Raw genomic sequence first — 72,089 nt, forward strand, 5'->3', positions numbered from 1 at the left:
TCACAGATATGAAGAGAAAAAAACCCCAGTTGTGTTATATGTGTAATTAGAACTAATAGAAGAATTTATTTGATGTCAAAAAATAAGAATAATGTTTGTTTGAAATAGTTAAGATTCAATTTAAAATCTCTAAACATAATCAATAGGCCTAAAACCCTTTTGGGGTAAATAAAAAAGAAAAAATAAAAAAAGAGAAAGGGGTCGTAACAACTATCATTTGCCTAGAGTTCAATAAATGCTTACATAAATCATATTCATTGTAAGAGAAATTGGGCAAGTAACATATTTACTGAAAAAATGTTCAACTGAAATTGAAAACAAAAATTCATATAGCATAATGAGAGACTTTGTAAATTATATAACAAATATTTGCGATCTCCATAGGCCATATAAAAATATCACTACCACCGGTCTCTAAGATATCTAACAGTTAAAATTAAAATACAATAGATAATCGAATTTAACCAACGTCTAATAATTCAACCTTTCAGTTGAGTATTCAAGACCGCATGGCCGACAACAAGTTTATAATTTAACTTGTACAATAAGAACCTAAGAATGGCACCATGAAAACTCAATTAAACCCTTATTTCCTTATTAGTCCCTGCCATCTGGCATCCGGCAAGGACTATAGTAATCGTTTTGTGCTGACTTAGCATTAGTTCAGTGCTTTCGTTGTCTGTTATACGGCGCTTATACTAAAGTCTGGAATTCCGCTGTGAGGTGTTCTCTGCACATAACCAAAGTCGGATTCGCCGCTTAACCTTTCTCATCTTATTTGGCCTCTTCCCGAGGCAGAAGAGGCCCGACCATAGCTTAAATTGGTTTTACGCCTGCTGCATTTTGGCTAACTGTCAACGGGTTTGTTTTAATGTTAACATTAGTTTGAAATGTTAAATGTTTGAGATTGGCAGGTAGTTACAAGTAACATATCATAAGTTCATTAGCAATCGCAGGTAATTACAAGTGTGTTTGCATGTGTTACAGGTGGATGATGCAGCGCAGCTGTGCTTTGCTTTGTTACGGTAACAATTGCCCTTTTCCTTGCTTCACTCCGGTCATTCGTGCCTCTGCCGCAAGGAGGTCTCGGCTCATCCACTAGTTGCAGCCCTCTACGGTGACTCTTTCTCCATCTTTGGCCAGAGGAAGATTTGTCCTATATTAAATTTATGCCAGATTGTTTTCAGGAGGCTCCTTCAGGCACTATGCAAGGTAATGCAGGTCGACATTTTATTTAGTTTTTGGTGAGACCTTACGTTTCCCAAATTCATTAACTAGCAACTTTGAATGTCTTGGTTGCAAACAGGGTTGTTGCGGCTCTCATGTCGTTCTTGGTGATGCCCAATATGACGCTAAGTGCCTCCTCTGAGGTATTGGTTTCGTCTTCCACCTGCTCTTTGTTTTCTTCAATTGCTGTTCCTGGACTTGCTCTTGCTGCTTTTCCTAGTTATTTTGGGCCGACGCAGCAAAGGGGTCAAGCTCGTGGGTTGGACTATCAGAGCCTAATTCTGACGGACCTGAGCATAGAATTGTTCAATTATTTATTCATGTAGAGAATACAAAAATATTCATATACATTTAGTTGATTCAATGACTTTTATATTTTAATTATTAATGCCTATTCTGCATTATTAGTTCGTGCCTTTCCTACAGGCAACCAACACTCCTGTAATTGATCTTCGCTTTTAATAAATTCTAGTAGGATCTATTTCAATTTCAAAATATTTCTAAAATCTAATTAATTTGAATTCGCCATGAAACCACATAAAAAAATTAGCTGATTACCGCAAATTTGTCGAATCTTGTCCGCACTGTTACGATCCTCTTTTTCGCGGCTGCCCTCTGTTCGCCGAAGCCCTTGCTTTGGACCTGAAGCCTCTTATTTCTTTCTCCAAAGCGGCAGCAGTAACCCATGGTTAGTTTTGTCCTCTCTGCAGTTTGTACTCAAAGTGAGCTCTGCAACTTGAGCAGATAAATTCCATGCTGCCTGATGCCCTGCAGATCCATCAAAATAGATAGATAATGCAATCAGATTATGAGCTACTAAATGACCCTTGCTCCAGAACAAAATATTGAAAAATAAGTGCAGCCACTGTTTGCAGGGATTCGCTTTCTCAAAAAACTTGTAATAAAAACTACCAGATCCGCTACTCATATGCCTTCTCTGTCGTAGGTAGCTATGGATCAGCGGCTGAAGCAGCTTAAGATCCCTCGCTCTGTTCCGTTTCCCTCCCCAAAAAAACAAGATCTGCTCTATTTGTTTGATTCATCTACTCCATCCACCTTTGCATCACACAATCTTCGCACAAACTGCTGGATTTGCAATTGCATTCAGGGGAGTTGTGGTTCTCGTGTCTGAATATATACCTGCTTTGGTGTATGGAACGCATCACCCTGCAGTAAATCAAATAATTCCCAGGCTTCTCAGGACAGGGCAATGGCGGGCTCCGCACTTGCAGGCATGACTGCTTCTTTATCCATAGCTGGATTCGAACCCAGTCGAGGAACTTGCAGTCGTTCGATTTCTAGATTTGATGGTCTCAGAGCTGCTGAAGCTGAGCTCGCTGAAGAACCGGCAGGTGGTTTGCATGCAAGCCTCGAGTAACATTTGTCGCTACCAAAAATTATTTTCCAAAAACAATTTAAAATATAGCTAAAATATGTTTATATATATATGCTGGATGAATTGACACGGGGTTATTCTCGTATTCCCATAACACGAAGTTGATTTGAACTCCTTCCATTATAATTAGTAGGTGAACCACACCACGTTTAACACTTTATTTATGTATAAATTAAAAAGACTTAACCTAAAACCACTTAAAAAAACATCATTTTCAAACCCATCTTTAATTAAAATACCAAAAAAACTAGCTTTGTTATTATATTATTATAAATCAATATAACAGCATTTCATAATTTTAACATATTTTTAAACGTTTTGATAATACTCAAGTTCAATAAGAGCATTGGTTTTGCTCGAGTTATTATAACTTTAATTTCATATTTCATTATAGTGTGAATTTGTATTTAAACAAAGCATCTTTAAGCATGGTTATATTATTATATTGTTTGGAAAGTAAAATAGTCTATATTATCATTACTAATTACTAATTACCGGGGCCCGAAGCGATGCATGTAGACGACCATATATATTCAAATGCATATCGCATCTCCATCCTTCCCGGCGAATCACGTGTCGAAACTGGATACTACAAAAAATTGATATAGACATATTGAGAATCAACCTACCTACAGTGTCAGAGATACCAAAATCATGATCTCTGCATACAACTCATTTAAGGACGGCAATTTCACGAGCAGTTTATATGTATATGATAAGAAATCTATCCGCTGGTTTGTCTATAACGAGGCAGACAAAAGCAATGTTGTGCTACTGCCGCAGAAAATTATCCTAGAAATTATCATGTCTTAGTATTCTTTGAGGCGTGCAGAGTCCAGAATATATCATACACAAGCAGGTACTAACTAGTAAATAATGGGATACAATATAGTAATCTCTTAGGCCTGCTTACTATATTTTATATAAACAGGTACAAAGTAGTAAACACTGGGATACAATAAACGTTTACCTAGTAAGTACAGTCTTCAATACTCTTGAAAGAAACACCAGTAAAGATTGTCTATGTCCAACATCGTTCTCTTCTCTTAATTTTGTTGATATAAGCCTTTCTCCTACTGCACTCTCTATCATCTTTTGGAAACTTGGTTACATAAATTTGTTTATTTAAAACAGTAAAGTAAGAGTTACATATATTTGATTATTTAAAACAGTAAACTAAATATTTTCAGTTACATTTATATCATTGCATTGGGTTTGAGATTACAGCTCAAGCTCTATGTTTGAAAACAATAATATAAAGAATGAATATGACCTTTTTGGAGAATGAAAATGCAATAGAAAAAAATTTAAAAAGGGAATATGTCTTCTGCACTCACATGAGACACTGCACTTGCAACTTTCTTGTAAAGTTGTTCTGTGATTGCTGCACCTACAACTCCTGTGTAGAATGCTGCAATCTTTAATGCAACAAGTGGTATATGCCTCGTCTGCTGCGACAGAGTTACGCAATGGATTTGCAACAGATCATGCGACGTGATAAACAAAGAGACCGTTCTGGTATGCATGTGCGACCATAGCTACGATCATTGCGTTTACAACCATATCTGCGGGAATCTGTTAAACATCAAACGAACAATATCAAATCTAAATACTGAGCAGTCTATGTATTTACGAACAACAACATAGCTAGGGGACCTTGGGCGTCGGCTCTGCTCCATATGACCCTACCCCTAGGCAGGGACTAGTTGCCTTGCAACTCACCTTGTTTTGAGTTTGGCTCCTCGAGCATCATAAAACATACATAGGGATTTTATTACAAAGTGGAGTCACTGTATGAAGAACAAAGGTGTTCTTATGAAGCCGAAACTTTGGTTGCAAAGATGGAGACCTGTGTTTTTCCAAAACAAAAGTTACATTACAAAGTTGAGCTTATGCAATACAATAACTCATGGAAAATGAAGTTAGGGTTAGGGTTTTACAAGTTATATTACAAAGTTGAGCTTATGCAATAAAATAACTCATGGAAAACGAAGTTAGGGTTAGGGTTTTACCTGTAAGTATAATCTTGAAGGACGATTGTAACTCTTGCAACCCTGCACGATAAACAGATGTATTAGAATCGGTTGAAGAAATTGTGCATTGAACCTAAGAGGAATCTAAGAAAAATAGAACCATGAAAACAAATCACTTGTCAAACTCGGAACCATAAGCGACTGTATCTATTACGGAAGTCAGGGTAGGGTTTCTCCTCTGCGCGTTATCTCTTTCAGAGAATACACCGAACGTCCATGCCATATCACCATTAGAGACAACTGACCTACAAAATAGACCAAAGGAGGGAGTTTACTATGTTCATACATCGGAAAGGAGGTTATAGACCAAAGGAGGGAGTTTATTATGTTCATACATCGGAAAGGAGGTTATAGATGAATAATACTGTGAGAAGGAATTCTCTGAATTCAAATTTACCTGGTGATATAGAGACCATCATGGATTAGGAAATATGTGAGCAATAAGACTTTCAATTACAAAGCTCGCTCTCACGAATTGGAAGGGTCCAAGTGAGACAAAGCGATGTCGTGAGAGGGGAGGTAGTTACTCCCATAACCGCAAAGCCTCATCTATCACCGTACATTTATACCCTAGATATATAAACCGTTGATCTAAAGCATATTACTAATTCCAAATTAGAAATAATCTCAAAAGACCTTAGTTCTATAGAGTTTGAAGTAACATATTGATAAATTTGAATAACATTACCATTACCATCGAGTTAATAAACCATGGGGGATGCCATTCATAATTAAATATTAAAACGGCACACAAGAACATTTAACTTCCACAATAATAACGCTAAAAATAGATAAACCAAAGTTTATAATTAAATATTACAATGACTATCCGAAAGTACACGTACTGGGGAGAAGCCCTACCGGTATGTGAGTTAAGTTATATATATATATATATATGATCCACCTATAATTATATGTGAATTTATATAAAGAATTAAGTTATTTATATATATATATATGAATGATCCACAACGATAAAAATATTCAAATAGTGAGTTGCAAATATCGAAACAGTGAGAAAATTTACATGATGTAAACTGGTAATAAATGATAGTTCACTTATTTAATTAATGAATTGCAAGTTATTGAAGATGAAAAAAAAAGGGAAAAATATGTTGTACATATTATAATAATTTTTTTTGTTTTATTATTATTTTTTATTAATTTGAAATTCTAATCAAATTAATAGTTTTTTTTAATAATATTGTTAATAATTTGAATTTAATTATATGTTCAATTATTTATTTAATTATTGATTTATTTTTAAATAAACATAAATTTGTAATATTTAAGATTATTGAGATATCTTTTATCAATGTCTAAGATCTTAATATAGGACTATATCATCATATGTATGTTGACAAAACCAAGTAGTATATGCGACTACATCATCATGTGTATGTTCACAAAATTTGAGCACCTATATCTCATATGTATGTTGACAAAACCTAGTAGTATATGTGACTACATCATCATGTGTATGTTGACAAAATTTGAGCACCTAAAATACTTAGTAGTTTTTTAAGGGTTGAACTTTGACGGATGCCAAATGCTTTTGGGTTATTCACATGTTTTCTCACATATGAAGAAGAAAAAGAATAACCATTCAAAAGTAGTTCTAGATCATAATTCACTTATGGTAGATGAATTCATATTTGAACAAATGAAATAGACAACAAAATTGTTCATACCTACTAGCAATGCATAATTATAATTAACAAAATACCTCAATTTACAAATGAGTAAAATCTAAATTTACCAATTTCTAAATCTTAACACTCATTTAAATTCAGTAATTTTACTTTAATTTAACTATATTTAAGCTAAGTAAAAAATTAAATATTATATAACGAGTGTTTATATATAACAATAAGTAAAAAAATAATAATTAACTTTTATTTTAAAAGTGAAATGAAATTCGGCTGCATATAATTCCAAGAAATAAAAACGCCAAATATGTTCTTAAATGGAAATTCGGCTACATATAATTCCAAGAAATACAAACGCCAAATATGTTCTTAAATGGCACTAATAATCGAAGGTTAAAACTAAATCCCCGACATAGACTGCTCGAGCATTTTTTTATTAACGTGAAGCCAATACTTATAATAATAATAAAGACGCTGCTCTACAACGTACGACACGCATTGCTTCTGCCAATGTCAGCGAGGAAGAGGAAGGTTTCTTCATTCAGCCCACCCTTGTAGAATCTTCACTCCTATATATCTGCATTCACGCATCACACCAATATTATATTCGACATCCACTTCTGTTTACAGAGAGAGCGATGGAAACCACATTGTAATGTTAAAAATATTTTAATTACCTGCCGAGCATCATAGTGGTTGCCTGTGGGTTGGTGCCAGGACTGTCTCTGAACGTTGACGAATCCACAATCCTCAGATTATGAACACCCTTCACCTTATACCTCTCGTTAACCACAGACCCAACTTCACATCCTCCATGGTAATGCCATATTGTGTTCAACGTATCACGGCAGAACTGTGCCATGGCTGCGTCGTCCGATATGTTCTTTGGCAACGTTGGCGCAATGAAAATGAAGTGATGAGAGGGATGAGCATCAAATCTCCGGAGAGATGGGGTGTTGAGGAGTTTAGCGATCACCCTCACGGCATGCACACATCTCTGGAGGTCCAGAGGGTGAGAATAATAGTTGTATCGAACAGACGGATTGTCTCGAGGATCCCTGCTGCGTAACCGCAGCTCGCCCCTCGATAACGGAAATGCCAGCTTCTCAGTAATTATTCCAGTGTAAACGACGTTATTCTTGTTGGGGCCGTTTGGGGATGCACTGCCATTTAAAGAGAAGCTCGCGTACTCGATGTAATTTTGAGAGGCTTTAAGAATACCCACTACCTGTAGGGTGTAGAATTCGTGAGATTGCCAGGTTACGGATGCACGGGGGTTGTCTTGAATCCTTTGGCCTACCAAGGGCGCATTTAGAACTAGAGGAATATTGAATTCTTTTAGATGTTCGGATGGGCCAATTCCGCTCAAGAGGAGCAGCTGGGGGCTGCCTAAGGCTCCTGCACTAAGGATTACCTCGCTGGAACGTGATGATTCCTTCAGAAAAACCTGATAAGTCCGACCATGGCCGTCCATGAATTCAACACCACTTGCCCTCGGCTTCCCGGAGGAAGCATCCTTCATTTCTGCATGATCCAATTCATATTCAAAACACTGAATCTATATTTACAGTTCTGGATACCAATCTATTAGTCTAACCTTTATTATCAACAACTAATGTGTAGGAGAAATATAAAACTTAGAAACATTAATGTCATCATGTGTTTGAATGAATTACCTTCGAACAGAATCCTGCTGACGGTAGCATTCAAAAGGACTACGATATTGTTGGGATTGGCAGACCTGAGAAGATCTGCTGCTGTGTGTCTTATGCCTTTATTGTCGAAGGTGGAGGCACTGATCTTCGTTCCCTCCACATGATCCAACGTATATCCATTGTATGGAAGAACCCCTGCTTCCAGGAGGCCGTCTCTGATAGCCGACGACCAAGGCGACAGTTGATAAGGTTTGAAGGCAACCTGCTTCTCCACCCATTCATACGACTCCTCTACAAGTCCCTCGCCCCATCCCATATTACGGACATATTCGGAGCTAGCCCTGCTGTAGAAGCCCGCATTGATAGCAGTTCCGCCTCCCAGGACCCTCGCTCTCGCATTACTCACTCCATCCTCTGAAATAAACGCCTGTGCTGGTGAAGTGTAATTGTCGGTCTCAATTAATAGCTTTCCAAATGCATCGGCGTTCTCGATGTCGGGATCTCCATAAGGAGATCCTCCCCTCTCTATTACCAAAACTGAATACTTGGTAGACAGCGTTGCTGCCAAGGAGCAGCCAGCCGTTCCTCCTCCAACGACAATGTAATCATATTTTCTTGCAGCTGCTTTCCCCGCATCTATAGTCATAAACGCAAACGGAACACCTGCAAATCACCATAGCCCAACAAAACAAAACAAAACAAAGAAGAAGCCATTAATTCAATCATATCATATCATATCATCAACTATATAAAGAGACATTAATCCAATATGTTCATACCCGAGGGTGTTGTACTTGTCGCTGCCTGAGTCGAAGAGGATAAGCTGCTCAACATTATTAGCATGATGAGCAGAAGCAGAAGCCATGCACGAGTATTCACAACCCTTATCATCGTCATCTCTTTCACCAGGAATTCAACTCCTTCACTCTCTTTTAAGATGTGGTTCTATTTTAGAGTGTGTTTGAGGCTATTTATAAGCGTTTCCAACTTTGCATTTGGAATGTGGGATCCTGAAGATTAATCCGTGGAGTTCACGAAATCCGTAGGTTAGGTATCAGTAATATCTACAATTAATTTCATCAGTTATCGTTGACAATTCACTACAATCTTCTCATGTAAGGAAAATGTCCCCTTCGGTTTTGGCACACGCAATTTAACACACTGAAAAACTCGAGATGTCTCCCCCGTTACGTAACCTCTGATTCAACCACGAAAAACAGATAGAACTACAACAACGCAATAAAAAAAACCGCAAGGAAGGTAACCATTGAGCATTGGATGAACAATTTACCATTAACCTTCAACAAAACTTCAATTAGGTAAGAAGGACGTTATAAAATCAAATTTGAACAGAACTACTTTCGCTTTATGAAGACATTATACAAAATCAAACTCTAACTTTTGTAAGAGGTAAAATATTATTTTTAATTTGGAAGTCATTACAAAATCAAAATCGAAGAAAACTTCCTTTGACTTTGGAAGCCATTTCAAAATCATGCACTATAATAGTTCAGAATTATTATTCATCAACTACCCTGCTCTTTTTTTTTTAATAATACATCAAACACGTGATCTAGTGTTTTCTCTTTGTTTGTAGCAATCCAATAAATGCTTTTGTCACAATTGACGTGTCTTTCTAATCGGCTTTGATGTTTTCTCTTTGTAGCAATCCAAACGATGCTTTTTAAATCAATGAACATGTGATTCATGATTCAAATAAGTTCGAAATAAGTTTTTTGGGTTGTGAATTTGTTAGTAAAATCCATTCCATTCCCTGACTTTTAATACGTATAATGGGAACATGCAGAATGGGAATGGAAATCAAAATTTATGATTTATTTAATATTTTTTTGGTTGGGTTTGATTCATATTAAATTTAAATTTTGAATTTCATATTTTTTAAAGATCTTTATGGCTTGATGTATTAATTATTCAATATGTAATATTAATTATTTTTAATTTAATAAATTAATTTTAGTTATTGAATAAATTGAATTATAAATAAAAGGTTATTGGATTAAGTTTTTGAATCTATTTGCTTTATAAATATTATTAAATTTCTTTAGAGAGACACTCATTACATTATGTTATAGATGTTAAATTCCTTAATATATTTATAATATAAATCATTATTTTTCTTTTTTTTAAACTTATAATATAAATCATTACTTTTTTTTTTTTAAACTTATTAGTAAAGGTAAAGCAAAAATGCTTTCACTATAAAAAAATTTAAACAAGCAAGTTGAATTAAAAGTGTTGTATTAAGTCTTTTGGTATGCTACACATAAACTTTTCTGCCTACATAATAAAGTACACCAACTCTCACAACGTTCTACTGTAGGGGCACTGGGATATTATTCATTCATGTGATCAAAATATTGCTAGGCCAATTTCACAAAGTCTCCATAGCAAACCAAGGTAACATGAATGTTGGGTATGTGTTATGTTTTTTGTACGAATACAACCATGGACTGTAAGTTGTGCTGTGTTTGAAGGAGTTCATAGGACGATGGATGCTCGCTTGTGTGGGGGTTCTAGGGAAACACTCCTAATTCTTTTTTGGGTAAATTTTGTGTTGGTTTATGGTGGTTTTTGTCACACGGTTTTTTATTTTAGTGGTTTTGTGGTGCATGGTGGTTCATCCTATGGTTTTTTTAATCCAATTAAAGAACTACAATTGTATTCTAATCCAAGGAAAATGGATTGGTGGTTTTTGGATGTTGTATTGTATTGTCATGCTTTAAAGAAGAACACATAATGAAAAATATTTCTAGTGTTTTGTTTGGGTTTGTAGGGTAGAATCGATGTGTTAATGTGTGCATGCCATAACATCTATTATGTTTTTATTAACAACCTAATATTTGCAACAATTAACCGTGGTTAAAACCTACAATGAGTTGGGTTCACACCAGAGAGTTGCATTTGTTCAAGAAGTATGTGGGCCTCCCTAACACAACCATGCATTGCATTAACTGCAATTATGGCATTCCATGGAACCACATCTTGTTGATGGATTTTATCAAACATATCCCATGCCTTCTCAAGCCTCCCACAATCGACATACATGTCTAGATAGGTTTTCCATAAAAAATGTTTAGTGTAATTCCCCTCTCATTCATGTAAGAGTGGACTAGTTGAGCCTTTGATATTGTTCTCTTCTTAGTGTATTCATGTAATAGAGAAACATAAGTGAAAGGGTTTATAATATTTCGATAAGATGTGAAATGCTTAGCACCTTTTTACATATGCTAATGGCATTGTGAGGTAAGAATATGACATTCACATTGGCCTTGGATTGCATACTTTTTAGAGCAATAGTCATAGGATTTTTGGGCGAAGTCTAAAATAATAACCTAAAATCCAAATCCATATTTCACATTGGGGGTTAGGGCATAACTGGTCTACTTGTAACAAATGTAGTGCTCACACAATCATGGGTGTAATTGAAAGCTAACCAAATCTTGAAACTAGAAAATCAATAGAATATATGTAATATGGAGAATGCACATGATGTTTATGTCAAAATGCTTGAATGAATTGAAGTTTCTTAAAATAAAATGACCACAAGGTAAATACAATAACCATTTCCCCATTTAATAAAAAACATTACAAAGTCCATCTAATTAGGGATGTTTTAGTATAATCCAATTATTAATTACTGCATTCATTTTCTTAATTCTCCTCAAATGCAACAACAATATCTAGTTATGGATGTTTCCAAACACATGGAAACACCCCCTTGAACTCTAATTAAGAACACAATCAATTATAAGCATAAAAATATGAGAGAAAAATAATTATAACAATTCATAGCAAGATTCACACATAAATCACACACGATTTATCTTGGAAAACTCTTATGAGAAAAACTAACCAATAAATTTATTGTTCCCTTAACCAAACTCAACTGAGTGATCCATGTAAGCCTTCACTGGTCACCTCGTGGTGTATTACAATGGAGTATTCCCAAGCTTTTCAAAGGATTTATTACATGAATCCATGGGTTCTAATACCATGGGTTACCAAAAACATGGGACCAAAAAACACCGCTGTTGACCTAAGTTTTTGACTCTTTCCCCTAGTCAAATTTAACCTAACATCCCTTCCTTTAAACTTGGCTTGATGTAACTTCCCTTGACCAAATCTAGTCAAACTAGTCAAGTAAGCCTTCGTCTCTCACATCCACTCCCTATCCCCTCGAGTCTATAACTAGGGCATCCCAGAATCCCACATGATCCTCGTATCACCTAGGTCTACCTCTAAACTTTATTGATAATTTACTAGGGGTACACATGCCTTACCAAGTCTTAGAGTGGTATCCCCATTCACATGCAATTCAATTTCCAACGCCATTATAGTAATTTATATTATTCATTGTTGTTATCCCAACACTTATGCCACCATCCTCTTACCTTCACACACTACAAGAACCTTTGTTCCAATTCTCTCCTCACATACCGAAAGCCTTGGGTATATAAAAATCTAGCTCTTGCAACATCTCTCATCCATGATAATTTGATATGGTAAATTTTGGAGATCTTCATAATGATCTCCTTAATAGCTTTGCCAAAGATAATAGATGCAATGTCTAACAAATTTTGTGATGAGAGCATAATGAAACCCTAGAAACTGAATTGTGTTGCCTTTGTCTACCAATGGTCATGTCACAGTGGGCATGTTCATCCCATCTAATTGCTAGTTGCTTCTCTTAGTCATTTCATAACCAAATTCCTCTATGTTGAATGCCTCTTAGATTTAGTAGTGTTATGCCTCACCTAAAATTGAATATGTTAGGCGCAACTTTTATTATTTCTCGCGTCTCTCCTCAAACCCGTGTTTTAAGTGTCAAATGGAGCTTTCACCACACCTTGTATGACACTAGGCCTAATTATTCTCGTCCTAACAACCCTTCTCTTATGTAAATTTGGGGAATTGAATCTAGGACAAGGATTTGATACCATGTAAACATAAAAATGCGAGAGAAAAATAATTATAACAAATCATAGAAACATGCAAACATAAATGACATGCAATTTATCCTCGAAAACTGTTATGGGAAAACCAACCAAATCTATTATTCCTTTGACCAAAATTAGTCGCCAAGTGAGCGTTCACCACTCACCTCCTAGTGCACTACAATGGAGTATCCCCAATCATTTTAAAAGATTTATTACAACTAATCCACGATATCTAATACCATGAGATACAAAATCCATAGGCCCAAAAACCACCACTATTAAATTAACTTTTTGACTCTTTCACCAAGTCAAGATTAACATAATATAAACCATTAATTCTCAATTCACATATAAATAGAATAATTACTCAATTCAGCTAAAGTTTCAAATTACCTAGACTTGCAAGTAATACTTAATGTAATTTGTTTTTATCCCTTTGTATGTCAAAGTTTCCTTATTCATGAACTCCAAGAATTTATCTCTAGTAATTTAGACAAGGAATAAGATATCTTACCCATTTCTTAGTTGTCCATAATTTAAACGCAATTCTTTCATACTAATAACCAGGTTAGTAATACCACATATCCACATACAACAATAAATAAAATAAATGTGAAAAAAAATAAATATAAAAGTAAAAATACAATATCAATACCAAATAAAATTATACCTAACCATGGTGTAATTCTCTCAATTCCAACAATGCTTCATTCCTCAACCCTTGCCATTGCTAAGGTACATGTTTCCATATGGGTTCCGGCTCGCCATAAATAGGGAAAAATTCTCCCTTAAACCCTCGAGCTGTGTGGATCATAATTAATTTTCTTACTGCAAAACGAACTCATGGGTTTTACCAACAAATTATTATTACTGCTAATCTCCTTCCATAATTTGGTTATCATTTACATGAGTTGTTTATACTAACTGAACTTCTATAGAATTTATGTACTTCTTTGATTACCCCCAGAACCATGGTTTTCCCCTCATTTACAAGCCTCATGAACCTAATTTTTCCTTTTATTTTTATTTTTAAATCTTTTATATTTATCGGTCTCCCAGACCTAGATGTTAAATTTTGGACCTTTTAAAAATGTTTATAATAGATATAATTATATATTAGTAATAGATTTGTGTGATCCTTGATTTGTGTATTCTATTATGAATATTTTATGGAAGTTAAATCCCTATCATCCATTTAATAATTATTAATAGTTAAATCAATATTTTAGAAGCCCTATTCCAAAATAGACAGACATATCAACATAAATAAATATATATTCTAGATTTAAAATATTTATTATTATGTATTATAATTAATAATTAGTTCATTATAAAAGAAAGGTTTCCAAAACATTGTTTTTCCAAACGCATATATGTTACCACATTTAATAACTTTAGTATATACTTACTTTCTATACAATCTTTTAGCGTTATGTATTATTATTACTTTTTAATTATTAGGTAGTCATTTCTTTGAGGCCTACCCACTTGTTGTTTGCAAAAATGATATATTCAAACGAAGATTGTTGGTTGGAATAATAATCTACTAGATAAGCTTTTCAATACTATGTTGGACATTATCTCATAAGAATTTCAATTATTCCACCTTACATATATTCTTTTCACTATGGATAGGAGGGGTGCTTTGAGCATCCAAATCTCTATCCTCCAACCTTGATGAACTATATTTTCTTCATTTAGTTAATGTTTGATAGAGTTTGTGGACATTTTGTGGTTAGAAGTTACTACATGTGAATCCCTACTAAAATTAATAACCATGTGTATCACTAATTTTTTACTTGTATACAATGGTATTCATAATTATATTTATTACTAAGGTGAATTTGTTATTGTAGACCTGGATGTCACTAAAAAAGGGAAAACTTGTTGCATTGAATTGGCTCCTCATGTCCTCTCTATACACTCCCAAATTCGTATGCCTCTTTGTGATCCATATGAACAACCAACCTCAAAAACAAATGAAGCCAAATATTATGATTTAGTACAAGACTTACATTTAGAAACAAGATTGGACTCCTAGCTTTCACGAATTAAATGTAAATCGTTTTGTAATGCCCTATTTAATCTTATCCTGCAAAATTTACTAAGTGTTTAAAATTCCTTAAAATATGGACTTATAATTATCAAGAAATATTGGTACATACCTACATTGGTGAAACTGTAAATTTAGTACTGATATAAATTTTGTTATTATTCCCAATTTACCTCCCCAAATTTTTAAATTTTGAGAAGACATAGTCCTCTCCAATTAATTACCAAATTATATATATATTCATACCTCATTCCCAAAATGTCCTCTCATATTTTCTTGGGAGAAGGCATAGTCCTCTCCAATTAATTACCAAATTATATATATTCATCTCTCATCCCCAAAATGTCCTCTCATATTTACTTGGGAGAAGGCATAGTCCTCTCCAATTAATTACCAAATTATATATATTCATACCTCATTCCCAAAATGTCCTCTCACATTTACTTGGGATAAGACATGGTCCTCTGCAATTAATTACCCAATTTATATATTCATCTCTCATCCCTAAAATGTCATCTCACATTTACTTGGGAAAAGACATGGTCCTCTCCAATTAATTACCATTTTATATATTCATCTCTCATCCCCAAAATATTTACTTGGGAGAAGACATGGTCCTCTCCAACTGATTACCCAATTTTATATTCATATCACATTCCCAAATGTCCTCTCATGTTTCCTTGGGAGAAGAGAAGTCAAATGTAAGAATGAGGGAGAAGTTATGACATTAATGAGAGGTGGTTGAGGTAGAGAAGAGAAGGGAGGCATAAAAGGGGAAGGATGAGGGGAGGAAGGGGGATCCTTGGTCTTGCTTTAGTTTTGGTTGGGCTGTCGCTTTGGAGGAATTGTTTGAGAGAGAGGAGGGGAGTATTGTTTTATCTTGAACACACTACATCTGGTTAAACTTGGGCTCGGAGGGCTAGGGAACCTGTGTAGGTTTCCTGGGCTAGGAATTACTTCCCAGTAGGTTGGGAGGTAAATCGAGTTCATAGTCAAGAGGAGCGTTCCAGCAGGAGCAATAGCTCAAGGGCATCTCCACTCGGCCATCGGTACATGTATTTCTCTATGCATAGATTACTTATGTAAGTGATTGAAATGAAATGTTCACTATTTGAATTGTAGGAATTAGATTTTAAATAGTAAAATATCATCGTTTAAATGTCTTGTCAGAAAATAAATTATTGCCCTTTTATTGCAATTAAAATTAGAGAATATAGATATGGTAGAGGACCCTAGTAGGGGACCTTATACGCGGTATCAGAGCGGGTTCGAAATCTGGACCCAAGACCCACTAGACATGAATCTCCACTAAATTAAAAAAAAGAAAGAAAAGGTATGTGGAAATGATTTCTCCACCTTACTCTCAATAAGTCATTGTTTCAATATATTCAATGCATTGGCTTCTCATGGTCTACTATCCTTAACTACCAATTCAAAAAAAATCAATTATTTAGAAAAGGCTCGTTCCATTTTAAACGACAATAGTTACAATGTTGACTGCCTATAACATTCAATCTGGATATTCAACTAGCGCATATGGCACTGCAAGCTCAGTTTCATAGTCCACCTAGGTTGTTATGGAGTGAGGATATCTTATTGCAGCTCCCGGTCCAATAACTGACTATGGTGCCCTTGTGAAGATGATGGGATACTTTGGTATATTAGGAGAAGGAGCCGTTTTCCATGTATCAATTTCTTTAACATGGTCAACATAATTTTTACCAATACACGTTATCGCTCCAGAAAGCATAGGCATAGGAGCAAGCAATTCCGCATCTTCTATTGGGATACATGGCCCTTCAATCTTTATACAACTGTGAAGAAAGTCCCATTGATTGATGAAATCTATCATATCGTTAATATGAGATGTATCAATGTTAGTCGATAGGTTTACCACTTGTTCCAATGGCCAAATGGACCCATTACGAACAACTCCAACTTGACCTGTGATTTGTTCTGTAACAAACGTTGCCAATCTCAAAAATTTTGGTCTCCAAATTAACATTTGTTTTTTTTTGCTGAATCACCCTTCTAGTGACCATCAGCACCTCCAAATGTCTTAGTAGCCTAAGCTTTAGCAAGCTTATTTTCCAGTTCTTTAACTTTGGTCTCGAGAATTTGAATCACAGTTGTGTGTTCTTGCAACTGGATCTTATGTTCCTGTTCAACCTTCATAATATGTGTTGCTTGATTCTTAGTTGTGCATTCTGTTCTTCTTCATATTTCTGTTTCTCTTGTAGCATTACACTCTCTGTTTTTAGATCTGCCTGCAATGCAAATGCAACTTTCCAAGTTTTTTTTTACTTCATTGAATAAGAGAAGAGATTGATCATCTGCCTCTTTCAGTGCTTTCTCTAAACACATAACCTCTTGCCTTGCCTCTGAAAATTCCTTTTCTTTCATATATCTCCTTGTGAGCTTCATTTGCCACATCTCTCCACTTCTTCATGGTATCATGATTTCAGAGACTTAGTTCAACATTTCGAGCTCTTGCAGCAAAATTTAGAGACAATATTGTCTCCTGTACTTCTGCATGGCTGGGACTCATGTTAACAATAATCAAAGTCTTGGAATCATCACTTAGAGAATCTGAGAGCATTTGAGTGAGCCTTGAGTTGTCGTAAGGGACGCGGTCCTTCTTTGATGTCAAAACAAATAAAACATCCCCCAACGCAGATAATGATTTATGTGCATGTAGCAACTCTTTGAGGCAGTCCCCATTAGCTTCCTCCTTAGGCAAACACCCAATTCTAGCCAAATCAACCAGTGAAAGCTTGCTATATTGTCACTCCCTAGTGAGGCTGCTAGACAATTGTATATGAATTGTAACAACCAAATGAGAATAGCTACATTCTTCAACATTCATGGCGTCCATTCCTCGGTTTTGTATTCCCAATTTTAGCACACTCAAAAGTCAGTTGGATTTTCAACTTTTCCTGTACAAGTTCAACAGAAAACTTTGTTGGACCCATACACATTTTTGAGGGATTTCCACTGGTGTTGAAAAGCAAATCATGAACCTCCTCATTGGGGAGCTCAAACATTGTAACATGGAAGTTGAATTTAGAAGAATATGCATTAGCATTAGAAAAATCGAATAGCTCCTCAAACGCCCTAAAATAAAGTCTGTAGTCATGGCTTGAACCTTCCATTGTATATGTTTCCCCAGAGCCATTTGGCCATAAGAAAATACAGAGACGTTGTATCCATCAAAAGCAGACCATACTAAAGGCTAAACATCTTGAAAGAAATCCCCTTGGCTAACAAGAGGTCCATAAACTCTGTCAAAATCAAAATCCTTTTTAGAACTTGTAACAGGATCACCACCAAGATTTATTCGTATCGTAAAATCATCAGGAAATCTATTGCTGGTACCCCCCTCATCTTCAAACAGAGGGAGAACACGGCAAAATACCCTTATATTTCCTTTTATAGTTACTAATTCATTAAATAGTTTCTTCCTTTCTGTGACCAATGGAGTTTCTAGAGCAATCTGATCTAGCTTGCGAGCTTTCTCCACAAGTACACTCAAATACCATGTAACTCGAGCAATTCCATAGCAACTATATCGTCCTTAAGTCCCATGGTCATGGCATTCTTTTTCTTGCTGACTCTGCAAGAACAATTCCATCTCCATCCACATAAGAATAATGAGGCTGTGAACTGCAAATTTCTTCCAGCTTGCCAATCGGGGAAGTTTCTGTTCCATAGCATACACTAAAAGGTGTTTCATGTGTTGTGCCAAAAATATTATAAAATTTAATTCCATCTGGTAGCTTTGTTGTATCAAGGATTCGACGAGTTTCCAATGACCATTCAGAGATGGCCATATTGAATGGTACAGGTATTGACTTCCCATCATAGTTCAACATGTTTCCCTTTAGTGCCTTTTGGAATATTGAAATACTCTCGCTAGGACCATATGATTCTAGCTCAGCAGATGATTCCCCTTCCTTTGTATATTCCTTACGCCAAATTTGTATTTGTGGCAGTTTGTTCCAATTGAACTCTATATTTGTCATCATCTCATATATTGATGGGCATTCAATCAACAGTTGATGCATGGTCCAGCGAGATATAAACAGGCAGCTCTCTAACCCATAAACAAATTGCATACCAGTCAAAAGACAATCATTAATGACACCTGGACAACCTTGGAAAGGACTAGCAATGCACACCCATGTGCTTACATAGTTCACATAAAGGGCCACATAAATGAATGCGTGGAGTTCAATAAACCGGTACGATACGTATTAGTGATATATAGAATTAATTGCAATTCTTTTCCTAAAGCTATTATTTATAAGCATGGGCAACTTTGCATTTGGAATTTGGAATGTAGCACTCATAAAGGGCCACATAAATGAATGCGTGGAGTTCACTAAACCGGTACGAAACGTATTAGTTATATAGCATTAATTGCAATTCTTTTCCTAAAGCTATTATTTATAAGCATGGGCAACTTATGTAGCACTCATAAAGGGCCACATAAATGAATGCGTGGAGTTCACTAAACCGGTACGGTACGTATTAGTTATATATAGCATTAATTGCAATTCTTTTCCTAAAGCTATTATTTATAAGCATGGGCAACTTTGCATTTGGAATTTGGAATGTAGCACTCATAAAGGGCCACATAAATGAATGCGTGGAGTTCACTAAACCGGTACGATAGGTATTCGTTATATATAGAATTAATTGCAATTCTTTTCCTAAAGCTATTATTTATAAGCATGGGCAACTTTGCATTTGCAATTTGGAATGTAACACTCGTAAATGGATGCGTGGAGTTCACTAAACCGTTACGATACGTATTAATTGTTTTATCGGTGAGAATTAATTGTAATTATTTTCCTATTCTGTCCACTACTTCTCATGATTCAATGTATTATGTTATGCTCCCCACAAAATCAAACTGTAACCTTATGACTGGTAGAACATTATTTTTCACGCACCAAAAATTTTCTTTCACATAAGAATCGTTGCAAACTCATTTTTTCAGTGGGAGTAGAAATTTCTGTTGAAAAATCACAATACATCATATATCGCCAAACAGATTTCATTATACAATATCGCCAAAACAAACAGAATAAGTGCAAAATACATCAACATCAGAATAAGTGCAAAATACATCAACATCAGAATACATCAAAACATATACGTCATCATAGAATCAAATACTGCAACGCAATATTCTGACTAGGGTGCGAAAGCCTACCGCCCCACCAGCGCCTCATGCACTCGTACTCTTTAACATGTACGATAATAGGCGAAACGTTATGTTTATTTTAAATTGATGATCTATTTGAAGAATATTTCGGAATAGAATAGGATGGATAAGAGTGCCAATTTTTTTATCTCACCTTGTCCCTTCAATTTTTCAAATAGTCAATACAGTTTGTTTTGTTTGTTTTTTTCTTTTTTCTTTTTGTTCAAATGGACAATATAATACCATATAGTATTTTTTATTTTTATATTTTTGTTAATCCATTAATTTTAAATCAATTAAGATGTCATTCCAAACCGTGTCCATGGTTTTTCTCTGTTCGTAACTTCCTTCGACACGCCCTCGTTGTATCATGGTATAGATTTTACTAGCATTTGCATCTTATGTTGCAAAGGAAACGCCGTAAGGCATAGAGTGGGGAAGAATAGGGACATGTGAATGGACATTGTTGAAAGCAATGGTGGATGATAATGGGTTACAATTGCAATAGCTAGTTATGTGTATTCTGAAAATGGATATTTTGTAAATAATAATAGGTTGTGGAAGAATAGCGACATGTGAATGGACGTTGTTGAAAGAAAGGGTGGATGATAATGAGTTACAGTTGAAAGTATTAGTTATGTGTATTTTAAAAAAGCACAGGGATATCCATAGGCATCGTTGGGCTGTTGATTCCTTCCTTGTCTGACTTTGGGATGTCATGGCTAAGCTAGCGCTTCATATAAACAAAGGATAGATTCGAAAAATTTATAAAACGGTTCCCTTTTGGAATCGAAAATCATTCGATTTTGCCATTTCCATATGGCCCAGATTGTTAACAAAGAAATGGGCCTCCACTTGCAGTACATGTTGCTCCGTGCTTTGGAAGCCTCATAGATAGAAGGAGCATTGACGATGACGAAACCAAAGTCAGTAGTTAAGTTCTACCAAATCAACTGGGATTGAGGACATTGTAGGAAAATATGCAAATTATTTTCAGAATTTGATCTACAAAGGGGGCATATGGCAGGCCCACACCATTTGCGCTTCTGGAGATTCTCCCAAGTGAGATTCCTGTCATGAAAAACCAGCCAAGAAAAAATAATGATTTTTAAAGGGCATCCAAATTTCCAAAACGCTGGGGGGAAAATATTATGATATGTATCGGACTCTGATAATAAAATTTGGAGATATATATGCTTTGCATATATAGCCGATGCACCACTGAGACCTTTCCAAACGAGGCAATCCCTATCTGACGAGCGATACAATCCACCCGATTGCAATGAAATAGTGATAGCATTCCATTGGGATTCCAGAGCACCGGGTAATTGCATTTCTGTAGCAGTTTTCCAGATTGGAATAACACCATCCCATTTTTTTATTGCACTGGCCCAAAAGAAATATCCCCTGCTGTGTAAATTTCTCAAAAGTTGAGAGGAGATACGGATCTTTTCTCCCATACCTGCGAATTCATAAAATCCAATGATAATATTGGATCCGGATTGGAATTTCCAAATCAAATTTTTTCTAAAGAACGACTCCAATCTTTTAAAACCTCTCCATATATATGAGCCGTTGGTGGATCTAGTGGAGCGCTGTCTATACCAATATGTCATGTCTTGCTCATCCATGTACTTAGCTCTAATGGTTTTGCTCCAGTTGGATTCATCCATAATCACTTTCCACATTGATTTACATAGAAGGGCTCTTCTAAAGGAGTGTAAATCCAATATGCCCCAACCTCCCATATTTTTTGGCCGTGTCAACTTCGAAAGCTTGCTGAGGTGATATTTTATCTTCTCCTTCTGTCCTCCCCATATGAAATTAGCTATCATTCTGTTTAAACTGTTAATAGTAGATGAAGGGATATAGAAAAGGTGTGCCCAATAAACCATGATTTGTAGCAGCAGGGATTGTGTGAGAATGGCGCGACCTCCAATTAATAAGCACCTGTATTCCCATGTAGATATTTTCTTATAGAACCGATTTGGAATACATGACCAGTCGGCCAATCTGTAACCCACAGGTTTCAAATTGAATCCCAGATGTTTGAAGCCCTTCAGGATAGGAAATGCTTTAATGTTGAAAAGATCTGTTAGAAATGTGATTATACCTCCATTCACATCAGCGACATAGAATGAAGATTTTAAATCGTCGATATACATGTCGGTGGCTTTTTGAAATCTCCCAAAGATTTCATAGATACATATCCATGTTGATTTGCACAGTATGGCTGACGGAACGATATCATCAACAAAAAGATTATGTGACATGAATATATCCCTGCAAATGGGGAGAGGCTTGTATATCTCTTGTTGGATCGCTTTCTTTATGTGTAGGCTCAGAGATTCCATAACTAGAATGAAAAGGAGTGGAGATAGGGAGCAACCCTGACGTAAGCCCCTGGCCGCTTTGAAGAAAGGAGTTGGGACACCGTTAATTAGGACTGCATAATTTACTACCACCACATAGGCCATGATCCATTTGATGCACCTAACATCTAGGCCAATCCTAGCTAGTAGGCATCGAATAAAGCCCCAGTTCACACAGTCATATGCCTTTTTAAGGTCGATTTTAAAAGAGCAACTTCTATTTTCCTGCTATGCATTGAGTGTAATAATTCTTGAGTGAGAGCCACTGCTTCTAAGATATTTCTGTCTTTAAGAAACCCGTGTTGCTCTGGAGATAGATGTAGAGATAGAGTGTTTCTAATTTGAATAGCTATAATCTTTGATATGACCTTGTATAATACGTTGCACAATGAGATTGGACGATAATCTGAAAATGTGGAGGAGAACTTTTTCTTTGGAATTAGAGCGATATATGTTGAGGAGATTTTTTGGCTTATGAAACCCTGTGTTCTCATTTCCTCGACCATCTTTAGGATATCTGTCTTGAATAATTTAAAGAAGTGGATGAAGAAATCGGTGGTCCACCCATCTGGCCCAAGGCACTTGTCTTTCTGGAATGATTTCATTGTTGCCAATAATTCTTCTTTTGAAACTTCACCAAATAGAGCTTTGCTTAGACTTTCATCAAACATAGTGGGGTATGGGTCTATTCCCCATAGAATATCCTCAATATCACAGACAGAATCCTCACTGTAAGCCCTTTTGTAAAATTTCACAGCTTCTCTAGAAATAGCCTCCTGTGAGGAGTGAGAATTTCCTTCCTCATCCTTGATCTCCCAAATAGCGTTTGTATCCCTTCTCTTATTTGCAAACCTGTGAAAAAACTTGGTGTTTTTATCTTCCTCTCTGAGCCATAATGCTCGACTTTTGAGCCTCCAAGAGGCCTCTTCTTCTAATATCTTTTGTTTTCTTTTTTCTAAATCCCATATATGTTTTCTGATGGTGGATGTCATGGAGGGATTTTTAAAAAGTGTAGATAAGTACTCCAGTTTCCTACATATGTCCTTCAGCTCCTTTTTATTGGAGGCCGATTTCTCTTTTTGCCATTTTTTAACCTCCTTTTGAAGAAATTGCAGGCGATCAAGGAATTGCCGGGAAGAGTCATTTTCCTGCATGGGAGATAGCTTCCATGTATCATTTATAAATTTGCTGAATTGACCAACAGCAAGCCATGCACAATTGAACTTGAAAGGATATCCAAATCTGCGTCCAGCATATTTCCATTGAAAAGAAATGGGGCGGTGATCAGATATGAAAGATGGTATGATGTTCATGGTAGGAGGCCCATATCTTTCTGTCAGTCTTTCATGGTAGATAAATTTGTCTAATCTTTTCGCCAGGAAGGAATTGTTGGATCGCCCATTGTCCCAAGTTGGTCCCTGACCAATAGGCAAGATATCAATAAAATTATTTTGTATAATAGATTCCCGAATGAATCTCCCCATCGGATCATATTTCTTTCCATTGCCCCATATTTCGTCATTACAAAAGGTGCAATTAAAATCTCCACCAATTATCAAAGAGTCAATTTCAAGTAGTTCAGAAGAAAGAAGATAATTCCAGAAAGGGTACTGGTTTTTATATGGAGCATAAATATTCAATATGTGAACGGGGTCTGAAGATCCACAGAAATGGGCCAGCACAAGAATGCCAGTGAAACATTGAAAAGCAGCAGTCGTAATCCATTTAGGGTCCCATAATACAGCTAGTCCTCCAGACATGCCCACAGCATTTGAAGCGACCATATGCCATGTTGGTAACATCCGCCTGAAGTAAGAAATGGTTTGTGAGCTATCGTGCATGGTTCCCTGTATAAGAAGCATTTTAGATTTTGAAGAGACAAAAAGTTTTTTTAGGGCCAGAAATTTGGGGTCAGCTCCAAGGCCCCGAATGTTCATTGATAGAATGTCGATCATTTGGGAAAATCATTAGGCCGACGTGCTCTAAGAGGCCTTTTAAGAGGAATATCTTCAGCTGCAATTTCTGTAATAGGAATTTCAATTAAGGAAAGATCTCGGGTTGACGAGTCCTGTCTTCCCTTCCTACCCCGAAAGTGTCTACTACCACGCTTCTCTTTGCGGCGGACAGTTATGTTTCTAGCTGAATTAGGGCTAATATTGGGCAAGGGGGAACGATTGGGTCGATGGACAGTTAATGGCTGAAATTTTAAAGACGCTTTTTTAAGGAGGTCAATATCCTGATCAAAAGAATTACGGGGAGAGGTTCGAGGGGATAGTGGAGGGGAAATAGGGATATATGGAGCCTTACCTTTATGGTCAGGTACATGTCCAAGGGATGGAGGTTTAGGGGAGTGAGCTATATATGGAGATTTATTATTTATATCAAAAGAGCGACCAAGTGAGGGGGAAGACGGGAATCTTTGGATGGGTGGAATGTGAGAGGAAGGGGATTGGGGTGATGAAGATATGTATTGAATATGGGCAGACGCAGGATCAATACATGGAGGCTTAGAAGATGCAGGAGGGAGGGGAATCTCAGGGTTTGGTTCCAATTCATGAGGTGGAGAAATATTGGAGAAGCCCGTTACTCTGGCCGATAGGTCAAAAAAGGACAGCGAGGGAGTTTTAGAAACAGTGGAAGAACGGGGTCGATCAGAAAAATAGTTAGAATTACGATTTGTATGGTTCACAAATACAGATCGAGATTGCGGAAGACTGGCAGATCAATCTAGGGAACGGCCTTTCGGCGAGGATAGGACGTCATTAGTTCTGACTGGAGCCCGATAGACCTCCATGGTGTTAGGCCATTCATATGCCGAATTTTCTCTTTCATATGTCGAAACAGGAATATTTACAGCATGGAACTTTTTCTTCTGTTTACCATTGGGGCAACGAGGACAATTACGAAAAAGGTGTCTAGTTTTGTGACAATTTGAACACCTAAATGGGACGCCCCAATAATCTAATCGTTGTTGAATTTTGGACAGCTCCCAAGTTAAATCAATAGACTCTGGAAAACCCCCTTTGAATTCCTTTTCTATGAGAATCTAGGCCACCTGCTTGTCTTTTGCCCCAATACACCTAGGATCGACGTATATGAATCGCCCAATAGCATTTCCTATTTTTTCCATAGATTCTTTGGTCCACAGTTCAAGAGGCAGGCCAGGCAATTTTGGCCAAATGTAATTGTTTTGGGGCGTGCAACGAAGCGGATTAAAACCAATAAACCATCTGTGCAGAGCTAAAAAGCTCTTCTCTTTCACCCAGAGTTTCGAATAGATAATTTCCAAGTAACGTACCCAGAGGAAGTGGAAAGTAGATATTTTATTGAAAATGATTAATTAATTCTTTTAACTAACTTTACATTATTTGATAAGAGAGAAGTAGATTAATTAATTCTTTTAACTATTTATTGTATTGAAATATATTTTTTTATAACCTAATATAAAAGAAATATATAATTCCTTCATAATTCTATATAAATAATAAAATAATTAAACATGTATAATTATTTTAATGTTAATATGAAATTTAAATAGAATATCTATAAATATTAATAAAAAAATAGTAATAAAAAAATATTTTAATTTCTATTTTAATTAAAATATTTTTATTTCAACCTCTTATGCATAAAAATATATATTATGAAAATATAAATTTGATTTAAATTTTAATTTAAAATAATATCATAAAAAAATATTTCATTATTAAAAATAATATCATAAAAAAATATTTCATTATTAAAAATAATTAAAAAAAAATTCATTATTAAAAATAATAATAAAAAAAATTCATTATTAAAAATAATCAAAAAATATTTCATTATTAAAAATAATCAAAAAATATTTCATTATTAAAAATAATCAATTCTCTCAAAATTAAGATTAAATTGATCTATTAATTTTTCATTTACATACAGGAGAATCTCAAGTTATCATTGAGATAAATAAATCTCTATAGTACATACTTGTTATATCTATATATATATGAATGAAGATCTTTGCTATGATTTATATTACTGTGGCAATGCCATTTTTCCACAACAAATTCTTTTATTAGTATTTAATACATGACCCTTAAATTTTTCATATACTCAATCTTGACTTAAATACACATGAGTGCATTACAGTTCACTTTAGTTACATTTAGAATTAATAACATCACATCAATCACATGATTATTTTTCATATACTCAATCTTGACTTAAATACACATGAGTGCATTACAATTCACTTTAGTTACATTTAGAATTAATAACATCACATCAATCACATGATTTATCCATGGAAATGGTACATATGATAATTAGATTGCCACCAGGAGGATCTAAATAATTAAGTTCCAATGTACTAAGTTAATGTAGGTTCTCCACAAAACATGTATATTGGGAAATGAAATTACAATGAATGATTCTCTATGCAACACACTAGGAATTGGAAATGATAATAATTCTAATAATTCTTTGAATGTATGGTTTTAATCCCATATTGACTCACTAACGTACTGCTCAATCTCCTTGACCTATGTGATACACTAGACTTTGGTTTTTTTTTCGAAACTCCTTTGCTTTCTTGATCTCCCATAATCCTCTACCTCTCCCTCCTGGCACAATGTTCTTTAATTTCATGTACCATGTTAACATGTGGTCTAATAGTGGTATACAATTGTGCCACCTTTTTCTATTCATCTAGTACCTATTTAACATTCCAAACTTCTTCACATACAAAAATATGTTGTTTGGGATCCTCCGATCCAACACAGTGAAAGAACGTAATTCGCATAGAAGGATCAACGTCCATTACCATTCTCTACGTAGTTCCACACTATGAAACTTTTGATTGATTTGTTTGGCATCCTAGATCTTGATTGACTACTTCCACTATTCTGATTATTATCACTATTCCCTTCACTATTTGGATTTAATTATAATAACTTACTGGGTGATCTTACTTCTTGACGTAGGTGATAAACTCATCTTAAATAAAATCTCTCTGCTTGTCCTCCATTTATAAGGCCGGCATAGTTCGCCCTAATTTGCAGTAGGTGGTGATATCATACCCAAAAGATTCGCTCTCCTAATGGATATACATTCTGCCAGATTGGCTGGATCTGGCTACTTTCTAAATTTAACTTGACTCGACTACCTAAATTTAATGTACTTTAACAAATACAACCTCTGTCTGTGCTAAGTTTGCCCTATTTAGCTGTAGGCGGTGATCATACTGGCTCTCCTAGTGGACATAAATTCCGGCAGCTTGGCAAAATCAGGGATTACTTCTTTCAGTCCATCGGATTTATAGAATCGATCAATCCATGCGCTCAGCAATGGCATTTTCTCTGGATCTATTAAAACGCTATCGGTAGCCTTTGATAATCACTGACAATCACTGACAAACCGCCCAATGCGATGTCAAGCAAGCCGAGACCTCACTTTTTTTTTCGAGGTAATGAATGCTGTGGAAGCCACCTGTAATCAAGAAATATGTTATATTTACTATCTGTTTTTTTTTATTTTTATTAATACAGAAGCGTTTTTTATTTTAAAAAAATGGCGTTTTTTATTTAAAAAAAATTGGTTCCGAGATAACTCATAATATTGAACCAACAACAGAATTTGAAGCCCAGAACCATTCACATTCCGGATTGTTTTCCAAAATGCAGCAAGGTCCCGTATAAAATTACTCTTTACAAGTTTTGTATTTTATGCAACACTTTTTACAAATTTTGTATTTTATGCAACACTTTATACTAGGTATAAGGGATCTTTCCAAAAAATTAATTGCATTTCATTCTGGTTTCTATTACATTCTATACCAAAGCTTCCTTTTCATTATGGTTTCTATTACATTCCTAATCAACGCACATTGAACAGCGGAATGACAGCTACAGTATCGGAGAGATACATTAAAAACTTGTTGGCAAGCAAAAAATTTTCAGATGCATATACATTTTTTTTATCTGTTTCTTTCTTTCTTTTTGTACTAGCAGCCTGTTGCTTCTTGGGTTCAAGCCAAAAAGCAGCCTGTTGCTTCTTGGGTTCAAGCCCTAAACGACTCACTATAGGGGATTTGAATCTGAATCTGTGTTGTTTCAACAAACTTATTAACGAATTGAAATGCCCCTGGGGCTACATTTTTTCTCTCTTATCTTTGAACCTTTTTCAATTTAATTTAATAATACATCTACAAAATTAGCAACCGTAAATTTTGAGTATTCTGGACAACAACCAAAAAGGGGAAAAAAAGAAGCATTCTTTACCACACTTTCACTATGGCACCATGTTTCCAATTCGCCACCGGTCATTTGTAAAGCTCTCAAATTCCGAATTCGAAGACAAGAAGGCAGGGAAGTGTCTGGACACTTACTCCAGCAAAGCCATAGAACCTGATCCGCTTGTTTCAGAAACTCGGATATGCTTCTCAAACAATTACCTTCGGCCCTCAATAGGTGCAACGTGCTCATATCAACATAAGGCTGCAAAGAGTTGTGGAACGACTGGTCAGGTATTCCTTGAACCCTGTTTATCCCGCGCACCTGAATTATTATCTGAAAACTGTTAGAAAACCATATGGACTTACTCGTAAATCCAAACAGTATTAACAATATATAACTTGTAAAATTTTCAGAACTAACATTTTGATTCAAACACGTACATTTGGTTGTATAACCGCATTACGAAAAAGGCCGTCAGTGGGGCGCCAAAGACGACGATGACATCTCGGAAGTTCTCTATCAGCGAAATCTCTGCCCAAGTCTCTGAGGTGATTGTGCATTTTTATACGGTTTTGACAGTCGATCTCCAGAATACACTTGTACTCTAGGTTCTGCAGATTCAGCTTTCCTCCCCAACCAGATCTGTCCCATATGCTTATGGCCAGATCTTTATCTTCTTCTATGAAGAAACAGGCAATATCTAAGAATATCTCTCTTTCCTGGGTGTCGAGACTGTCGTAACTAATCCTAAGACTGTTTTGTATTTCGGGGGGAAGTACTAAACCCGATAATTTCAGCAATTGGGCTTCCCAATACTCTAAATATTGTTTATAAAGATGAGACCCTAGCACTCTGAAAGACAATGGCAATCCATCACACGCATCCAAAAACTTTGCAACCACTTCTTCAAATCCCGCACGGGGTTTAGGCTCCTGAAAGGCATGCATGCAGAAAAGCCTTTGTGACTGTTCTCTGTCGAGGCCTGACAGCTTGTAAATCAACGAGACTCCGTTGGTTTAAAGAAAATCCCTATTGCGAGATGTAAGTAGGATTAAGCTATCGGAACTAAGAATATCTTTAAGAGGTGAAAATAATGCTTTTAACTGCCTGGAATCATTGATATCATCCAAAATTATGAGGGCTTTATAACCCAAGAGACGATGAGAAAGCTCTGATTTACCTTCAACAATGTTACTAACTGCCAGATCCCCTGAAGTCAAGCCTTGGAGGAGTTTATTTTGCACAGAAATTAAAGAAGTTTCGGCTCTCACATCTTCCAAAAAACAAGATCCACGGTAGGCTGACCTGTTGCGGTTAAAGAACTCTAATGCCAAGGTTGTCTTCCCTACACCACCAGAACCCACAATCCCCACAACCTTGGTCTCCACGCTGGGTCGCTGCTGCAGCATCACTGTTTTCTCAAAATCTTGTAGCTTTTCGTCCAAACCAGTTGGATATTCAGCTACAAACAGTTGAGGCTTTCTAATTTTTTCTTCCACCAATTGAACTACGTTCTCCAGGAGTTTGCCTTCGTCGCTGGTTATTCACAGTAAAACCAAACGTGAGTGCGAAAAACTTCGTTTATCAGTACAATCAAACTATTAGGGACACAGAGACTAAAAGTTCTTACCCATAATATGCCTTTAGCTCCAAACCGCAAGTGTGAAACCTCAAGCAATGCTTTTTTCCAATCTGCAATTCTTTGTTGTGGGTATCTCCTTTTCTTTTCATGACCTCGCAAGGCTTTACCATAGACTCCATTGTTGCCCGCCGCGCAACCAATAAATCTCAAGATTTGACCCAATAGTCCATGTTGCCTGTCATCTGTCCTGATCCGTAGATCACAAGGATTAACATTATAAAAGATTGGAATAACAGTAAGAATGAACTAAATTACCTTATCGTCTACAAAGGCAGCCCAGAAACGAGCAATGGCTCGGTCATATGGATCTTTGGGAATTCTTGCGAACAGGGTTCGATTTCAGGAGCAGCTCGCTCTTAGCTTTGAGATTCTCTTCCGCGAACTGGTAATCGATACCTAGCAAATGCCATGCGAACCCGCACAATGAAGATACCTAGCAAATGCCATGCGAACCCGCACAATGAAGGGACTCGAGTCATACCGAACCGCTTTACCTGCCCCTTTTCTCCCCGTTTTTTTATTTCAGTTTTATTTTAGTTTTCGATCAACGATCGAAATTCGTTCAATCGTCTAACACCATCCATCTAAGGGTGAACAATAAGACACGGGGGCCGCTGGGGGAGTCCATTTCAGATGGGAACGCCTTACGGCGTAAACATAATAAATAGTTAATTACTTAGATGAAAAATGTCTTATTAAAAAAATATGTCCATTAGTGGAAGAACACCCGACTTAGATATTTATAACGAGCGCCCTCATTGTAGTATTCATCATTCTATCAATTATTTATCTATCAATACATTTATACAATTACGGATTTATTCTATCTTCAAATACAATCAAAAACTGTTTATTTACACCCACATACATAACAGATCCGAAATATAAGTACATTATAAAAAATTCCCTATACCAAAAGCTTTATTAATTTGGAAGTTGGCTTTGAATCCAAATCTCCAAATCCCTACATGTAATAGCGCCCTTTGTCTTTGCTACAAACATCACCATCTTTGGCTTCTTGTCATTATCCAATTGCATGTTTTACTACTGCAATGGTACTTCCATGTTGGTGAATTTTAGTTTGCCATCCCCAAAATTTGCTCATAGAGCTCTCTAAATATATAGTTACCTGTTTATTTATCCATGTTACATAAATATCTTAAAAGAATGGTTCTCTGGTTCTCCCAACCTATGAGTACGTATCTTCCTGTCAATTTAACCGTGCTTCATAACTCTGATAACACAATGGTAAAGTGAAAATATGTTCTGGACATTGAAATGCTACATATATTAAATAGAAAATATAACACCTATTCCTTGGCTACACATCCATGATAGAGAATATAGATAAGCTTGATTGGTAGGAAAGTCATAATCCGCAGAGGAACACTGCTCATCATCACCAATGCAAGATTGCCAACATATATAAGCTTGGTCATCATGCAACCAAAATTTAACGGCTATTCCATGGCTACCAATCATAATTGATTACGTAAATAAGCTTGATTAGTAGGCAAGTCGTAATCCACAGTGGAACACTGCCCATCTTCACCAGTGCAAGATTTGCCAACATGCATAAGCTTGGTCATTATGCAAACCAATGCTTATGGCTTGTTTTACTGGGTTTTTCTTTTTTCACTAACTCAGGGTTCATTCACTCAATGCTCGAGACATCCACAGCTATCTCTACAAGAACACAGTTTCTTGTTGAAACAATAGAAACAATGAGCATCCCTCACGACAATCTCCTGCATAAGAAGCTTGGGCATGGACTTCATAGCAGAGTGACAATGACTAGAACTTAAAAAGGTTCTTCTGTACATGTACGACTGTCTTAGGAGAACTGAACATGTTATAAAGTCCAGAGTCCAAATGCGATGACCAGATTTTGCTATGGTGGGAAAGATCGTGATCCTTTTACTCAAAACCATTTGGTAGAAATCCCATGTTGGGTATGGTGGAAACGAACGTCATCCTTTTAGTCCTCAAAACCATTTGGTAGAATTCCCACGTTGGCTGTATATGCCACAGCATTCATCTGATCAGACAAAGTTTCAACTTCGCATAAATTGTTTCTCTTTGTGGGAGTAGTCTATCCCCCTACGAGGAAAGCATGGACCTGTTTGTTAATAACAATCCAACTGCAACCGGGTTTCTTTTTCACCTTCCTTTCTTTCATCCTGTTCCGCACACTGCCAATGTCATCCCACCTACCAGCTGCTGCATAGATGTTTGACAACAGTACATACGGTGCTGGATTTTGGGGATTCAGCTCAATAAGGTGTTGTGCTGCCTTTTCTCCGAGGTCTATATTGTTATGCGTTCTGCAGGCACTGAGAAACGAACCCCACATGTCAGCATCCGGTTTAAATGGCATTTTGTTAATAAGGTCGTTTGCCTCATCCAAGCACCCTGCCCGGCCAAGAAGGTCTATCATACAGCCATAGTGCTCCATTGCAGGAGTAATGTGATAAAATCGAGTCATGACATCAAAGTATTGCCTTCCCTCGTCCACTAACCCTGCATGGCAGCAAGCAGACAAAACACCCACAAAAGTAACACGGTCAGGCTTTATGCCAGTGAATTGCATTTGTTCAAAGAGTTCCAGGGACTCCTTGGCACATCCATTTATTGCATACCCTACAATCATTGCAGACCAGGAAGCAGTGTCTTGTTGGCGCATTCTGTTAAACACCTTGCGTGCATCTTCTGTGCTCCCACATTTTGCATACATGCCTACAAGGGTATTTCCCACAAGCACATCAGAATGAAACCCACTTCTAATTACTACTTCATGGGCTTCACTGCCTCGTTCCAGAGCTGCCAAAGCTGAACATGCAGGTAAGACAATGACAAAAGGTTTCTGTATTCGGTTTTATATTTACCATTTGCATCCGTCCAAAAAGTTTCAGGGCGTTTTCAGCTTGCCCATTCTGTGAATATCCTCCAATCATTGCATTCCACGAGACAACATTAGATTCAGGCATTGTCTTAAACAAGTTTAGAGCCTCTTCAACTTGCCCATTCTGTGCAAATCCAGAAATCACTGCATTCCACGAGATCACATTTCTTTCAGGCATGATCTGAAAGAGCTCGAAGGCCTCTTTAACATATCCATTCTGCACATACCCTGCAATCATAGTATTCCATGAAACCAAATTATGTCCAGGCATTTTCTCAAACAGCTCCACCGCGTTTTCCACATCCCCACACTGCGCATACCCTGCAATCATTGTATTCCATGAAATGACATCTCGTTTGGGCATCTCTTGAAACAACTTCAGGGCATCCCCGACCAGTCCATTCTGTACATAGCCTGCAACCATAGCATTCCATGAGACAACATCTCGTTGAGGCATTTTGTCAAACAATTCGCGTGCAAACTCAATAAACCCATGTTTGGCATACATATCCACAAGTCCATTTCCCACAAACACATTCGTTTCGAATCCACCCTTACGAATTTCACCATGAACTTCCCTCAGGACTTCCAAATCAGTACACGCCGGGAGAATGCTGGAAAAGGTAAAATGATTGGGCTGTAAACCCATATCTTGCATTTCATGAAAATATCCCAAGGCCTCCTGAGCATGCTCGTGCCGGGCATAAGCTGCAATCATGGCGGTCCACGAGACCACATTTTTCAGAGGCATTTCATCAAAAACCCTGCGAGCCTCTATGAGGCTCGCTAACTTAACGTATATACTAACCAGTTTATTTCCTAGCGAGATATCCTGGCATTCAAATTGCGTTTGAACCATGTGGGCATGGACTAGTTTGGCATCTGGAAGAGATTTAGCATTCAGGCATCCCTGCAACAGAGAATCGTAAGTAGAGGAGTATGGCCAAATCCCATTCTCAACCATGTCCTGCAAAATGCGCAGTGATTCCCTCAACCGACCCTGTTTACACAAACTTTTTACCAACCCATCATTCCCTTCTTTCGTTTTCAGAGTATCTGTTGTAGCTTTGCATCTGTTGGAAATTTCGAGAACTGGTTTCACTGACAACACCATTTTTCTTCTTATGATCGTTTCTCGCTGCCATTGCCATGGCTATTTTATTAGTCCCCCATTACCTGCCGCAAGGCAGCAGGGACCATTGCAACGAGTACGCGTTTGTTCCAATGTATTTCAGGAGCAGCTCTGAGATTCTCTTCCGCGAACTGGTAATCGATACCTAGCAAATGCCATGCGAACCCCCACAATGAAGGGACTCAGAGTCATACCGAACCGCTTTACCTGCCCATTTTCTTCCCGTTTTTTTATTGCAGTTTTATTTTAGTTTTCGATCAATCGAAATTCGTTCAATCGTCTAACACCATCCATCTAAGGGTGAACAATAAGACACGGGGGCAGCTGGGGGAGTCCATTTCAGATGAGAACGCCTTACGGGTAAATATAATGTAAATAACATATATGTTGGTCAAAATAATATACGTAAATAGTAATTAGTATATAATAAACATTGCGTGTGTATTCTTTTAGGGTTTTCTAGAGTAATGGAACGCTCAAAACGGATTGGCCTTATTATAAATAAATAAATTATTACTTCTTATTTCTAAACCATAATTATAGTTTAGGGTTTTCTACGCTCACAACGGATGGGCTTTATTATAAATAAATAAATTATTATTTTTTATTTCTAAATTATAATTATAGATGTAGAAAATATTGAAAAGATCAAATTTTTTGAGATATATATTTTTTTAGAATTCATAATTTATAAACAAATTTCCAAACTAAGGAATTTGGTTTCCTTGAAATTTAATATATCTAATTTAGAGTTCATACTTACACATTATTGATTGATTGTCCAAGTCGACATAGATTATTTGCAACAGTGTGGGTAGGAAGAAAAGATAATTTCAATGTTGTAAAGTTTAGAAGCACTACTTTCATTAATGTAATGTGTTGAGTTTAGAGTTCGTTTGATATTTGTAGGAGGTTGTCCAAAGATTCTCTTAACTAATATTTCTAAAGTTAGAATTGGTTGGATCTAAGATCAACTATATAATTCTATTATAATTAAACACATGTATGCAATAATAATATTATTCGTGTGAATTATTTTATACTATGAATGCTCTTCTATTTTCTAAATTGGTATTAGAGCCACTTATGGCTTAACTCTTCTATTTTCTAAATTGACATTAGAGCCACTTATGGCTTAACTCCTTCATGCGAGGGCAAGGAAAATGTGAGAGCCATGATTGTTAGTCTTGTGTAAATAAATATGTTAATATAAAAGAATAATTGATTTGTTATGGGTGCTGGTTTTGAACACTTAACCATTAGTGGAAAACACATTCATTTGTATTTTTCATTTTGGCATGAAGAATGCTATTGCAAATGGACAAGAAGAGATATGTTTCACTGTTATTTCAAGAGTCCCAAAGGAATGGATAATTCCCAATTTCTTTGGGAGGGAAGAAAACAATTTTATATTCAACTTACCTTGAGAATAATATTAAGCCCTTTTGCATTGGCCATAAGAAATGCAAGAACCACTATGAATGTGGATTCGCTGCTCTATCTAAGTGAGAAGGTAGCAGTAGTCTAGAGTGACATTACCTCAACCACCGTGTAAACGGAGCATAATATTAAGCCCTTTTACATTGGCAATAAGAAATGCAAGAACCACTATGAATGTGGATTGGCTACTCTATCTAAGTGAGAAGGTAGCAGTAGCCTAGAGTGACATTACCTCTACCACTGTGTAAACCTAGATGGAAAAAAACTTTACTACAATCCCTGTGCATGGAACCAAGTGGCAAATTTATTATTTTTTTGAGTCTCTCGCTAGTGTAGGGTTCTCATACTAATATAATCTTCATATATATGGCATGAAATGGAACATTTGTGAAAGATACACCCAACAGAAGCAGAGGGAAAGCACCGTTAGCAAAGTTTGAAGTGTAGTGGATCTATCAGAGATTTTTTTTTCAATTTTGATTATGTGGTTGTACATGGTACAACAGAGAATGGAAATTGTTTTTGTTTTGGTTTCTCTATTATGTAGTTTTCCATTAATTTTTAAGTTAATGAAGAACTAATCCTAAATAAAGTAGCATAACTTAATTTAATAGTTATTAATATTTTCTGGTGCCAAGAGAATACATCACTAATTTGATTATATTCATCATCTATTGTGCTGGTGGAATTGTTGTTTTTTGAGGCTTCAAGAACAATAACTATAGGTTATTTATGTGTTTATGTAAGTGTGTATGTCCAAAAGATCAGTTGTATGATTGACTGGTGGATAAGCTCAATATCTAAACTACTTACCTATATAACTAGAAAAACACATATTTTAATAAATTGAAAAAATTATATTCCAAGAACCTATTACAAACACATTTCATTAAATTTGTAATTATGCAATGTATCTAAAATTTAGAACTCTAACTAGATTAAGTTTAAAAATCAATAAGAGACAAGAGCACTGGCATTGTCATTAATTCCATTATTTCCATTAAATTTTGAATTATGCAATGGATATAGAATTTATAACTTTAACTAATTAAGTTAGAAAATCAATAAGAGACATCAACAGTCCTATTGCCATTAATTTCATTAAATGGAACAATTATGCAATGGATCTATGATTCTACATATCGCAGATGGATTCAATATTGTAATTAGAGGAAGAGATGTCACTTGTCTCAATATACATATCGTGGATGGATTCAATATTCGAATTAAAGGAAGAGATGCCATCACTCAAAATAAATAATATGTCATTCGTAAGTTTTTGGTAGACCTTTCCTCATGAAGTGACATGTATTTGTGTACCAAAATGAAGGTCATGCATCACTGGATCTATCAAGGGACATATGGAAGTTTCTTCCCTTTGTTATTAAATTTGACCCGAAGTTTAGTGTTAGTATCTTCGCATTAGCTTCCTAGAAAACAACTAAAGAAAGCAAAAATTAATGGGGCAATATTTAGAATTCAAGATGCAAATCATGACTTAGGATTTGCATGTCTGACGGCTATAGACGCATAAACGTGTCATTGATCGTGTAGGAATGATCGCAAGCCAAAAAAAGTAGAGGGCCCTGGTTATAACAAGAGAAGGATTCCCCCCTCATGTTCAGAGAAGTCTAGTGGTGATTCAATTTGATTGCAAGACATAATAGGGAGAGTTGAATCTATCATAATTATTGGAGAGTCACAATAGATCAGAGCAGGAGGATATAAACTATTATATAGCTCATCTATCAGCTTCAATGGATTTTATAATCGGTTTAATAAGTAAGCAGCATGAAATGGCCCTATCAGAGTCTAGAGCTAATACCGAGCTGGTAAATGAGAAATTATATTGATTCGAGGAAGAATTAATGTGCTTTTATGTGGCATGTGACCAAATCAACATTAAGCTCGGTGCCTTAGTTTTTCCTTCTATATCTGAAGAAGCAAGGGACAATGGTGAAGGAAAGTTTCCTCTAGAGAACATTAGAAGATAACTCTAGAATATCCAGAAATAGAACTCTATCTATCATGCTAAGATAATATTGGAAATAAATATCACCCAGATGAAGGGGGGATTTCTACATAATAGTGTTTCATAATGGTTAAGTTTTTTTTTAAGTACATAGATATATTAGGTGTGTTAGGATAGTAATCTTGAAACCATCGTATGTAGTAGAAGAAGTGCTACAAATAGTGTGTTTTTGAATATTTTGAAGGCTAAAGATGGAAATATGTCTCTGATATAAAAGGTTTCATTTTTCCAACCAACTAATATTAATAGAAATTTTATAATTGTTTCTATTTTTTTTTTTTTTTTGATGTATGTATTCACCATTTTTTTAAAGCATGAGTGAAAAATGTTTTTTGAAGGTGCAATACATTTATAAACTTATATCAATGTATATATCTAAATAAGATTTGATAAAAAAGTTAATGTGTTGTTGGTTTTTATCACATTATTTCTATTACAAATTATTTATAGAATGTATAGTTGCAATGACTTTAGAATATGTAGGAACGATATCATTTTTTTTATAAATTTTTGATAAAATGTTGAACATAAAATATCAAAGAGAAAGATGAAGTGAGCATCTGTAAGGGTTATGGACCATATTCCTGCCTTTATTAATACAAAAATCTAGTTTTCTCTTTAAAAAAAAATTACCTTCATTGACATTGAAAGTTATTTCAGAATCCACATTTCACATTTATATATGAGTATTAGCGCATATAAGTAAATAGAAATCAATAAAAATAACTTTTCACCTCAATGTATCATATAAGATGATTTTAATGATAAATTTGAGTTAAGAATGAAATTAAATTACATAGTTACCAAGTTTGGGCCATAATTCGGCAATTCGAATTCAATCTATATTTTTTTTTAATTATAAATTTCATATTATAAAAATAATAAAAAATTATATTACAAAAGTAAAAAATAGTAACTGCTATATTAAAAAAACAATAAAAAATTGAGGTATTTTTTTTTTAAAGGAACAAATATTATTGGCATTATAAAGATCTGGTTTGAAGGCTAGAACCTTATACAACATATGCTTGACATTCTTTTGTTAATGTCCAAAATTTCCACAACATTACTTCATGGGTAACCCCTAAACTATGTACTACTATTCTAAAAATATTACATGCATATATTCTCCAACAAACGCCATCAAATATTGCATATCGACATGACATAGAAAAAACAAAGGACTTTTGAAACTAGATATCCTCCATGTTAAGAGCGACCTAAACTCCAATTGCCTCCTCATTAAATTTCTCGTGGTTGTTTTTAGGGTCACCAACACCATTGCTATTTTCCTCCTCCATCTGTTCCACAATCACAAACTACTCGTGGTTTCCTTCATTCACTAGGTTGTGTGCCACTACGCCATTCTCTACTGTAAACCTTCACAAATTATCAACCCAAGATTCAAGAATTTCATATGCCAGTTGAATGCGGTCCAATTCTAACTCCAGAAGACCCATCCGTTGAGAAAGAAACTCATAATGAGAATTGGATTATTCCTTGAACATATTAGAATAGCATGAAATAACGTTAATCACCAAATACATAGCCCCTGCCATTCTAGTGAGAAAAATGTTGAGTTCTTCCTCTGCATCCCTTAAATTATGCTCCATAACTTTCAAAATGCGTCTTATTCGATGACACAATAGGATCATGAATTGAATGGATTTTTCACTACTTACATACTCACCCAATCGCTCCATATATACTGCTAAGCCATCCTTCCTTACTGCATAATTTCCTATGCTAACATGCAACATTGATGTCTGCAGTGTTCATCAAGGCCACTTGTGTTGAACCCATAAGAGGGATGAATGAATACAACCAATTTCGATATAGTACCCACCGCCAAACTAAAACGTTGATGCAAATAGCAAGAATTCACACATTCATACTACTCTATATATCAAATTCTATTTTTTTCAATTGCCTGGTGCCCTTTTCAATCTCACGCCATCACTCTAGGTGGTCATAATGAAACAACCCTCAAAATTAGACTGACGCCATTGCATTATCTTAATTAATGAAGTTCTTAGGTATAAAATATTTGGCATTAACATAATGATCTAACTCCCTCTTCTATTCTTAATGCACCTCAGATACCAACTCGCTTTCTATTTCTTTCACATCATTAAGGAATACCCTTAACTCTCCCTATTTTAATTACAACCCTTGACTAGCGTGGTATTTTCCTCTACATTGAGGTTCCTTGTTATATGAAACAACTCTATTTTATTAAATTGTTCCACCAACAACTTGATTCAATGCAATACTGAGGGTAGAAATTGATCATCATTTTCTCGGCATTTAATAATTTGCTCGATTACTATTTTGGAGTCTAAGAGACCATCAAAAGTCTAATCCCTCTCGAATATGCCAATTCCAAACCTTGCCATAATTCTAAGTATTATGCCTGATTGTTTGTGATACACCTAGTATATTCGATAGTAAAATATGTTAAAGAAAGGTAATTTTGAAGTTATTAAGAGTGAGAGCTCTTACCTTTCCCTCATTGAGTAATCTTGCTCCTAGCTCCTAGAGGAGTTGACCTGTGCTTTTCCTTCCTCTTTTCCAACTGAGACCATTGGTATTATAATGATCTACCGTGATGTTCGTTAGGATTCCTTTGAGAGAGAAGTCTTCGGGGGGCTTCTTGATCATGCCTTGTTTAAGCTCCTCTTGTAATAGATAATTCCTTCAATTTTTTGTTTGTGCTCCTCAGGTATTGCGGTTAAGCCTCCTTTTCCCAATTCCTCTGTTATTGATTTGAGGTATACACCTTCAAGGGCTTATTCTATGGCATGATCTTTAGCTGATATTTATGGCATCACCAATTCCATTTTAGTGTCTTTTGGAGTCTGATCCTCCTCTTCTTGGTGGTGCTCGCAGTTATCCCCTGGAAATTTGTTTTGGACCATTAATTTTTGGATTTTTCCTATGTTTCCTTCCTTAGTATTCTCACCTGATATTAGTTCCTCTTAATCTTTGTGTAAGGCTTCAAACTTCTTTTTTTTTGGCTATTTGATGCGGTCCTTGTTTGCTTGAGTCTTCTTATTGTGCCTTCTTTTGGGCCCCACTTTAGTGTAGCCATTTTCGCCTGACTTTTTTCTTGCTTGAGTATTGTTTTGTTGCGCTTTGTTCTAGAGGTAGTCTCTAAATAGGTGTCCTTGCTCATGGAATTTCTTGCAACGAAAGGGTATAAGTTCATATTCAATATTCTATAGCCAAGTTTCATCCCTAAAGCCTAACATGATTGCCTCCAGTAGTGCCCTTGAAACATCCATGTAAACATAGATTCTTGCATAGGAGACATAGTAACCATTTCTGGTACCCTCTAACATTTAATGTATTCCCCCAACTCGTCTCCTTGTCCTTTTAACACTGATGGGGACCAATAATTCATGGATAGCGAATAGAGCCTTACCCAAACAGGGACTCTGGTGAAGTCCTCCCTTTCAGGAGTTAATTTTTCCTTCCAGTACCGCATGTAAAGACCATCAAAGTTGAAGAAATGTGGGCATCCTTCCAAGATGTGGTCCCTATCTTCCAGGAGGTTGAATATAATAGTGAAGAATCCTTTAGATCCTAACTATAATAAAATCTCTCCTTTAGGGCACCATTTATTATGTATCCACTAGTTCAGTTCTTTTTCCGTAGGCCATATCCCCTTGAACTTGCAGATGACAACATGCTCCTACATGAAGTCTCTGTAATTTACAACATCTCGGTCCTAAATCTCCAACACATGAAATTTTTTTTCTTTGGGTTTACAGTTATTGTTAGTTTTTTTTGTTGTCCTTTGGGTACCTTCTGCGTCGTCATGGTTGGTTCCAACCTCTTCTCCTTCTTGTGAATTCGATGCTTCTTTTGATGTGTTTCCATTGGATTTTTTTCTTACTCTTGCGACTTTGGTTTTCCTGGAGGAGTGGAAGGCATTGTATGTGGCGAGCCTTATGAAGAAAGATGATTCTGGCTCTTGCTTTTTACCATAAAAGAATTCCCAAATGGAGGGGGCCTCAGAGCCCCCCCTTGTATCTGACATGATCTGAATCAAGTAGAGAGATAAAAAACCCTAGTAGCAAAGATGTTTATGAAATCGTATCAGATGAGGCTTTCGTTCATCCATTTTATCAACTATTTGATCATCATTTTTATTTTCCTAATGAAAGTATGCTTGGTGATGAGAAGGGTCTTTCTTTATTTTCTAGACATGAGAGTATATCCTTCATTATCCTTGTAACAACTTCCTCTTGGATTTTACTCTTCCTGCACTATTCACAAAAATATGAACAATTTGTAGCATTAATATCACTGGTAGAAACAACATATGCACACACTGAATCAACCTTCCCTTCAACTAAATCAACACGGAAACACTAAAGCACTAAATAAACCTTAGCTCACCAAGTTCTTCTCTTACTCTCTAAGTCTCTCTCTCACAATCTTCCTCAACTCTCTCCATTTCTTTCTCAAGTTTGAATTCTTCTTTCACAATGCACTAGTAGTGAGGGGAGAAAGAATGAGCCACATATATATAGGATGAGCATTGAATCCATGCCATAAAGGAGGAGTAAATCACATACCAAGAGGAGTGTAACTCATTCCCCTTTAGGAAATATGACTCATGTCCATTTAGGAAATGAAACTCATGTCATTAAGGAGGTATGCATGCCTTTGTAGCTTACGCTTTCAAGAGAGAGTATAAAATATGCATTAAAGACTACGTAAGAGGAATCTTTCATGACATGCTTTTATTGAGTGTAAGGGAGTGTAAGAGAATATTTTATGACATGATTTAATTGAGTGTAAGAGCATTAATGAGAGTGTAAGAGGAATATGCCATGCCAATAATGAGAGTGTAAGAGAACATTATTGAGAGCCATGATTGAGTGACTTGAATTTATTTTTAATAATAATATAATAGTTTAATAAGAATAATAAAAATAATGAAGATAATATTGATGATTAAGTCGAAATTGAACTATTAGGATTGATTGGTGATCAAAGGGATTTTCTATCAACAATGTTTGATTACCAATTGATGCAAGGTGATTACTATTTTTGGAAATTCATACTTGAGACATTCTATTTTTAGACTCTATATTTTTAGAAATTATACTTTTAGACTTTCTATTTTTAGACTTTCTATCTTTAGAAATTCTATTTTTATACATTCTATATTTAAACATTTTATTTTTAGAAATTCATCCCTGAGCCATCAAATTTTCAACACATAGTTAATAGCTTTTGGGTGTGTACTGATTATGGAAGTTTTCTCAATCTATCTTTATTTTCCTTTTTTGGTAGTGGAGCAACTTTTTTTTTAAGTTGTTATCGACACAAAAATATTTTTTTTTGCATAAATTGATACTTAGTTCCATTTACAAACGCTTCCAAAATTTTGATCGTTTGAGATTTCCCTTTTCCTGCTATGGTATCCACATGTTTTTTCCCCTTATTTTCATTTAACTTTATTTAAAATTTGATGAGATGATCATTTATCTTCATGTGCTTGAATTCATTTTTAGTCTTTAATATCTTATGCTTCATGCTTTATTGATCTTTAGAAATTGCTTCAATGCATTAAAAATATTTTTTATTTAGCATATTGCACAACACCATGATCAAATGTTTAAAATGGAAAAAAAGTTTAAAATGAAAGCTTCTTAGGGATCAATAGCAATCTCATTTATAACAATGTTGGAGCACTCAGTAATGAAACATCTACTCACAAAAGTAGCTTAGCTTTATGTTCATTGTGGAGGAAGAAAGCATGATTCGATATAGTCTCTGCTCCTTAACAAACTCCCCCACACCCAACTTCTCCACACACCCCTTTTGTCACACTCCTCCCATGGTATTTCTTCTTTCTTTGCAAATTAATGACAAAGAGTAATTTAGCACTGACTATTGCAAAATGAAATATGGAATTTTCGAGAACACTTTGAAAAATAAAACCCATAGTTTAATGTATTATGAGATTTTTCTTTCAACTTTAACAAAATAATTTTTTATTGTATAATAAGTCTGTGTTCTTTTTTGAAATTGATAAAATTTATTATTAAATAAAATTTATTTGGTCATAAAGTTAGAGTTAAATTTGATTTGGTCATATTCAATATTTCATTATGGAGAGCTTTCCTTGTCTAAAGTGATTTGATTTGAGTTAAAAATCATTTCCATTTGTCAATTAAAAGCAATGATGAAATGCACGAATGAATAGATAAATAGTTTTAAGAAAACATTTATTTTTCATTCTCGCACATCCACATTGCGAAAATTACAATGTCAAGTATAACCATTTCATTATTGAAACAATATAAGCACAATTACAAAAGAAAATTACAAAGATAAAGTAATTTCTAGTTATGTTTTACTAATAAAGACATTATTTCTAGATGAGAAAATATGTGTATCAAATAACATAAAAGTTGATGATTTATAATTTGAAAAAATAAATGTATGGACGAGGAATTTGATTTTAAAATGTAATACCCCTAGTAACTCTATTTATGAATTTTTTTTTTACTTTTAGTTGAAAAATAAAAAATAAAAGATAAATCACATGTGATGAAATATTGTTTTATTTAAAAAAAGAAAAGGGAAGAAAATGGTGTTGAATGAGAACTTATTTTAGGATATTAATCCTCTTAGGAAAAATTTAAAGGCTAACATGAGAGATTAACCTGTAACTGTTAGGAAAAAATAGTTGGAGTTGGTTGTGCCTAATGGGCATCAATAAAACAAGAAATCCTCCTTTTGTCAATTTCTTCTAGGATTAAAATAGAAGAAAGACATATTACAGACCCTAATACATGTTTTTCTATGGCTAGAGATAAATTCCATAGTGTGGCTCTGTGAAGATAAATGTGGGAGATAGAGATGGTTCTTGAGAAACACCAGTGGGAGAGAAATATTGGTGGAACCCAGATAATTTAGCAAGACACTCCTAAGGGTTCAATAGATATAAAGTTAGATAACAACTCTTACAGAGTCACTACTCTTTTTCCTGATAGTTAGAGGATAGCTCGAGGGAACTTGTGAACATTGGTTCAAGGTGGGGTGGAATGTGAAGGCATTTAACCATTTCCTAGAAGGATTCAAATAAGTATAGGTTAGTTTCTTAAATGTAGAATAACTTTGAATACACTTGTTATGTCAATGAAGGTTATTGTATGACTAATATGGTGATTGTAGGGAAGGTTGCATACATAACAAACATTATCGGTAACGCTGGATTCTATGTAAGAAGGAGGTAATATTCATGAAAATTAAGAGAGAACTAACTGTGTGTGTTGCAAGAAGGTTAAGGATTGTGTGAAGAAGAGAGAAAACACCTACATGACAAAGAATTGTTATGATGATTGTCTATATTTGTTGCTTCTGTTTAAATTGAATGATTCCATAAATTTATTTTACATAAAATGTATATAGTATTTACAATGATAGTCTATAGTAAGAGACTAAAAGAACTCTTGATCGGGTTAGAAAGTAAAATTGTAGAGAAGATCCCACAGTCAAAATCATTTAGTCCTAAAAGTGATGGTTAGGCACTAGAGAGTATGATAGGAGTTCCCATTATAGATATCCCTTAGACTCTCCAACCTATATTATATTCTTATAAAATAAAATACATCGTATAATGTAAACTAATATTAAGAAAATATATGTTTTCATTTTCAGCTGCAATCCAAATAGACATAATATCCTACGAGAAACATTGTTTTTGTTATACCTTGTAGGTATAAAAGTAATAAAGGAATCTATCTAAAAACAAAAGTAGATACCTAAATGGTATATTGATACAACAAAAAGAGTTATTTTGAAAGAAAAATAAGTAGATACCTAAATGGTATATTGATACAACAAAAAGAGTTATTTTGAAAGAAAAATATAATAGTGACCGAAAAGAAGTCGTTGGAAAACATTGTATGCATTTATATCCATACATTTGCTAAGGTACAAAGAAACAAAAAGGAAAGAGGACGTTGCAACTATTCACATCCAAAGTTACATGTGTTAACACCGAAACATTGAAGCATGAAAGTGATTTCATAACCATGAGATTAAATGAATTGGATACAAGAACTTGCATAAATAAATAAATAATTAAAAATTATATTACAATGCATGTAGTATGAATGTTTATCTTGAAGATAGATAATATGGTCTCTTATGCCAAAACTCTTGTTCTCTTCAATTTAAAACGAGATTACAAATCCAAATACTCTAGTTCTAGTTTGGACTTAGTAATTTCCTTTTATGTATGCATTAAAAGAACCAATAGAGGCCCGTCATCGACAATCTTTGAGTAAAACTCATTGATGATATAATAACGCAAAATGAAAACCAATATCCATTGGGATGAGACCCAACCCCACTAGATTTGGGGCTTTACAACTAATATAGCGCACGACACAAATTCCATGAGTGGCAACAATCCATAACTTGGAACCCATGTAAAATAAAAGTGTTGTATTAGAACCTCTTGGATAGATCTAACCCCTCTTGTAACAAGAATGAAAGGTTGGGGCAAAGCCCTCAATCTTCATAACCTAACAGCTCAAATATTTTCATACCTATAAAATATAGAACATTAAGATTAGTAGAGATTCAATGCAAGGATTATATTATCTAAAAGAATGCATGCAGTAGACAAAGTTCTTATTAGGTGGGGTTACCCCTTCTTACCCATGCAAGATGGTGAGCTGCAATTTCCCTCTCTACCTATAATTGCAAGCACACCAGAACTTGGTGAATTAATCCTCACAATTTTACATTCACTGGAACAACACTTTAATTTCAAAGTAAGATAGTACCAAGAGTTAGATTACCATGCCGATAAGCTATTTGAGTACAAGAGAGTTGGATTCGAATCCCTAAATCCATAGACACATTTTGGCTTCGATTTTGGTAACCATGTTGCTAAATTGGAAGAATTTTGGAGTAAACCAAGACCCCAATTAGCGCTTTCTTGCTATACCTTAAACTAAATAATCAAGTATTTTTTTCTCAAGTAAATGTAAATTAAACAAGAAAAAACAAAATGATTAGGGTTTGAAGCATGGGAAGCTAGGACTCAAGCATTACCTAACAAGTGCAACCATGAAACCCCTTCAAGCTTTTGGAGTAGGAGTAAACTAAGCCATAGGAATGCTCCTTCACCTAAGATATTTCCGGGAAACAAATTTCCAAATAAAAACCATGTTAGAACCAAGAAGTTACACTAAGAGGTAAGGGAAATAAACAACTCTGCACAAACATGAAAAAAGGTAAGAAAATAGAAAATGTTAGTATAATGTTATAGCCTAAAAAAGGCATCGATATCTAAAGCCCATAAGAAGCTGAAACTTACCTAGATAAAAAAAAAAAAAAAAAAAAAAAAAAGTTGGTACTTCGACTGTCATCATTTTGTCACCAATTGATCTGGTGAGGAAGAGTGATCCTTAATTAAAGTAGATATTGGAAATATTCTAGTGAAACCCTAAGTTGTGGATCCCTTTGATGAATTTTAGAGGTGTAAATGAAAGTTGGATGACAAAGTGACCATGGGGGTAGTTATTCTAAAACCACCCCATCACATTTCCTCCATTGATTTCAATCCTAAACAAATGGACCATCTAGATACCTACATGTCATTAGTCAGACTGGAAATTAATTACCAATCATTTGCATTAAAAGCATATGGGTAAAAGAGACGACCCATCGCCACATCAGTTCATAGTTCCTCATCGTGTCATATGATAAAAAACCGAAGGTTCAAGAATCCTTATGCATTAATTCTCTTGTAATACAAGTGAATGGATATACCGAATGTGACAATGCTCAGAATCTCTGTTATATATTAAAGTTATCTATGATTGCAAAGGAAACCATAGTAAAACTCAAAAAACTCTTTGGCAAGTTATATGATATAATCCCCCATTGTGTAAAATAATAGTCTATTCAAGGTACCTTAGGTGCTAAACTTTGAGTCTAGCCTAGTAACCATGCGACAACACTATTTGGTATATAAAAGGAGGCTATACTTTATGGTAATTTAAAGTATTTTAGCATATATAAACATTTTTTGATGCTCTTGTCACAGGGATTTTGAAAATATGGGGATACCAAACACTATATATAATTTACCCAATATTTGAAATGAAAATTGCTGACCGAAAGTGAGGCAATAATTCTAAGAATAAGAAGGAAAAATCGTAAGAAATAATTAAGAGTAGTTAGGGTATTTTTGGGTGTGTTGGAAGATACCGTACATTATTCAAAGTAAGATCTAAAACATATCTGCATTGGTTATTAAAAACAAATTTACCATGTTTTCTTATTCAATATACTGTGGATTTATTGGTTGAGGAGAGAGATGTTAGAGGTGGTATCAAATGTATAGGTTCATCACTAAGGCCTAGGGGCCAACTCAGAGATGGAATTTTAATGAAATTATTGTTGATGTTACATAGAATTAAGAGGTAAAGAAGATAGTAAGGGCATAAGCATCTACTAGACCTCCTAGGGAAAGAGAGTAGACTTGGGTGCACTTATGAAATGAGGAGTCATGTCCTACAACATAAATGTTGGAATTAGTGAAATGCTTAAAAATATAAGTAACCATTAGTTTAAAGTAATTTATAATAAGGCTATTAGATTGAAATACCCCAACCGTTCATAATGTAATCAAATATTATTATTTAGGTTGGTGAGTCAAAATGATATTATGAGGTCAGTGTTCCCATGTAAAGAATTTAAATATAATGTGGGTCCAACGTGCCTGGATATTATAAGCCTGTAAGGGTTGTGATGCTTTAGAGCTTGAATTGTAATCAATGTAATAAAATATTATAACAATAATAAAATAAGATTAGCTAAAAAGGCCACTCCACGAAAGGGTATATGAGACGACAACTCTAGATGAAGAGGCATTTGTTTCAGTGAAAAGGTTTTCCCTAGGGCCCACGTGGCTCCAGCGAGTGCCACTTGGCTATTTAGGGCCATGGAGTTAAAAGGAACGCATGTTTTCCTGCAAATGAATTTCATTCCGCTAGGGATGACTAGAGGGGGGGAATAGTTAGTGAGTCATGAAGTGGAATCTGAGACTGAGGACCATTGAGTCTTAGGTTGGAATCTAGATTAGCCAAGGTGTTTTTATTAAGCTAACCATGTTGTATGGATGCATTCTGTTTATGAGGTGAGCCCCTGTGCTGGCTCTAGGAACTTGGTGCTCTAAGGGTTTGTTAATCCTATTTATGGCCTGAAGACCATGGAGTTCTGGTCAGAAACCAATGTCGGTTCATGGCTTGGAAGGTGCCTGGAGCCCTAGAGCACGACTATTGGGTTGGCACCTTGATCATGAATGTGTGGATGTTTTGATTATTGTTGCCTTTGGAGTTGTCGTCCCAGCTCGGGGTGACCTAGTGGTTGAGTTTATGAACCACCAGGTCTATGGTTGAGTGGAACATGGAGAGCCCGCAACTACTCGACTCATTAATATAGATAAGTATTATGTTTCCCAATGTTGTTCTGTTTTTTTATGTAAATTTATGCATTTTAGTTATAAACCCTAATGTGGATAAATTGTCATATTTGAATGTTATGGAATTATTTATATGATATATATGGTTGAAAACACTAACTAGGGTCATAGCCATGAATTTATGCGTCTTCACCGTCAATTGATTGTGGGCCTGGTAGTTGGGGTCAGGTTAATTTAATGAAAATTTAATTAAATTCTATCGTGGTTATGTGGGACTTTTGTGATAGTTGGCGTCGTTGTGTTGCAGATGCGGGGAACTCATGGAAGGGCCATGGTAGGACCTACATGTTCTTTTAATTATATACATTAGATGATTCTTGAGGAAAGGGTCCCATGAGGAATACCAATTTTTAGTTTTATTTACATTATTACAAGGGGCACGTGGAGAATGTTTGTAATAATTTAAATTTATACTTTAATTATATTGCTTTATATAATAATATTTTATATAATTACCGTTTTATATAGCCAATGCTTTATAGAACTATATTATAAGTAATGTGTTTAATAAATATAATTAGCTATTATAAATAACTAATTAATATATATTAACATGTTTTTTTTTATAACACATATATATGAAAATTTAATAATAATTATAAAAATTTAACATATAAGAATTTATATGGGTTAAAAAGGAGATATACAAATTATGGATAGTTGGGAGTTTTTGGAAAAAAGAGATAGTATGATTGACCCCATGGAAGGAAGGTTAGTAGAAGTCGGTTTATTTTTAATGAGGAGTTGGGGAAAATGTAAGTAGAGGAAGGATTTATTAGCCGAGCTGAAATCAATTCTTATGCCATAGGTAGTTAGCTAGATGCTAGAAGAAGAACCATTACGTGCTTGCAAACAATCAGTAGACTTTCGAGTTTTTTTTCAAGCATAGAGAAATAAAAAAAATATGTTTGAATTTTAGAGGGCCACAATTTTCAGTCTGTAAATAAGATTTTTTCTTATGACCAGACAAAAGAAACAAATTTTCGAGCAGATTGTGAATATTGTCACAAAATTTTTATTTGAGGCTAGGAATTCTAGAAAATTTTAGAAGAAATCTATAGGGGTCCTAAAAGGACATAAAATGGCCTAATAGGTTGTGACATCTTACAGGACATAATTTACAGTCCAAATGTCAGAATGACACAAACAAGCAGTCAATAGGAAGCTATTGATAAGGAAAACATTCGAAAAACCCTTAAAATTGAAATCAAGAGAGATTCATGAGGAAAAAGGACGTGGGAAGTTACAAGTACCACAAAATGGGTGGTTCACCTAAGACTTTTGAAGTGCATATATTTCAGCCCAGGAATAAAAAATTGGCATCTAAATAGTCAATGGAAAGCTATTGACTAGTGGAAAATGAAGGTGAACCCAAAAATGGAATCTGGGCAAGAACTATCAAAGAAAACATTCCAAAAAGTTATAGGGTCCTGATTACTATAACAGTGACAAGGAATTGAAATAGGAAAACGTTGGATAGAAGGTTGCAATATAACCAGGAAATTGATATAGTTACAAGTACAAGAGAGGTATCTATATAAAGTACAAGTTACTGGTAAATTTCAAAAGAATAGCCATTGACCAAGGGAATTTTTCTAAACCTTCCCTTTGTTATTTGACTTATGAAGTTGAATATCATATATAAGTTTAAGTGCACTATATGCACATACATATGTAATGTGTGAACATGTGTTTGTTGATTGCATGATTTTAACAAGAATATGTTGTAGGGTCAATGCAGTAGATAATTGGAATCTAATCAAGTTTATAGTGTTATTGGAAATGCATCTACTAAGGACAACAACCATATGGAGCACATGCCTATAGGTATGCGCTTTGAATTCTGTAAAGGCCTGAGAAAGATGGATCACTGAAGCGACTATTAGTCAAAGAAGGGGGTTCCTAAGCTTGGAAGGGCAACTGAAACTTGACAACATGAATAATATGTTGGAATATAACAAGATTATTTAAGGGCATGAAGGGTACCAGGAGGACCTGAGAAAAGCAGTAGCTTGGAGGTTATTGTGGCTTGGTACCCTAACTGGTCAAAGATACTAAATATATCCTCGGTGATGGGACAGTAGATTTCCATGAATATAAAGCTATATCAACTCTCACAATATAAGTATCGATTCAAATACATGTTTTATTTTTTTAATACTAAAATATATGGTTTTAAATCAAGTTTTTAAGAATAGAGTATTTGTGTATGAATTGTGATTTTATGGATAGGAAATCATTATTAACCATCCCAAAAATCAGAATTGGTTTTGGTAAAATATATTAGTCAAAATTTTCTCTGGTGGCCACTTGTGAAATAACAAAATTGTGTATTGACACAACATTAGTATTGGAAAAGTGGTAGCTTGGGTGCGAAACAAATTCATATACAAGATACTGAAAAAACATAAAAGAAATTGCATACAAGAACAACATATAGCGAGGATGCCATTAATTGCTTATAGGAGCCTTATGTGGTGAATGTAGGTATATTTTGTTGTGAGGATACAGATGGTATGATTGATTTCTAACTTGAAATAATGCATATATTTCAATTACAACAGGTTTCCTATAGGAAGTGATAGGAATTACGTAGGATTTACAGATATTTGGATTGGTCACGACTAATTTATAACAGGTTATACCAGGTAAAGACAAGTTTTGCAACTAGGTTAAATATAGGAGGTTTCATCTTTGTCACAAGTTAGTGACAAATTAATGCAAAGTTATCACATATTTTGTTTCAGGAGGATGACGAGGCCATAAAAAATTATAACATGGTTTTAATAGGTTTAACACAGTTTGAGAAAATTAATCGTAGGTAAATAACAAGTTGTAGTAGGTCTACAATAGGTTTTGTAACATGTATTATAACATAATACACAAGATATGATAGGTGTTTTCACAGGATGGTAACAAATATGTCATAGGGTATGATAGGCCCCTTGGGATGGTCATGACTAGATTAGGAAGATTAATAACAATCTGACTAGGTTATAACAGGTTGTATAATAGGTTCTAACAAATCACAACAAATTTACAATGAGGCCATGATGTTTATATCACAATACTATAAGCACCTAAGGCATGGGTTTGAAAATTAGATACTTTGGTTATCTAAGCACATGAAGTGATTGGGTTTACTATACTATCATGATGGATATGCAGGTTTGGGTAACAATGAAAAAAATAGTATAACAAAGCATCTCTTTGTGTTTAATGCACATGGGTCCATCATCAAAACAATAAAGGAATGAGTAAGGTATTATATTGCTGAAAATACCATGTCATAAGCGTGACCAAGAGGTGCATGCATTAGTATGCTGGAATTATATAATGCATATATGCATAGGGTCTACAAGGAATGTGTACACTAGGGTTTGTTGATTGAATAAGGTCGAGGATAGGAGAGTTATCCATGAATAATGCCAACATGGAATAAAACCAACTTTTTTTTACGGGGGTTTGATATTGCTTAAACTGCCAATTACTGAAAATTTGGAAATTGGGTGACAGGAAGGATCTACAATAGTTGTGTCAGTTGAACAAACTAAATTTTACTTAAAATAAAGGAAAAGAAACAAGGATAATGGAAGGTATAAGGGCTGGAGCAGTCGCCAGAGGCATTATTTGTATGTAGGTTTTGTGAAAAAGAATGACGGTGTATTGTTGGTGGTGCTGGAAGTGCAAAATCTTCAACAGGGGGCATTGATCTCCAGGTCTTGCTAGTGTGAGGTTAGAACTGGGCCTATATAGGATACTATAGGATGGAATCATGTATGAGGACATTAAATTTTAGCTACAGTGGGGGAGCTGAAGTCATTTTGCATAAGAAAAAATAGATTGTGGATATATCATGTACTAAGGATAGTGCATAAAATAAAAGGGGAGGAATGTAATACCCCCGCCATTCATAATGTAATTAAATATTTTTATTTAGGTTGGTGAGCCGAAATGATATTTCAAGGTCAGCGTGCCTATATATTATAATCTTGTAAAGGTTGCGAGGCCTTAGAGCCTAAATTGTAATTAATGTAATAAAATATTATAACAATAATAAAATAAGGTTGGCTACAGAGCCTACTCCACGAAAAAGGTATGGGGGATGAAAAATCTAGACAAAGAGGCAATGGTTGTGTTATATTGGTGAAAAGTGTGCCCTAGGGCCCACATGGCTCTAGTGAGTGCCACATGGCTAGTTAGGGCCATGCAATTATAAAAAAGGGATGTTTCCCTGCAAATGGATTTCATTCAGCAAGGGACAATTGGAGGGGTGGAATAGTCAGTGAATCATGGGGTGGACTCTAAGATTGATTGAGGTCCAGTGAGTCCTGGGGTTCGTCTCTAGACTAGCCAAGGCGTGGTTATTAATTTAATTGCATCATATGGATGCATTATGTTTATGATGTGAGCACTTATGTTGGCTCTGAGAGCTTGGTGCTCCTAGGGTTTCTTGACCCTGTTTATGTCCTAACATCCATGGAGTTCTAGTGAGAAATCAATGTCGATTCATGTCCTAGAAGGTGCCTAGAGCCCTGGAGAAACAGAGATGTTGTGTTGCCACCTTAGCAATTAACCTGGAGGGTGCTTGGATCCCTAGAGCATCATGACTGTTGGGTTGGCACCTAGGCCATGAATGTGTGGATTTTTCGATTACTGTTGCCTTAGGAGTTGTCATCCCAGCTCGAGGGTGGCCTAGTGGTTGAGTTTATGAACAACCAAGCATATGGTTGGGTGGAACATGAAGAGCCCACAACCATTTGGCTCGTTAATACAGATAAGTATTATGTTCTGTGATGTCGTTTTGTGTATTTTTATGTAACTTTATGCATTTTAGTTATAAACCCTAATTAGGGGAAATTACCATATTTGAATTCTATGGAATTATTTATGTGATATATATGGTTGTAAATCCTAGACATGGTCGTAGCCATGATCATTCTATTGTGTATATGAATTTTATGTATATGTTTACATGTGCTGACATTAAACCCTAAAATGGGTATCTGTTGTATAATATATTGTGCTTATGTTGTTCCTTATAATTTATCTATTATTAGACTGTTAATCGCAGTTGGGGTTTCACATACATACATGAATTCTTTTGTTGTGGTGCTTAATTGCTATTATATAAGATGTAAAAAATATATGGTGGATTGTACTGTTGCATATTTAGTTATAATTGTTTGGCACAGTCTAATTTGTGGCAAAAAAAATTAATATGATGTATATGGTTTCCGCATAATAGTTTATTTATTACTAAACAATATTGTTGAGTAGTGTTTCCTGACCGGAGGCTGGGGACATTACAGAGTGATATCAGAGCCAAGTTTCAGTATTGGGTCTAAATTGGGCTATATTTGGAACAAAATGAGGAATTTTTGTTTAGGTTATAGTTTGTCCACCATTTGTTTGACGAAAGTCACAATGGTAGAAATAACAAGAATTCCTATAAATTTAAGAACAAATAACACTAGGAAGATATGTGTTAAGGGCAAAAGGAAATAATTAGCCATATTTGATGGATATTAGGACTTGACTAGACTAAATTTAAGTTAGAGTCAAAGAATCACAGGTTCATGCCAATCGTTTGGCAAAACTTCAATGATAAGAAAGTTGAAAATTCACCACAAAAATATATCACAACCACCAAAAAAATGCTCAAATAAAATTTATTTTTTAATTATAAGACAAATGTACAAGAAAAAAGAAACTTCAATGATAAGAAAGTTGAAAATTCATCACAAAAATATATCACAACCAAAAAAATGCTTAAATAGAATTTATTTTTTAATTATAAGACAAATTTAGAGGAAAAAAGATCTGCGCATAACATTATTTCTACATACGGAACACTTATATATCTATATATATATAATCTTTGGCTTATTAAATGTAAACATATATATATATATATAAATATATACAATAGGATAAGCGAAAGGTGGATGCTTAATTTCTAACAAAGAATGAAGGTGGATGGTTAAATGTTGTTTCTTTTATAATTACATATAAATCTAATTATATATATATGCAAATAAGTTTAATACTTGTATAAAACACCCCCTTTTATAGATTCAGATGAGAAGTTTTAAGGTGGAAGGTCATCGTGGGATGGAGGTTGTATTAAGCCTCTATATGTATGAATAAAAAGGGGCCGCATATATTGTGCAGGAATAAAGGTTTTATTAATGGTCTTATGAATGGAATTAGTTTATTACGCAAGGTGATAAATTATATATATATATTTCGTGCTGGGTATGAAGTCAAAGGCGGTCGGAATTGTAGTAAGTTAATTTTTTTTTTAATAAAAAAATGTTTATATAAATTTTTGCGTTGAGTTGAAGACGGGATTTTGAGGATGGAACCCTACGTTTTTGCAGTGAACATAGGTCCCAGGGAATTTTATTTGTGAAATAATTGGGTTCATGTGTTTACTCTTTCGCGCGCATGTATATATAGGTAAAGGGTTGAAGCCATATAACCCCACGCCGAATGCGTGACACAAGGTTGAGCGCGTGGAGTGGTGTTAGGTTAATGTTTATATAAAATTCATTATATTAAACAAAAGGTAATAACGAATTTTTAATTAGATGTGAAATAAAAGTCATGTGGTGGTATGTTATTAGTTATTTGTATATATGATTTATGGGCATGTAGTTTTTAGTTCATTTAGTTATGATGTTTTGTTTGAAGGAGAATATGAATTTATATTTCAAATAAGTTTTCAAATAAGCTACTATGGTAACTTATTTTAAGTGTACTTTTATTAATTGTTGTTAATTGAAGAAAAAGTTTGAAAGAAAATATGAATTTATACCTTTAGTTCACATATATAAGGAATGTTTAGACCTAATTAATTGCTAAAAAAAATTGAAACTAAAACCAAACTATTCCATTTTAGCTTCTAATCTCAAAGTATTGAATCTTAATTTCTAAGTGTACTTTTATTAATTGTTGTTAATTGATTTCATAATATCATTTATTTATTTATTATTATTATCATTTATTTATTTATTTATTATTATTATTTTATTAATTTTTTTTTACCTCATTCTATTTTTATTAGTGTACATTTACATGGAATGAGAAAATATTTTTTTTTCAAGAATTACTTTTAGCTATCTTTATGACATTTGTGTTGTTGTTTTTTTGGTTTAATTGTGTATTACAATTGAAAACGTATTTTATTAGCTACTATGGTAACTCTTCCTTTATTACTCGACTTTCCTCTGCCTTAACGGGCTCTAGATACCCATCAATAACAATTCCCCAAAGTTCATGAGAACACGGTATTTTTCTCATTCGAATAGACCAAGAATCATAGTTTTTCATAATAAGATTTAATATATTAATAATAGGTATCACAATAATGAAATATGTATAGAGTTCTATAGATCAAAAAATTAGTTTATAGACATATTTACAAAACCATTGAAAAAAGAATTGTTTGAAACTCACAATGAAAATACAAGAGTATGTATAACAACATTTTAATGTAATAAAATAAAGATAAAATAATTGGTAAAATAATTAAGGAGAGAATGTGAGTAATTATTTCCACACCGTTTTCCATTTTCGCCATTGTCTTCCATCACCTCACCACACACAGACTTGGGTTGAGAATATTTGAAAGGGAAACACCACCTTACCTTTTTTAGATATGAAGGGGCAACATCGTGTAGAAAAATAAATATTTCTAATTTATTTAAGTGATTGAAATTTGTAACATTCGTATTTGCATGTGTAATCTTGCAGTTGTAGCTTCGTTTTGTAGTATTTGCATGCTATGTTTCTTTCACTTCTCAAGGAATCAGACCAAAAAAAAAAAACAAAAATTGACTGGTAAGCAAAGCTTCTGACCTTACCACATATTCTCATAAATATTTTTAATAATGGATTTTTTCCCTCTAAATGTATATCATATAGAAACATTCAAAATTTTACAAAACTCATAGTTTTTTTTTCATGAGATGATTACCACAAGAATATGTGAACATAATTTTTTTAGTTATTAAATTACTAAAATTACAATTTAATTCCAAGTTGTAATGCAAAGTACACCAGTATAAACCTCATGTTGTGACCAAAAAACAATACAATATGATATATTCTAATAATAACAAAAATGATAATAATCAATTGTAGTTGTAGACTAGATTATATCAACATAAATATGGTGAAACAAAATTCTCATAATTTTTAAAGCGTAGATTTTTTTTCCTCTGAATGTATGGTGCAGTGATTTATCCATAATTTTACACAACTAAAAGTTTTTGTTTTCATGAAATAATCATTGCAAAATATATATGAATATGAATTCTTCCGGTTATTTCCTTAGTATTCCATAGTTTTAGTGCATGGTACACCTAGTAGACCTCATGCATCCCTGCAAAAACTAAATATTTTTCCATATTACTATAACAAAATACGTTAAATTCTTACAATCAATTGTAGTTACAGACTAAGTTATATAAACATAAAAATTAAGTACATGAATCACAATGGATCTAATATTCGTTCATGTGAATATGGAGACCGGTCCTCAAGAATTACTGTTACCTCAAAGCATGCTAGATGGTTAAGCAGCTGGCTAGTTCTTGGTAGGCACTAGTCTGGGCCTAGACCTGATCACTTGGGAAAAAAAACTTTCCAATTCTCAGAAAATAAAAAATTTCATAAAAAATAAATACCTTCAAAAGTACCAGAGGATTGATTATCAATTTTTCCCAAAGTAGCATCCAAAAAATACTTCTAATGCAACTTATCCACTTACTATAGAATGGGAATATTTCACGCCTGATGTGATCCACTCGAAGAAAAAATGAGCCTGCATAATTATAGTAATCAACAAAATATAGAAGGATGGAATTAAGAGAATGCTTTATGATTTAATGTAATTTCACCTTCTTTAGGAAGCAAAATTTCAAGGATTACAACCTCTAGGGGATTTAGTACCTGAAGAAGATTAAATACCATTTCAAATAAGCTTTTCATTCTCACTCTTACCTCAAATAACCCTTGTAATATGATAATGCTATCATTATGGAGGCTCAAGTGGAAGGGGATACAGGAAGAGGATACAATGAAGTGGAAGGGGATACATGAAGAGGATACAATGAAGTGGGTAGGGACAATATTCATAGTTGTTGTAGGTAACACAGTGGAGAGGGTCAAAATGAAATTGGAGAAGAGGAAAGGGGTTCTTATTTCGCTTCAAAATCTAATCTTAGAGGGAAACAAAATACATAATTTTTTACAATTGAAAGATTAAAAAATATCCAAAAATTACACAATAACAACAGTTCCAAGCCTTCTAGGGGGAGCGGGCCCAACAACTATAGCCTACTGTTGGTGGAAAAATACTAAGAGGGGGGGCGGGCGAATCAATATCTAAAAGATCACTTAAACCTTTCACTTTCATATTCATATTTTTGTATGCTACTGTCATTAAGTAAACCAACGTATGTACGCGACTATGATGAAGGAAAACTGCGTATATCCAGTTAAATAAATTTTCATCTATTTCATCATGTGTTCTACTTTAACTAGAGTATCATTAATTAAATAGCCTTTAATTAAACAATAACCATGAGTAGTAAGAACAAAATAAAACATCACACATATGCAACACATCAACACATGAATACAGCTGGTGGAAACCCAATGTGGGAGAAAACCATTGTTGCCTTCATCTCCGTCTTCATCTTCTATTATAAAGGAAAACATCTTACAATCTTGTACTGACATAGACTCAAACCAATATGAATGCACCCACCTTCAGAAGCTACAATCTTCTCTCATTCTCCAAGACCCACTAGAAGGGAGCTCCAACCCATTGATCTTGTTTATTGACACCCACAAAAGGAAGCTCCAACCCCCCAATTAGATTTTCCAGCTACTACTCGAAGGAAGCTTCAAATTCCTCACTGAAGGCTCCAACCCTCAACACCTCTGTGGGCCATGTTTCATACTAGATCCACCTAACTCACAACATCAAACCTGTAGGACACTTTTCATCATATTTTCAAGTTGGACCCACTACCATCATTCAAGCCCAATACCAAATAGCAACTTTGAAACCAATCATTGTATCAAATCACTCAATCACTGAACCAACTGAATCATCAAAGCAATCACAGAATCTTAATAAAACAATGCGACTAGATCAAATTAAACCAGGATAGATAATATCAATGCATAACTACTCATCAATAAGCCAAACACTGTTACCCATCACAAAATCCAACTGTTGCTACTGCAAACCCTGATCAACCATATGTTAGAATATATATGCTACCGTTATGAGTCATACCCATGTATGTAAGCATTTCTCCTTAAGAGGACCTGCATACATATCTCAAAATACTGAACAACTGAGTCTAAATCACTATCAAACTGAATCAACCACTGAATCACATATCGAACCCATCACAGATCACTGAACCATATATAGATCACCACACATTAGCATCATCCTAGTCAACATATCATTCCATGAACAATTCAACTCAACCAAATTTGTCAAACATAGATTATCATGAGAGAGATATCATCGACATACAATAGTAAACATAACAGAAGTGATCATACATCATTAACAACTCATAGTGCAAAACCCTAACATATGTATGCAACTCTTATAAATAATATCTGCATATGTACATGTTTATCATTCACCACATATACGTACAAATATTTCCATACTGCAGAATATAGATGTGACTACCTAGAAGGAGATCTGTGTATGTAAGAGACCTCTCAATGGCATAGCAGCATACATATTTGTAATCACCGAGTCATACCTTCATTGCACACTAAAACAACTATCAAACCCACACCTTGGCATACAAACTGTTACAGACACACATCATAATATCCTCATTATAGATCTATTAAACCCTAAACATATTATTCAAAAATAATCCATCACATGCACACCTTAACACTTTTATCTCCATCTTCTTATATAGCTTAGGCCTTAGCCAATACCTTATGAAAATCCCTTAGTAATGTTGATAGTATTCTTTGAAGGGATTAAACATCCATTGTCGCACTCATTACTATGGGTTAATACTATGGTAAAGGCCCCTGGTATTCATAATACCATAGTGTAGAAAGTGTACGCGACTTCTCTTCATCATAGGTCTGCATAAGTGCGCGACTTATCTTCACAGGTCTCGCGTATAATTTCCTAAAGTTCACCTTTATCATCTTTATGTCTCCGAACTGATATTCATTTGTCCACCTCATCTATATCATTTTCATAACAATCATGTCGACATTTTTATTTATTAGGTTTCCATCAAGGACAACCTTGGTATATTCTCTCTGTCACACTGCATAACCATCATGTTGACATCTTTATCAAGTAGGTTGACATCAAGGACAACACACTAGTCATAATGCCAACAAACTTCCCCTTTGGACTTGATGGAATCCACTTTGGTGTTTAGTCACCATCACCTATAAATACCTGCAAAAACATTTGTAAGCATACCAAGCTTCTGTTCAAGCATTCTTCTCCAAACACCAAACTACTCTCCAAGCATTCTTATCCAAATACCAATTTACTCTCCCCCTTTGACATTAAGGGAAAAGGGTCGACTAATTTTGAATGAAGACTTATTTCTCCCTTTGTGAAGAGGATTACAGTAGGTCTGATTTATTAAATATGGAAACTAACCATGCTCCCCCTAGGCATATGCTGGATCTTCTCGAAGATTTTCAATGAAGTATATGACTCTATGACACAACCAAATATGACATTTCCTATCACCAAGGACTCATGCTTACATCAATCAACCAACATAGTGGGGTTAAATATTTGACTCAACATTACATCAAATTCCCAAAATGGGATTACATACATAATTTACTTGACCCCCAATAGTCCAAACACGACTAAATATTACAATTACTAAATCATGGGTATTTATGTGACCTTTACATTAAGAGACATATATTACATTTATAATAAAATACAAGGACCTAAACTATGAGGTAGCAAGACCATAACAACAACATGAACAACAACATACACATCCTCATCAATAGTATGCAAGATAATAAAATTTATCTTCAATATCATCATCTTGTGACCAAGTATGGAGCATTACCAAATTACAGTGGCATAAGGTTGTTCTATAGAGATCTGTTATCAATTCATCCCCTTGACCTCATCAAGGTCAAATTTTTCTTTCCCTTTGTAAGAGGAGACTCAAAAGACATATTGATCTTTTTCAGCACAAAAACATATCCTTTCATGCATCATAAAGTAAGATAGGGCAATGTAGCATCAAACTTCAACATCATCAATATGTGACTAAATATGCAATGGATTCAAGCATCACCCATCAGTTGTAGCAATAGTATATCAATAACAACCCCCTTATCTTCATGTATCCTACCTTTTCCTCATAGGAATCAATACCATTCTCTTGGTCCATGATGTCATCATATGAATCTATCAAATATAAGGAGAACCTTCAACATCAATCAAGTATATCAAGAAGAATCATCACACCATAGGCAACTCAAGTGATCATCCATAAGATTCATATTTGCAATTTATTGATATCCCATGTCATAAAGATATCAATATGTAAGAATTCATCATCATCAACCAATCATAGCATGAGATTGTACAATCAATCTCTGTTATTATCCCATCTCCTTGATCTCATATCATCAAGATCAACATGTTTTCAAGAAACATACCATGTGTAGCATATCATGTGCACACATCATTACCATATGTGCAAGCAAAGAGAATCATAAATTTGATCAACAACATTATAACAACTATGCATCTCAAGCAACATGTCGGTATCATCCATAACTTCACCATATGCACCTTGTGCATCATATAAGACATAATGATAGTAGCATGTAAATGTCAACTAGTAGTGAGTGAGTCATTAACCATAGCATGCACATCCTCTTTATTAAGTGTATTAAGTAGATTCAACTTTACTAAGTGCAACTTAAGTAGTATAGCAAAACTTCAGCAACATATGTGTCTTTACCAACATCACCAATGATATATACTTTTCATGAACACCATTATGCAACTAGGAATTCTCAATAAATCATAATGCCAACGATGCATTATTAGAAGCATAGCTAATTCTCCCCCTGAACTTGTGACAACTATTCACTATTAGGTCTAACCATATCCATCTTCATTAATCAGTAAATCCATCAAAATAACCAAAGAAACAATGTCATATTGCAACAACTCATAACCATCATAAGTTAATACTACTTCTAAGTAGTATCTGAGCATCAATAGACTGTAACCAACCATTTCGAGAACCAGAAAGCCAAATAATAACTAACTGAAGCATATCAAAACCTCTCCCTGAGTCTATCCCATTGTTTCTTCATCTCAGATAAGCATAAACAATTGTTTAGATCAAAACTCGCGTATATACACAATTGTCCTTCATAATATCCGCGTACAACAAGTAAAATTTTGAGTTTTTATAACCACAACTCCCCCTGAGCCTGTACTATATGTTCTTTTTCAATGTTATTACATCAGGTGCACTGTTAGTAAAATAAAAAAATGAAATTCAAAATAGCATCGGAATCATCATCAAAGCATATATATGTATATCTCCCCCTGAGATCGTACATCGCTAATTTTGAGGACCTGATAATCATCACCTGCTCTTTATGAGGTCATGTACCTCACATCACTTCTATAGTCAATGTGAGTGAACAATGTACTCTAGTAGAGACCATCTTATTTTACTCTGAGTTTGAAGAAGAGGAACTATCCTCCTCATTTCTACAAGAATTTATCTCTTTAAACACGTATAATTTGTCTGGATTTCTATATCCTCTTGTTATGACCTTCCCAATTTATTCATCTATGAACTTGCATTTGGTTGATGTAAACACAATTACATTTCCTTTATCTGCCATTTTACCTACACTTAGAATATTTGTATTTAGCCCTTGAACTAATAGAGTATCAACTGCTCTTGTATGTTTATTAATTTTGGCTCTACCATTTCCCAAAAGTTTTGTTGGACCATTATTTCCGAGAATAACCTTAGCATCTTGATTTTTCCTAATAGACTCCATCTTACTCTTATCTCCAGTCATGTGATGAGCACATCCACTGTCTATGTACCATTCATCCTCATATTCAAATGAGTAGAGAGCAAGACCACACCTTATATGTTCTTCTTTCTTCTTATTATGAGGAATGCTGGAGGATTCGTAATTTTCAAGTCTATCAATATTCTTATCTGATTTCTTTCAATGTTGTCCATGGAGATTCATTGATTTTTTTCTACATTCTTTTTCTACATGCCCAAAGTTGTTACAAACATAACATCTTATATGACCAAAAAAGAGAGCACAGGAATCATAATATTTCTGTTTCATATTCCTTTTATTGCAACTAATAGCTTAGTGACCAAATATGTTGCAAGTAAAAAAATATCCCTTGCAGAAACTTGAGTACCTGGGAGTTGATGTACTTCTTGTGAGAATAATCCTTTCTTGAAACAATCTACTTCTGCAATTGGCTGCAACATGTACATACTTATGACATATAAAGCACTCAACATTATTGATTGACACTTCTATAGTTAGGAGCATATGATTTCCTTTGAATATTTACTTTCCTTGTTTGTTTAACAGGCTGAATTCTTATCTCTTTATTGAGCACTTCAAGTTTTGCATTGTTACCCTTTATATTCCTTGAACTAGCTTGTAAACTAGATTCTCTTTTAATAGTTTCATGAAAAGCAATACCAAATTTAATGGAAGGAGACCTTTGACTACTAACAATGTTATGCAAAATCTTAGTGCTATCTTGAAATCTCAAATGTTTATCCTTTTCTTCTATTTTACCTTTTAGAATGTTTCCCTCAACCTCCATTCTTTCGTATTGCTCTTCCTTTCCAAGATACTACTTTCGCATTCCTTCTTCAACCTTTCTTCCTTCTTCCATTTGCTCCTTCAAGTTTATAATTTCTTCCTTCAGCCCATTCTCTTGTTCTTCAAATGCTTGAAGTAGTTATTCATTACGCTTGTTTGACTTCTCAAGATCTGCTTTTAGAGAGACAATCTTTGCTTCAAGGCCTTCACAATATGGTTTAGATTTTGCTATAACATTTATGATTTAATATGACCCCTATTATCATATTCATGCAACGTATCTTTAAGACTAATAATATTTTTCAAAGCAAGATTAAGTTTTCTTCTAAGATTAAAAATTTCTTCTAACTAGGTGTCATGAAACCAGCTCAAGAAAAGATAGAAAAGATAAAAAAGATAGATCAACGCCTTAGAATTCAGCCTCTTCGAGGGGGCAACCTCCTTTAAATTACATAAATGAACAATTCTTGGATGATACAAATGAAAAGACCTCCTTTCTATATATAGGAGTCTAAGGGGTCATAACATAATCAGAGCCGACATAACAATAATAATGTAAGGGCACAATAATAACAATAGTGGGCTTCTATGGAGCATAATAGTAACAATATGGGCACTACATGGGTACATCAATATAATAAGTGGGTTGTACTAATAACAATAAGGGGTTACACTAATATTATAGGGGCCTAACATGCCCCTCTCCTTCAAAAAGCATTGTCCTCAACGCTTGAGTAGTTCTTGATGCTTTTGTATAAACTTTTTGTCCTCCCATGTGGAATCTTCAGTGGGTAAGTTCTTCCATTTGATGAAATACTCTAAAATTGATCGATTTCGTAGCTGTCAGGTTCCTGTTTCTGTGACTGCTCCAGGTTCCAATATGATTTTTCCTTCCTCTTCAATTTCTCGCAATATTGTTTGAATTGGGATCTTTTTCAACTTTTTAATAAGTGACCATACTTCTTTGTCCTTCTTCCATTCATCCCTTGCTTCATTTATCCAATCTAGTTGGATAATAGAAATATGACAAAACAATGCTTCCACATCCTCATCCTTGAAGAGTCTTCCCATTCGGTAAGGTCGCCATTTTTTAAGTGCATGTAGTATTGCCAACATTTCCTTCTCATAAATAGCTTGCTTGAGATGTAGCAGTAAAAATACCCAATCACCTACATCAAAAAATTTTTCACTACGATGTTGATCCACCCGTTGTTTCATTTGATTTTGCACTGAAGTGGCGTTATCCTTTAAAATTTGGAGAACTTGTTGTTGATGCTCGATGTGATCTTTCACTGCTTGAACCTTTTTCTTCTTGATCTGTCCTTCTATCTCTAGAGTTTGAGGAGTGGTAATTTCTTCCAATCCTTTACAAGATATGGTCGGATTCATTTCTTGATGCTCGATGTGATCTTTCACTTCTTGAACATTTTTCTTCTTGAGATGTCCTTCTATATTGATAGTTTGAGGAGTGGTAATTTCGACCAACGAATTACAAGGTATTGTTGGATTCATTTCTTCTTTCTCAATGTGATCTTTCACTTCTTGCACAATTTTCTTCTTGATGTGTCCTTCTATATTGAGAGTTTGAGGAGTGGTAATTCTTGCCAATGCTTTACAAGATATGGTCTGATTCATTTCTTCTTTCTCTGGGGTTGGGTCCTGGCATATATCCTCTTCTTTTGATGTTTCTTGATCCTTTTCTTCCTCCTCTTCATACTCTATGTGAAATAATTTCTTCTCAGCACACTTATGACCTTTAGTGCATTTGCTATCACAATTGTAACAAAGCCCTTTTTCTCTTTTTTCTTCCAATAATTGTGGTGTAATCCTTGTAGGTTGTGGAAGGCTAGGAGAAACAACACTTCCATCTTTATAGTTGTGAGGGGTAGACTTCCTTGTTGCCATAATTTTACTTTCCAATATGTCACAAAACCCTTTTACTCTTTCCAATTGTTGTGGTGTTGCTCTAAAGAAGGTGTTGCTCTTTGTATCCTCATAATGTGCTATCATTTCCTCCGTGAGAATTGACCACGTAACAAGTTGTTTACGAGAACAAAGCCCTTTATACCATAAAAATTGATCCGGTTCTAAATATGAAGATGCAACACATACCTTTTGTAACAGTGGTACACCATGTAGATCAAAATATTGCTCCATCTGAAGTATCCAATTTACTGTATCCTTGCCATCAAACTTCCTCATCTTGCTTTTTCTTGATTTTAGGACCTCGATCTTGAAACGAATGTAACTCTATACTTTCAGATATTTAAGTTTTGAAATTGCTACCTGTAGTATCCCTCTATGTCCTCTTTCCAATGCCACCAGTCTGATCAAAATTGGATTCTCCAAGGAAGAGTTATGCACAATCTCCCAAGATGACCTGATTATAGACCTTTCCAGAAGAGCGAAGTTGTATGAAGTGACACGTGTACAATTTTTGATATTTGGTTCTGAAAAAGATAGACAAGAAACTAAAACCCGTTCTATTTCTGTACCTTCTTACGAAATTTCAATTTGATTCCTAGAGAGAAAGTTATGACGATTTTCCCCAGGTCACCTGTTTTGAATGTAATTCAGGAGTCTGCAAAAAGACCAACTTCCTCAGATCATATATCCACAAATATCGCGCTAAAAGCTCTGAAATTCAGACCCAAGCTTCAGCGCGATTTCTTATCAAATGGGTTTTTTTTGCGACTTCTGAAACGTCACAGAAAAAAGTTATAGCGAAAATGCCACGATGACCTGTTTGGAGCAGCGAAACCCTAGAATCCAAAGCTCCGATACCAAATGTTATGAAACCAGCTCAAGAAAAGATAGAAAAGATAGATCAACGCCTTATAATTCAGCCTCTTCGAGGGGTCAACCTCCTTTACATTACATAAATGAACAATTCTTGGATGATACAAATGAAAAGACCTCCTTTCTATATATAGGAGTCTAAGGGGTCATAACATAATCAGAGCCGACATAACAATAATAATGTAAGGGCACAATAATAACAATAGTGGGCTTCTATGGGACACAATAGTAACAATATGGGCACTACATGGGTACATCAATATAATAAGTGGGTTGTACTAATAACAATAAGGGGTTACACTAATATTATAGGGGCCTAACACTAGGCTTCTTCTGAATTAGTAACTCCATCATGTTCATCTTTTGACATATTGTTAGAAATAATATTACCTGATAGTTCTCCTAATGTACAACCTTTCTTTTGTTTTTCGTCATGAATTTATAGTAGCTTATCCTATACTTCCTTTACATTTGCATAATGAATAACCCTATTTAGTGTTGAATTGAGTATGCTATTAATGATGTCACTTAATGCCTTACTATTCTTTTGCACTTCTTCGTCTGATGGAGGAGTTTTGGTGAAGCCATTGCATAATAAATACCAAACGTCAAGGTTCATTAGATTAGACTTCATATTTTCTTTCCATTGTTGATAATTGTCATTGCTTAGCATAGGTACACCTTCATTTTCCATTGTTTCTGACTTGTCTTGTTTTTCTGCTTCTGGGGTCATCATTTTTTAATTTGTTTTCCCTTTAGAATGCTCACTTTCACTTTTACCCATGAGTTCAAGTTCAGTTGATTAACTGTCATCTTCGCTATCATAATTATTACATAGTCACAGAAATGGACCACAATTATAATACGAGCCCATTCCTGATAATTCTTTGTTACCATATTCTTCATTCTTGATCAATAGAAAGTAGGGTGCTCCCAAGATTGAATATTTGCTGACATCTGTAATTGTGACTGCATTTGATATATCACTATCACTACCACGATTTTCTAGATCCTTCCTTCGATCTATCTTCTTCTTTCCCATCATCCTTGATCCACTCCAAGCTGTTAAGATTCAATTGAAGTGAATTGCTTTGATACCAATTGTTGGGAAAAATACTAAGAGGGGGACTAGGGGTGAATCGGTATTTAAAAACTCACTTAAACCTTTAAATTTCTTATTCTGATTTTTGTACGCTACTATCATTAAGTAAACAAGCGTATGCATGCAAATATTATGAAAGAAAAGCACATATATTAAGTTAACTAACTTTTCATATATTTCATCATTTGTTCTATTTTAACCACTGTATCATTACTTTACTATCCTTTAATTAAACAGTAACCATGAGCAGTAAGAACAGAATAAGCCATCATACATAAGTAACACATCAACACATTAGTACACTGATATTTTTAGGTGGAAACCAAATGTGGGAGAAAACCATTGTTGCCTTCATCTCTATCGTCATTTTTTATTATAATGGAAAACATATTACAATATTTTACGGGCGCAAAATCATACTAGTATGTAGGCACCCACCTACAAAAGGTTACAACCTTCTCTCATTCTCCAACACCCACTAGAAGGGATTGCCAACCCCCTGATCTCGTTTACCGGCACCCAACAGAAGGGAGCTCCAACCCCCTGATAAGATTTTCCAGCTACCACTGGAAGGAAGCTTTGACTTCCTCACTGAAGGCTCCAACCCTCAGCACCTTTGTGGACCATGTTTCATACCAGATCCACCTGACTCACAACATCAAACTTGTAGGTGAATTTTCATCATATTTTCATATTGGACCCACTACCATCATTTAAACCCAATACCGAATAACAATTATGAAGCCAATCGCTGAACCAACTGAATCATCAAAGAAACAACTGGATCTTAATCAACCAATACAACTAGATCAAATTAAACTAGGATAGATCATATCAATGCACAACTACTCATCAATAAGCCAAACATTGTTACCCATTACAGAGTCCAACTGCTGCTAGTGAAAACCCTGATCAACCATATGCCAAAATTTATATGTTATTGTTCTGAGTCATACCCATGTACGTACATTCTTCTCCTTAAGAGGACATGTGTACATATCTCAAAATATTAAACAACTAAGGCTAAATCATTGTCACACTAAATCAACCACTAAATCACATACTTAACCCATCACAGATTACTGAACCAGACACAGATCACCACACAATAGCATCTTCCTAGTCAACATGTCATTCGATAAACAATTCAACCCAACCAAATTGTCAAACACAGATTATCATGAGAGATACTTCATCGATAGACAACAACAAACATAACATAACTGATTAGACATCATTAACAACTCATACTGCGTACAGATATGTCCATACTGCAGAATATATATGTGACTACCTAGAAGCATATCCACGTTTATACGTGACCTCTCAATGGTATACTAGCGTACAAATATGTAATCAATGAGTCATACCCTCGCTGCACAATACAACAACTGTTAAACCCAAATATCAGCATACAAACTGTTACAGACACACATCATAATATCCTGATCAAAGATCTATCAAATCCTAAACATATTATCCAATATGTGGTAATTTCAGATCTATTAGATCTGATCCATCTCCATGCTCCTTGGTGCACACCTATTTCAGATCAAGCTATTCATAATTAATCAATCACATGCACACCTTAACACTTTGATCTCCATCTCCTTATATAGCTTAGGCCTTAGCCAATACCTTAATCCCTTAATAATGCCAATAGTATTCTTTGAAGGGATCAAATATCCATTTTCGCATTCATTACAATGGTTTAATACCATGGTAAAGACCACTGGTATTCATAATACCATAGTGCATAAATTATATGCGACTTCCCATCATCATACTTGCATATGTATGTGGATTATCTTCACAGGACCCACATAGACTTTCCTAAAGTTCACCTTTATCATCTTTCTGTCTTTGAACTGATATTCCTTTCTCCATCTCACTTGTAGCATCTGCATAACCATCATGTTGACATCTTTATCAAGTAGGTTTCCATCAAGGAAAACACATTAGTCATAATTCCAACACCTAATACAAAGAGGGAGCATGTGGCAACCTGACAATAGAACTTTAGGACAACCAACAACGTAGAAGCAAAACAAAAGGAAATGCCTTAGGTGCAAATTAAAAATGTTGAGGTAAATAACTTGTTTTCGTATTTTCATAATGAAGCTTCAATGAATGAAGTTTGAGACAAAATATTAAATATATTAATTGACATATTAAATATATTAATGAGATAAAATATTAAATATGTTAGTAAAAATATTAAATCTATTAATATGAGATACAAAAAACGCTTTTTCGTAAATATAACTTAAAAAACTCCCGAGTCTTTATGGAATAGAACACCCGTGGCAACCATTAGAAGACCCAATAATTATGGGCCCACTTGCATGCATTATACGAGCTCTTGAATTATCTTGATATTGCATAATCATTTGTATAGTTCCAGGAAACCCACAAGGCATCCATACTCATCTTGCCTATAACAAATTATTTAGAGCTTCCATCTAGACTGATCTAGCCTGCAACAAATTCTTCATAGTTTGTTTCTCGTATTTCCTATTATCATAGGTGACTCCTAAAATTAGTTCTCATGTGCAGTGGTCTCCTCCTCCAAACAATGTTGGGAGGGAAAAGAAATAGATCAATGATTCTCCCCTTTGTAGATCTTCCATAACTTTTGAATGAAATCTATTGAAATCCAGGCCTTATTGTAGGGACATGTGATTTTCTAGTTCAAAATTCAATTGTATAGAATGGTACCTACGAGAAAACCTATAAAGTCATCATTATCAAGAATTTGACCTCATACATCTTCATCTAGGACTAGTTCAAATACAATAAAGATTATCCAAACATGGTGATTTAGGCTTTGATGGTTAGTCACAGTTGAAGTCACTCTATAGCCTACAATAGGAAACCCTTGGTGGAGGCCTCTTCATATTGTTTGATTTCTATGGTGTTTATAAAGGACATAGAGATGTAAAATCAAGGAGTTGAGGGTTGTTATTGGGTATGAAACCAATTCTATTTGGTTTAATTTTCCCAACCATCCACCTTCTAACAAGAGAGCCAAGATGAATACCAACAACAACCTTTTCAAAAATTTTGAAATTGGATGCTACAATGAATATGTACAAGGCCCTGTACACATCCCCTATCACACCCTAAGAGTTGATTTCGTTCGAAGACAAGTGGAAAGAAATAAATTTGTTGGTGTTGTCCACCATATGTACTAAAATAAGTAAGCCATCTTCCCAATATGGAAAACCAATATATAATAAAAGTTTAATCAATATCTCATACTAAATAGAACTAGATATTTGGAAAAGAGCTTGCATTTTGACCCTTTGCCAGTGGGAATTAGCATAGCGTAGAGCTAGAAACACCAACGGTATGTCCTTCGACAGTGGCCATTCATATGTTAGGACAAGATATTCATATTTTAGGATAGGAGGATGACTTATTTGAAATTGAATAGTACTCAGTTTCATTGTATGTTTTGAAACAAACATTGCAAGAAATGTAGCTTGAGTTGAAGAAGCACGAAGAACATGTGAAGCGAGCTTGCATGTTAGATTGGTTATGGGGCCAGCCCGGGTGGACAATACACAAGATTTCATGTTTGATTGGTTAAGGGGCCACCTCGAGTGGACAATATGCCTAAGCTGATGGAGCCCTAAAATTTTGTAAGTATAACCCCCAAAAAAAATTAAGATGTTGTGTTTACTGCTTTGAAAATTTTATTTACTATTTTGAAATTTTGATGCCATGAACAATTATAAATTATGAATACTGTAAAATCATAAATGGAAACTAATGTTTCTATAGGAAATTATAAAGGAAAAGTTAGGAAATGATAAAAATTTTGTGAATCAATATGACCGAAAAGAAAA

At 34.8% G+C, this 72,089-nt stretch overlaps 3 protein-coding genes and 2 pseudogenes across 4 annotated transcripts; all 5 read right to left on the reverse strand.

Annotated features, from left to right (window-relative positions):
- Nucleotides 1–6,618: 6,618 nt before the first annotated feature.
- On the reverse strand, nucleotides 6,619–8,942 carry LOC149193368 ((R)-mandelonitrile lyase-like). 2 transcript variants are annotated; one of them, XM_089406610.1, is made up of 4 exons: nucleotides 8,740–8,942; nucleotides 7,982–8,596; nucleotides 6,983–7,829; nucleotides 6,619–6,882 (listed from the first exon to the last, which is right to left on the reverse strand). In XM_089406610.1, the coding sequence occupies exons 1-4, from the start codon at nucleotides 8,855–8,857 to the stop codon at nucleotides 6,843–6,845; spliced, it is 1,620 nt and encodes a 539-aa protein (XP_089262736.1). In that variant the 5' UTR covers nucleotides 8,858–8,942; the 3' UTR covers nucleotides 6,619–6,842. The 2 variants fall into 2 exon arrangements, with proteins under 2 accessions (XP_089262736.1, XP_089262735.1); XM_089406609.1 differs by having other exon boundaries at nucleotides 6,620–6,882; nucleotides 7,982–8,623.
- An 8,096-nt stretch (nucleotides 8,943–17,038) lies between these two features.
- On the reverse strand, nucleotides 17,039–22,657 carry LOC149193369 (kinesin-like protein KIN-14L pseudogene; annotated as a pseudogene).
- Nucleotides 22,658–28,594: 5,937 nt separating this feature from the next.
- Nucleotides 28,595–29,711, reverse strand: LOC149193370 (disease resistance protein L6-like). The gene is made up of 2 exons (XM_089407293.1): nucleotides 29,205–29,711; nucleotides 28,595–29,085 (listed from the first exon to the last, which is right to left on the reverse strand). Exons 1-2 carry the CDS (start codon nucleotides 29,709–29,711, stop codon nucleotides 28,717–28,719), a joined length of 876 nt encoding a protein of 291 aa, XP_089263419.1. The 3' UTR covers nucleotides 28,595–28,716.
- On the reverse strand, nucleotides 29,667–30,889 carry LOC149193371 (TMV resistance protein N-like). The gene is made up of 3 exons (XM_089406611.1): nucleotides 30,662–30,889; nucleotides 30,395–30,588; nucleotides 29,667–30,300 (listed from the first exon to the last, which is right to left on the reverse strand). Exons 2-3 carry the CDS (start codon nucleotides 30,523–30,525, stop codon nucleotides 29,781–29,783), a joined length of 651 nt encoding a protein of 216 aa, XP_089262737.1. The 5' UTR covers nucleotides 30,526–30,588; nucleotides 30,662–30,889; the 3' UTR covers nucleotides 29,667–29,780.
- A 989-nt stretch (nucleotides 30,890–31,878) lies between these two features.
- Nucleotides 31,879–34,621, reverse strand: LOC149193372 (pentatricopeptide repeat-containing protein At2g13600-like; annotated as a pseudogene).
- Between the last annotated feature and the right edge of the window lie 37,468 nt (nucleotides 34,622–72,089).

Source organism: Pinus tabuliformis, chromosome 2_2 (assembly GCF_031772625.1).
Source record: "Pinus tabuliformis cultivar Carrire ecotype Pingquan chromosome 2_2, CPIR1, whole genome shotgun sequence".
Classification (NCBI taxonomy): domain Eukaryota; kingdom Viridiplantae; phylum Streptophyta; class Pinopsida; order Pinales; family Pinaceae; genus Pinus; species Pinus tabuliformis.

Excerpts from the sequence above, each read along its gene's own strand:
- LOC149193370 (XM_089407293.1), bottom strand. The coding sequence starts at position 29,711 with ATGCATGCCTTTCAGGAGCCTAAACCCCGTGCGGGATTTGAAGAAGTG. Across the intron at positions 29,086-29,204 it reads ATGCGGTTATACAACCAAAT|GTGCGCGGGATAAACAGGGT; the intron begins GTACGTGTTTGA and ends ATAATAATTCAG.
- LOC149193371 (XM_089406611.1), bottom strand. The coding sequence starts at position 30,525 with ATGGAGTCTATGGTAAAGCCTTGCGAGGTCATGAAAAGAAAAGGAGAT. Across the intron at positions 30,301-30,394 it reads GAGCTAAAGGCATATTATGG|CGACGAAGGCAAACTCCTGG; the intron begins GTAAGAACTTTT and ends GTGAATAACCAG.
- LOC149193368 (XM_089406609.1), bottom strand. The coding sequence starts at position 8,857 with ATGACGATGATAAGGGTTGTGAATACTCGTGCATGGCTTCTGCTTCTG. Across the intron at positions 7,830-7,981 it reads CAGCAGGATTCTGTTCGAAG|AAATGAAGGATGCTTCCTCC; the intron begins GTAATTCATTCA and ends TGGATCATGCAG. Across the intron at positions 6,883-6,982 it reads ACCACTATGATGCTCGGCAG|ATATATAGGAGTGAAGATTC; the intron begins GTAATTAAAATA and ends GCGTGAATGCAG.